The sequence below is a fragment of the Macaca nemestrina genome, chromosome 15 (assembly GCF_043159975.1).
Source record: "Macaca nemestrina isolate mMacNem1 chromosome 15, mMacNem.hap1, whole genome shotgun sequence".
NCBI lineage: Eukaryota > Metazoa > Chordata > Mammalia > Primates > Cercopithecidae > Macaca > Macaca nemestrina.
Window position 1 is genome coordinate 81,672,778 of NC_092139.1, and position 60,948 is coordinate 81,733,725.

At 43.8% G+C, this 60,948-nt stretch overlaps 1 non-coding gene and 2 pseudogenes across 1 annotated transcript; all 3 read right to left on the reverse strand.

Moving 5' to 3' along the window:
• Positions 1-16,670: 16,670 nt before the first annotated feature.
• Positions 16,671-40,011, reverse strand: LOC105466772 (putative ankyrin repeat domain-containing protein 20A5; annotated as a pseudogene).
• LOC112424062 (U6 spliceosomal RNA) lies at positions 28,948-29,050 on the reverse strand. The gene has a single exon (XR_003014709.2). It is a non-coding gene; the product is annotated as a U6 spliceosomal RNA (small nuclear RNA).
• A 19,800-nt stretch (positions 40,012-59,811) lies between the features above and the next one.
• LOC112424061 (uncharacterized) lies at positions 59,812-60,448 on the reverse strand (annotated as a pseudogene).
• Positions 60,449-60,948: the final 500 nt, after the last annotated feature.

Below are 60,948 nucleotides of genomic sequence, written 5' to 3' on the forward strand. Positions count from 1 at the left end.
TCACAAAACACTCACACTCACTCACTTTCAATTACATACACTTACACTCACACTCTCCATCACGCACACTCACACACTCATACACATGCACTCTCATAAAAACACACTCTCACACACTGACAGTCTCCATCAGTCATTCACATTGTCACTCAGAAACTCACACTCACATTCACTCACACATTCAACCCCACTCACATTCTCACTAACTCACACTTTCACTCACATGCACACTCACACACTCACATTCACATGCACAGTCACACTCGCACACTCACTCATAAACTCTGTCACACTCACCCACAGACAGTAACACTCAATGTCACTCACACTCTCTAACATTCATTTGCACGTGCACACACACACACTTGCACACTTAGTCACACAAACCCACTCACATACACTGAAATACTCACAGTGACACTTACCTTAACACTCACTCATAGATTTTTCTCTCCAAAAGGTGCCTCACTATTCCTCCTTCAAACCTTTGCATTCCATCAGGGGCCTTCTCTGTGATTTGTGGTACTGTACATGGCCTGAACGCAACCTGGGTTTGAACCAGGGACTGCAGGATCTCCAGGTACCAGCACAGTGGCTCATGGAAAGGCACTTTCGTCCTTGGAGACCCACGAACACATTTTGGTGGCACGATTTTTTTTTCTGCCACGTATGCCCCACCTCCCCTCACTCCAACCTTTCTATCCCCTCAGGATCCTCCGGCCCTTTTTGTGGTACCCCTAAAGGGCCTGATAGGCACACTGGGTTTGAACCAGGGAACCCAGGGTGCCCACAGAACAGTGCTGTGGTTGATGGGAAGGCACTTTCGTCCCTGGGGAGCACAGGAACGCTCCTTGCTGGCATCCAGTTTTTTCTTCTCTGTCACAGGAGCCCCATATGCCCACCTTCTAACCTCACCTTCACCTCGGGTTCTTTCTGTCTGTTTTGGAGTACCCTTGCAGGGACTGAGACGGTCCCTGGTTTTGAACCATGGACATCATGGCCCCCAGAGTCCAGTGCAGGGTCTGATATGAAGACACTGTTGTCCTTGTGGGAACCAGGAGCGTTTCTATGTGGTGCGATTTTCTTTTTTTTTTTCTGCCACAAGTGCACCAGCTCCCCTTCCTCAAAGATTAACTTCCCCTGTGGTGCCTTCTTCCTTCTTTAGGGCACCCATAGTGTTACCGAGATGCATCCTGGTTTTGAGCTGGTTAGGCTACTATCCCCAGGTCCCAGTTCAGTGGGTGTCAGGAAGGCATTTTCTTCCATAGGGGACAAGGAATGCTTCTTGATGGCCAGTTTTTGGTTTTTGATGTAATACCACAGGTAACCCAGCTCACAAACACTCACACACTAACTCACTCACACAATATCACTCACACTCACAGTCACTCACACACACAGAAACACTCATATACAAGCACCCTCACATTTGCACACACTCACACTCACTCACACTCTCACACTCACACTCACTCTCACATCCACACACACACAAACTCACTTTCAGTCACACACACTTACACTCACACTCTCCCTCATGCATATTCACTCACACTTACAACCACACATGCACACTCACACACACAGTCACACACTCATACTCTCACTGACAGTCACACACATTCTCACTCACAAAATCACACTCACACTCACACACTCAATACCACTCACACCCACACTCTCACTCATTCACACTTTTACTCACACTCTCTCTCACACACTCTCACTCACATGCACACTCACACTGGCACGCTCACTCACAGACACATGCACAGTCACTCACATTTACTCACACTCACACTCTCCCATGCTCACACACTCACTCTCACAAACTCACTCACACACACACTCACACTCACACTAACTCAAACTCACACTCACAGTTTTCTTTTTCTCCAACAGGTGCCTCACCATTCTCCCTCAAACCTTATGTTCCAATCATTGGCCTTCTCTGTGATTTGTGGTATCCTACCTGGCCTGAGATACACCCTGTGTTTTAACCAGGGATGCCCGGATCTCCAGGTACCACCATAGGGGCTCAGGGAAGGCACTTTTTTTCTGTGGTGACCTAGGAACACTTCTTTGGGGCACGTTTTATTTTTTCTGCCACATATGTCCCATCTGCCGTCACTCCAACCTTACTAACCCCTCAGGATCCTCCAGCCCTCTTTGTGGTACCCCTAACGTGCCCAATAGGCACACTGGGTTTGAACCAGGAAACCCAGGGTGCCAACAGAAAAGTGCTGTGGCTGATGGGAAGGCACCTTCGTCCCTGGGGAGCCCAGAAGCGCTCCTTGATGGCATCCATTTTTTTCTTTCTCTGCCACAGGAGCCCCATACGCCCGTCTTCTAACCTCACCTTCCCCTCAGGTTATTTCTGTCCATTTTGAAGTTCCCCTGAAGGGCCCGAGATGCACCCTGATTTCAGATCATGGATGCCATGGTTCCCAGGGGCCAGTGCAGGGTCTGATATGAAGGCACTGTTGTCCGTGGGGGACCCAGGAATGCTTCTAAGTCATGCGATTTTCTATTTTTTATACCACAAGTGCACCAGCTCCCTTTCCTCAAAGCTTAACTTACCCTCTGGTACCTTCTTCCTTCTTTGGGGCACCCATAGGGTTACCGAGACACCTGGTTTTGATCTGGCTAGAACACCGTGTAACATTTGCTGTAATACCAGAGGTAACCCAGCTCACAAACACACACTTAACCACTCACACTCACACAATCACTCTCACTCACAGTAACTCACACTCACACTCACCCATTCGTACTCACACACTCAAATACAAGCACCTTCACACTCACACACACTCACACTCACACACCCTCACTCTCACTCTCACACTCACAAACACACTCACACTCACTTTCACTCACACACACTCACACTCCCCTCATGCACACTTACATGCACAAACACAATCACATTCACACACACACACTCACACACGCACACTCACACAAAGTCACTCACATTCTCACTCACAAACTCACACACACACTCAATCCCACTCACACCCACACTCTGACTCACTCACACTTCCACTCACACTCACCTTCACACACTCACACTCATTCATGTGCACACTCATATTCACACACTCACTCCCACTGTCACACTCACAGACACTAACGTTCAAGGTCACTCACACTCACTCACACTATCACTCACTTTCACAAGCACACAGACTCCAACTCACTCATTTTCACGTACACACACTTACACCCTCCCTCACGCACACTCACACTCACACACACATGCACACTCACACACCCACACTCACTCACATTCTCACAAACTCACAGTCACACTCACTCACATACTCAATCCCACTGACACACTATCACTCACACTGACCCTTACACACTCACACTCACTGACACACTCACACTCACAGACTCACTAACTCACATTGTCACATTCACTCATAGACACTAACACGGTCACTAACACTCTCTCATGCTCATTCTCACTTGTACACACACACTTACACACACACTGACACAATTACTCTCACAAACTCACTCACACACACTGAAATACTCACCCTCACACTCACTCAAACTCACACTCACACACAGTTTTTTTCTCTCCAAGAGGTGCCTCACCATCCACCCCTCAAACCTTATGTGCCATTTAGGGATGTCTCTGTGATTTGTGGTACCCCACCTGGCCCGAGACGCACCCTGGGTTCAAAGCAGTGACGCCAGGATCTCCACCTACCAGTGCAGGGGCTCATGGGAAGGCACTCTCATCTATGGAGACCCAGGAACACTTGTTTGGCCTCAGGTTTTATTTTTTCTGCCACATATGCCCCACTTCCCCTCATTCCAACCTTACCATCCCCTCAGGAGCTTCTGGTCCTCTTTGTGGTACCCCAACGGGCCTTATAGGCACACTGGTTTCGATCCAGGTTACCCAGGGTGCCCAGAGAACAATGCTGTATCTGATGGGAAGGCACTTTCGTCCCTGGGGAGCCTAATAACACTCCTCCCTGGCATCAATTTTCTCCTTTTTCTGGCACAGGATCCCCATAGGCCCTCCTTCTAAGCTCGCCTTCCCCTTAGGGTCTTTCTGTCCGTTTTAGAGTATGCCTGCAGGGCTTGAGATGCACCCTGATATCGAAGCATGGGTGCCACAGTCCCCAGGGGCCAGTTCAGAGTCTGATATGAAGGCGCTGTTGTCCATGTGGGAACCAGGAATGCTTCTAAGTGGTGTGATTTTCTTTCATTTTTTTCTGCCACAAGTGCACCAGCTCCCCTTCCTCAAAGCTTAACTTCCCCTCTGGGGCCTTCTTCCTTCTTTGGGACACCCATAGTGTTGCCAAGACGCACCCTGGTTTCAAGCCGGTTAGGCCTCGGTCCCCGGGGCCCAGTGCAGGGTCTGTCAGGGAGGCCCTTTGTTCTGAGGGGTCATGGAATGCTCTTCAACAGCCCATTTTTATTTTTTGTTTTTATACCACAGGTAAGCCAGCACACACTAACTCACTCACTCACACACAATCACACACACTCACACTCACAGATTCATACTCACACACTCAGCACACAAGCACCCTCACACTCAGACTCACACTCACACATACTCTCACACTCACACTCTCACACTCACACTCACTCTCAGTCACATTCACAAAGGCACACACACTCACTTTCACTCACACACACTTACACTCACACTCTCCCTCATGCACACTCACTCACACTCAGAAACACACTCACCCACACCACATTCACACACACATTCACTCAGTCACACTCACTCACACTCTCGCTTACAGTGCCTCACTCACATTCTCGCTCACAAACACACTCACACTCAATCCCACTCACACCCACACTCTCACTCACTCACACTTTGACTCATACTCACCCTCACACACTCACACTCACTCACACTCACACACTCACACTGTCACACTCACAAACACTAACATTCAAGGTCTCTCACCCTCACTCACAGTCACTCACTCTCACACTCTCACTCACTCCCACTCACACTCACAAACTCACACACTGACACTCACTTTCCCTTACACACACTTACACTCACACTTTCCATCACACACACTCACTCACATGCACTCTCACACACACGCACACTCACACACACTCACAGTCACAGACTCACACTTTCACAGTCACTCACATTCTCACTCAGAAACTCACATTCAAACTCACTCACACAACCCCACCCACACTCAAACTCTCACTCACTTTCACTCACACTCACCCTCACATCACACACTCACATGCACACTCACACTCGCATACTCACTCACTTCCACTGTTACATTCACTCACAGACACACTCACTATCAGTCACACTCACCCACACTCACTCACACTCGGACACACACACACTCACACACTTACTCATACAAACTTACACACACTGACATACTTACAATCTCACTCTGACTCACACTCACTGACAGTTTCTTTTTTCTCCATCAGGTGTCTCACCATTGCTCCCTCAAACCTTATCTTCCCATCAGGGGCCTTCTCTGTGAGTTGTGGTACCGTACCTGACCCAAGACACACCCTGTATTCGAAGCAGGGATGACAGGATCTTCATGTACCATTTCAGGGGCTCATGGGAAGGCACTTACACCCGTGGAGGCCCAGGAACACTTCATGGTGTCACGTTTTATTTTTTTCTGCCCCATATGCCCCACCTCCCCTCAATCCAACATTACTGTACACCCAGAAGCCTCCGGGCCAACAGGCCCCATTGGCACACTGGGTTTGAACCAGGGAACCCAGGGGAACATGAAAAACATTGCTGTGTATGATGGAAAGGCACTTACATCCCTGGGGAGGCCAGGGAGGCTCCTCGCTGGCATACATTTTTTCCTTTTTCTGATACAGGAGCCTCATCTGCCCCCCTTCTAAACTCACCTTCCACTCAGGTTCTTTCTGTCCGTTTTGGAGTACCCTTGCATGGCTCAAGATGCACCCTGATTTAGAATCATGGATGCCACGGTCTCCAGGGTGCAGTGTAGGGTCTGATATGAAGGCACTGTTGTCCGTGTGGGACCCAGGAAGGCTTCTAAGTGGTGTGATTTTCTTTTAATTTTTCTGTCACAAGTGTACCAGCTTGCTTCCTCAAAGCTTAACTTCCCCTCTGGGGCTTTCTTCCTTCTTTAGGTCACCCATAGTGTTACCGAGATATACCCTGGTTTCAATCCGGTTAGGCCACGGTCCCTGGGGCATAGTGCAGGGGCTGTTGGGTAGACTTTTTCTTCCGTGAGGGAAAAGGATTGATTCTCGATGGCCCATTTTTATTTTTTGTTGTAATACCACAGGTCACCCAGCTCACAAACACTCACACACACATTCACTCACTCACATAAACACTTACACTCACACTCACACAGACATAATCAGGCACACACAAGCACTCTTACACTCGCACACACTCGCAACCACTCACACACTCACTCACACTCATTCACACTCTCACACTCACATTCTCACTCCACAAACACATACTCAGACCCACTCACTTTCACTCACACACATTTCAACTCACATTCCTTCATGCACACTCACTCACACTCACAAACACACTCACACACACATGCACACTCAAACCCATACTCACTCACACTCACACATTCTCACTCTCACTCACAGTCACTCACATTCTCACTCAAAAACACACTCACTCACTCATCCCACTCACATCCACACTCTCACACCTTCACCCACATTCAACTTCACACACTCACACTCACATGTACACTCACACTCACTCACACACTCAACCCGACTCACACTCACACTCTCTCTCCCTCACATTTTCACTCACACTTACCCTCACACACTTACACTCACGGACACTCACACTCACCCACTCACTGTCACTCTCACAGACACTAACACTCACGGTCACTCACACGCACACTACCTCACTCTCACTCACACAAAAACACACACTCACTGTCACTCACTTTCACTTGCACACACTTACACTCACACTCTCCCTCATGCTCACTCACTCACACTCACACACACATGCACACACATGCACACTCACACACACTCACACTCACACAACTCTCGCTAAAAGCCATATTCTCACTCACAAACCCACACACTAGCTCACACATTCAAGCCACTCAGTCACTCACACTTTCACTCACTCTAACACACCCACACATTCACACTCACTCACATGCACACTCACACTCACACACTCACTCTCTTACACTGTCTCACTCACAGACACTAACACTCAAGGTCACTCACTCTCACACTCACACTCACACACACAATCACACACACTCACACAAACTCATTCACTCACAGAAACTGACATACTCACAGTGACACTAATTCTAACGCTCACTCACAGTTTTTATTCCCCAACAGGTGCCTCACCATCCCTCCCTCAAACCTTATCATCCCATCAGGGGCCTTCTCTGTGATTTGTGGTATCATACTTGGCCAGAGACACACCCTGGGTTCGAACCAGGGATGCCAGCATCTTCAGGTAGCAGAGCAGTGGCTCATGGGATGGCACTTTTGTCCGTGGGTACCCAGGAACACTTCTTGGCAGCATATTTTTTTCTGGCACAAATGCTTCACCTACCCTTGCTCCAACCTTACTATCCCATCAGGAGCCTCCGACCCTCTTTGTGGTACCCCTTACGGGCCTGATAGGCACACTGGGTTTGAACCAGGGAACCCAGGGTGCTGCAGAACAGTGCAGTGGCTGATGGGAAGGCACTTTCGTCCCTGGGGAGCCCAGGAACATTCCTTGCTGACATCCATTTGTTTCCTTTTCTGCCACAGGATCCTCATATACCCTCCTTCTAACCTCACCTCTCCCTCAAGTTCTTTCTGTCTATTTTGGAGCAACCCTGCAGGGACCGAGACACTCCCTGATTTCGAACCATGGATGCCACGGTCCCCAGGGGCCAGTGCAGGGTCTGATATGAAGGCACTGTTGTCCGCGTGGGAACAAGGGGCACTTCTATGTGGTGTGATTTTCTTTTATTTTTTATGCCACAAGTGCCCCACCTCCCTTTCCTCAAAGCTTAAATTCCCCTCTGGTGCCTTCTTACTTCTTTGGGGCACCCATAAGATTATCGAGACGCACCCTGATTTTGAGCCGGTTAGGCCACAGTCCCAGGGGCCCAGTGCAGGGGCTGTTGGGAAGGCACTTTCTTCCGTGGGGGACAAGGAATGCTTCTCGACAGCCCATTTGCATTGTTGTGGTAATACCGCCAGTAACCCATCTCACAAACACTCACTCACTCACACAGTCACTCACACTCACACATTCATACTCAAACACACACAAGCGCCCTCACATTAACACACATATTCACTCACACTCTACCTCACACTCACTCACAATCTGACACTCACTCTCTTTCACTCACTTTCACTCACACAAACACACACACTCACACTCACTCACTTTCACTCACACACACTCACACTCTCCCTTATGCATGCACACTCACCCTCACAAACACACTCACCCACATGCACACTCACACACACTTACACTCACACACTAACTCTCTCCCTCAGAGTCACTCGCTCACATTCTCTCTCACAAACTCACACTCACGCTCACATACTCAACGCCACTCACACCCACACTCTCACACACTCACCCTCACACACTCACATGTACACTCACACTCACACATTCACTTACTCACACTTTCACACTCACAGACACATTCATGGTCACACACACTCTCTCACACATGCTCACAAACTCACACTCTCAAACTTAATTTTACTCACACACACTTACACTCACAATCTCTCTCAAACACACTCCCTCACACTCACATACACTCACTTTCACACACTCACTCAGTCACTGACTCATATTCTCACTCACAAACTCACACTCATACTCTCATGCTCAACCCCACTCACAAACTCTCAGTCACTCACACTTTCACTCACACTCTCACACATGCACACTCACGTGCACACTCACTCACACACATATTCACACTCACATTGTCACACTCACAGACACTAACATGGTCACTCAGTCTCTCTCACAGTCACTCACACTCACACACACACTCTCACACACACTTATTCACACAAACTAACTCACTGGCACACACTGACATACTCACAATCACACTCACTTCAACTCACACTCACTCATAGTTTATTTTTCTTCCATCAGGTACCTCACCATCCCACCCTCAATCTTTATCTTCCCATCAGGGGCCTTCTCTGTGATTTGTGATACCCTAACTGGCCAGACATGCACCCTGTGTTTGAACCAGTGACACCAGGATCTTCAGGTACCAGTGCAGGGGCTCGTTGTAATAACACAGGTAACCCAGCTCACATACACTCACACATTCACTCACTCACACTCACAGTCACTCACACTCCAACTCACACATTCATACCCACACTCTCACACACAAGAACCCTGATATTCACACACACTCACACTCACTCACACACACTCACTCTCACTCACAATCACACTCTCACTCAGTCTCACTCACACTCACATGCACACTCACTTTCACTCATGCACACACTCAAACTTTCCCTCACGCACACTCAGTCACACTCACAAACACACTCATCCACATGCACACTCACACACATACTCACACTCATGCACTCACACTCTCGCTGAAGGTCACTCACATTCTCTCTCATAAACTCACACTCACACTTAACCCCACTCACACACACAATCTCGCTCACTCACACTTCCACTCACACTCACCCTCACACACTCACACTCACATGCACACTCACACTCACACACTTTCTCACTCACACTGTCACTCTCACTCACAGACACTAACACTCATGGTCACTCACACTCCCTCACACTCTCACTCATTCTCACTCACAAACACACACACTCACTTTCACTTATACCCACTTACACTCACACTCTCCCTCAGGCACACTCACTCACACTCTCACACACACATGCACACTCACAAACACACACACTCACAGTCACACACTCACATTCTTGCTCACACTCTTGCTCACACTCACATTCTCACACACAACCTCACACACTCACACACTGAACCCCACTCACACTCACACTCACTCACATGCACACTCACACTCGCACACTCACTAACACTGTCACACTCACTCACAGACACTAACACGGTCACTCACACTCTCTCAAACTCTCACTCACACACACACACTCTAATTCACTCACACAAACACACTCACTCACACACATTGACATATTCACAGTCACACTCACTCTAACTCACACAAACAGTATTTTTTTCTCCAACAGGTGCCCCACCATCCATCCCTCAAACCTTATATTGCCACCAGGGACCTTCTCTGTGATTTGTGGTACCCTACCTGGGCCAAGACGCACTCTGGGTTCGAACCAGGGATGCCATGGTCTTCAGGTACCAGTGCAGGGGCTCATAGGGAGGCACTTTCTCCCAGGGTGTAAAAGGAATGCTTCTTGATGGGCTGTGTTTAATTTTTGTTGTAATACTACAGGTAACCCAGCTCACAAACACTCACACATTCACTCACTCACTCACACTTACACAATAATACACTCACAGTCACTCACACTCACAGCCACACATTCATACTCACACACACTCAAGCACCTCACACACACAGACACTCACACTAACACACACTCACTCTCACCCTCACACTCTCACACTGACTCTCACACAAACACACACAATCACATTCACTTTCAGTCAAACACACAATCACACTCTCCATCATGCACACTCACTCACACTCACACAGACACACACTCAAAACACACTCACTCTCACACAATCACATTCTCACTCACAGTCACTCACATTCTCACTCAGGGACTCACACACTCAACACGTCTCACACCCACACTCTCACACTTTCACTCACAATCACTCTCACACTCACACTCACACTCAATCACCTGCACACTCACACTCGCACTCTCACTCACATTGTCTCACTCTTTCATACTTACACTCAAGTCATTCACACTCTCACACTCACTTGCACACACACTGAAACTCACACACTTACACAAACTCACACACACTGACATACACACAGTCACACTCACACAAAATCACATGTGCTCACAGGTTTTTTTTTCTCCCACAGGTGTCTCACCATTCCTTCCTCAAACCTTATCTTCCCATCATGGGTCTTCACTATGATTTCTCGTACCCTACCTGGCCCAAGATGCACCCTGGGTTTGAACCAGGGACACCAGGATCTTCAGTTTCCAGCACAGGTGCTCATGGGAAGGCACTTTCTTCCATGGAGACCCAGGAACACTTCGTGGTGGGCCGTTTTATTTTTTTCTGCCACATATGCCCCACCTCCCCACACTCCAACCTTACCATCTACTCAGGAGCCTCCAGCTCTTTTGTGGTACCCCTAACAGGCCCAGTAGGAACACTGGTTTTGAACCTGACAACCCAGGGTTCCCACAAAACAGTGATGTGGCTGATGGGAGGGCACTTTTGTCCCTGGGGAGCCTAGGAACGCTCCTTGCTGGCATCAATTTTTTTCTTTTTCTGCTGCAGGAGACCCATATGCCCTCCTTCTAACCTTCCCTTCCCTTCAGGTTCTTTCTGTCCGTTTTGGAGTACCCCTTCAGGGCCCGAGATGCTCCATGATTTTGAACCATGGACGTCACAGTCCCCAGGGGCCAGTGCAGGGTCTGATATGGCAGCACTGTTGCCCATGTGGGACACAGAAATGCTTCTAAGTGGTGCGATTTTCTTTTATTTTTTCTGCCGCAAGGGCACCAGCTCCCATTCTTCAAAGCTTAACTTCACCTCTGGTGCCTTCTTCCTTCTTTGGGGCACCCATAGTGTTACCAAGACGCACCCTAGTTTTGAAGTGGATAGGCCATGGTCCCTGGGCACAGTGTATGGGCTGTTGGGATGGCACTTTCTTCTGTCGGGGACAAGGAATGCTTCTCGATGGCACGTGTTTTTTTGTTGTTGTTGTTGTAATACCACAGGCAACCCAGCTCACAAACACTCACACACTCACACACTCACTCACACACACTCACACTCACAGTCACACATTCATACTCACACATTCACACACAAGCACCTTCACACTCAAGCACACTCACACTAACTCACATACTCGCTCACAGTCACACACTCCCACTCACACGCACAAGCACACACACTCACTTTCACTCACACACACATTCACACTGTCTCGAAGGCACACTCACTGACATGCACACACACACTCACACTCACACTCTTGCTCACAGTCACTCACTAACATTCTCACAAGCTCACACTAGCACTCAATTCCACACTCAACCCTACTCACACTCACACTCTCACTCACATTTTCACTCACACTCACCCTCACACACTCACACATAAACTCACACTCGCACACTCACTCACACTGTCACACTCACTCACAGACACACTGATGGTCACTCACACTCACACACTCACTCACACAAACTCACACACACACTCTCACACTCAAACTCACACTCACAGGTTTTTTTTTCTCCAAGAGGTATCTCACCATACCTCCCTCAAACCTCATGTTCCAAACACAGAACTTCTCTGTGATTTCTGGTACCCTACCTCGCCCAAGATGCACCCTGGGTTCGAATGAGGGATGCCAGGATCTCCAGGTACAAGCACAAGGGTTCATGGTAAGGCACTTTCATCCTTGGAGACCCAGGAACACTTCTTGGGGGCACTTTTTATTTTTTCTGCCACATATGCCTCACCTGCCATCACTCCAACCTTACTATCGCCTCAGCAGCCTCCGGCCCTCTTTGTGGTACCCTTAACAGGCCCGATAGACACACTGGGTTCAAACCAGGGAACACAAGGTGCCTGCAGAACTGTGCTGTGGCTGATGGGAAGGCACTTCCATCCCTGGGGAGGCCAGGAATGCTCCTCGCTGGTATCCTTTTTTTCTTTTTCTGCCACAGGAGCCCCATGAGCCCAACTTCTATCCTCACCTTCCCCTCAGGGTCTTCCTGCCCGTTTGGGAGTACCACTGCAGGGTCTGAGACACAACCTGATTTCGAACCATGGATGCCACAGTCTCCATGAGCCAGTGCAGGGTCTGATATGAAGGCACAGTTGTCCCTGTGGGACCCAGGAACGCTTCTAAACAGTGTGATTTTCTCTTATTTTTTCTGCCACAAGTGCACCAGTTCCCCTTACTTAAAGCTTAACTTCCCTTCTGGTGCTTTCTTCCTTCTTTGGGGCACCCATAGTGTTACCAAGATGTACTCTGGTTTCGAGACTGATAGGCCACAGTCCCCAGGACCCAGTGCAGGGGCTGTCGGAAAGGCACTTTCTTCCATGGGGGACAAGGAATGCTTCTCGGTGGCACGTTTTTATTCTTTGTTGTAATACCACAGGTAACCCAGCTCACAAACACTCACAAACTCACTCACTGACCCTCACACAATCACTCACACTCACAGTCATTCACACTCACACATGCATACTCACACACACAAGCACACTTACACTCACACACACTCACACTCAAGGATACTCTCTCTCACTGACACTAACATGCTCACTCTCACTCTCACACACACACTCAGGGTCACTCACACACACTTGCACTCACACTCTCCCTCATGCACACTCACTCACACCCACAAACACACACAACCACACTCAGTCACAGGCACACTCACTCACTCTCACACACTCACACTCTCATTCACAGTCACTCACTCACAATCTCACTCACACACACTCACACACTCGGCCCCACTCACACCCACATTATCACTCACTCATACTTTCACTCACACTCACCTTCACACACTCACATGCACACCCACACTCACACACTCACTCACGCTGTCACACTCACGGACACTAACACTCATGGTCACACACACTCACACACTTACACAAACTCACTCACTCTCACACACACTCACAAACACATTTTTTGTGGCTGATGGGAGGGCACTTTTTTCCCTGGGGAGCCTAGGAATGCTCCTTGCTGGCATCAGTTTTTTTCATTTTCTGTCACAGGAGACCCATATGCCCTCCTTCTAACCTTACCTTCCCTTCAGGTTCTTTCTGTCCATTTTGGAGTACCCCTTCAGGGCATTCACTCACACTCACTCACACTCACTCACTTTCACTTACACACATACACTCATACTCTCCCTCAGGCACACTCACACTCACACACATTCACACACACAATCACTCACACTCACACACTCACAGTCTCACTCACAGTCACTCACACTCTCCCTCATGCACACTCACTCACATACTCAACCCCACTCAAACCCACACTCTGATTCACTCACACTTTCACTCACACACTCACATGCACACTCACACTTGCACACTCACACACACACTGTCTCACAACACTAACACTCATGGTCACTCATACATGCACTCACACTCACTCTCACTCTCAGTCTCACTCAAACACACACACTCACACTCACTCACTTTCAGTTACACACACACTCTCCCTTACGCACACAAACTCACACTCACACACACACATTCACACATGCACACTCCCACACACGCGCTCACAGTCACTCAATTCTCACAAACTCACACACTCACAGTTTCACTGACACCCTCACACACTGACACTCACTCATACACTTACTCTCTCTCACTGTCACACTCAATCACAGACAATAACACCCATGATCACTCACATACTCACACACACTCACCCTCACAATCACTCACACAAACTCACTCATACACACTGACAAACTCACAGTCACACCCACTCAAACTCACACTCAATCACAGTTTATTTTTTCTCCAACAGGGGCCTCACCATCTCTCCCTCAAACCTTATCTTCCCATCAGGGGCCTTCTCTGTGATAAGAATTCAAATAAGAATAAGCTTCCAATATCAAAATATTTATCAGAAAAGGAAACATTGAATTACCACAGACATGCTGGAAATGAATACACTTTTATATTTCAAAATCGGTGCAGTATTTATTGAAAATGACAATTTTGGTAGTCGCAGAATGAATTTCATAATGTGATTGCTTCTAAATTTAGCTAAGTTTGGTATATCATGTTACACTGTAAAGGACTTTTATAAAACACCTATCATATCAAAGAGCTGGCTGTCTCAAAAAAAATTAGCCAAAGCATCTATATGCAACTTAATCACATCTTATTCACTCATGTCAATGAGACTTCTCTCTCTGAGGCTTGATAGTTATGAAGTGAAATGAGTTACCGTGGTTTACCCCATTTCTAGCACTCCCCCCTGGCTCCCGCACTCTCCACAGCAATAACCTCTTTTGTGAGACTGGGCATATGCTGAAGCAACTAGAAGTGAGTTGTCTCAAGTTTACTTCACCTTAACTCCCAGGACTGCAGTGAATGTCTTTCTTTCCTCCCTCTTTGTCCTTTCACAATCCCTCTTCCTCTCAAAAAGTAATTTTTAGATCTGTCGTCCTGATGCTTCCCTTCCTAACTGCTTTCTTTGGATAATTGCAACCACTTTTTTCATCTGTATTCAGCAGTAGTGTACACCTGTAATCTCTATTTTTTCATCTCATACTCTCTCCCGTGGCTAGAATCAAGCTCAGAAATAAAAGGAAATTAATGCTTGCCCTTGATTCTGTTATTTCTTAAATTGCTGTCCAATGGTTCTTTTTCCACATTTCTCTAAAGGAAGGCTATTCCCTTGCTATTCAGAGCTATGTCCAAGGACCAACACCAACATCACCTGAGTACTCATGAGAAATGCAGAATAGATCAGAGTGTGCATTTTCCAGAAGTTCCTCAACTAATTCATGAAAATTTGAATGCCCAGTTCCACACTGATGTGCTTCCATATTTGTTTACCCTAGTTGCCCTTTTTAGCCTAGCCTCAATTTCTTCCCTCTTATGTCCCTGAATTTAATACTGTATTATAAACCATAGTGTTCCTATTGAACTTTTCATCAGGCAATACCTTCTCTAATTAATTTCTTCTCCATAAATCACCCAACACTATTCTTTTCAATTATGTTAATTTGACCTATATGATGCTATTCCATGAGGTAACAGCATTTTCTATGAAACTAAATTCTAGCCATACATGGCTAACCGTTTTTGGTGATGTTTATGTATGGTAGATAAAACGCAAGTCTGTGTGTTAAATTACCTCAATCCTTAACGCCTCCCCAGCAGTGAGGATGACAGCAAGACTAGGAAAATGTTACTCTGATTCTCTGACACGTTGTGGTACTGGAAGCTCACTTTATCTTCTTTCCTATTTCTAACACCCTGTTCTTCCATCTTCTACAGGACAATTTCACTTTACTACCCTCCATTACATACACCAACATATTTTTTAAAAAATTATTCCATGTACACTCCGCCCTCCTCATTCTTACTTTCTTTTATTCATTTCCTCTTCCTGCTTTCCTGACTTCGTTCAGGTCTTAGAGTATCTTACAATGGAACTCAAAACTCAGCTCCTTTAGTGGTACTCCCAATAGAATCAACTGCTGACCCTTGGTTAGAGACAAAATTTATCACCATTTGACTTCTCCTTTACTTATTATATAGTTAACAGGACATTTTATTTAGCTATTAGAGTATGTTAGTACTGGTATTTTAAAAGAAACATTCCATCAAATGATTTTTTAAGAAAAATACGGTTCTCACCTTATCCTTTTCCATTGACTATTCTGTTTCCTTTTTCATGGGAAGGTCCAGGTAAAGGCTCTGACACTTTCTCGGTGATACGCTGCTGAGGTAATATCAAGAATAAGTTTCCATTTTCAAAATTATAATGAGTTGCATCAAGAGATTCTTTTGAATATCTTTTTGTGAAACTGGGTCTCACTCTGTCAAACCAGGGCTAGAATGTAGTGACATGATTATGTCTCACTACAGTCTCAACATCCTGACCTCAATCAATCTTCCCACATCAACTTCCTGAATAGCTGGAATTATAGGTGCATACCATCATGCCAGGTTAATGTTTTGATTGTTATTTTTGTAGAGACAAAGCCTCATTATTTTGCAAAAAGGAGTCAAGCCTGATGGTGTGTACCTGTATCCCAGCTGCTTGAGAGGCTGACGTGGGAGGATCACTTGAGCTTTAGAGATGGAGACTGTAGTGAGCCAAGATCATGCATGCCTGTATCCCAGCTGCTTGAGAGGCTGATGTGGGAGGATCACTTTAGCTTTAGAGGTGGAGAATGTAGTGAGCCAAGATCATGTCACTGTACTCTAGCCTGGGAAACAGAGCAAGACCCTGACTCCACAAAAATTTCAATTTAAAATGCGAGAACGAAGGGAAATACAAACAAAAAATAAGCCTAATTGGTCAATGAAATATGAGCTTAAGCCAAGAAAGGAAACCACATGAAGTACAATAAAGTACATGGAGAAATAGATCTATAACAGAGCATTTTGGTCTTTTGTATCCCTAATAATACTAATTAATATTTATGGTGCAATTAGATTTTATAAGTACTTCTGTGATAGAGTTTATTACTATAAGACATTCAATTACTTAGATATGGTCATCTACCACTACCTGAAAGAACATTATTGTAACAGAGAGAGAAACCTGAAACTTTCAACTTTCCATCTAGAAAAATAATTGGTCACCAGAATTCTAAAGAGTAATGTATGGCTTCAAAAGCTATATTTCATAGAAGGTGAGTTGGAGCTAATAAAAAGTATAAGAAGTGTTAACCTGCAATCACAATGTTACGATTCCAGTTGAATGATACTAGAAAATACATTGCAATCCTCTTTGCTACTGACGACTTATTTCTAATTTATTTCCCTTTTATGTATGGCATAATTTCTCAACATAACACCTCAAAACTTACACATCCTTAAATATTAAAAAATAATACAAAAGTAAGCAATATTTTAAATATTTAATCATTTGATACATGAGGTATATGACTTGGAACATTCCATCATATAAAAATTCATTTGTCTATTTATTTAGATTAAACAACTATTAAGGCTGAATGTCTCATGCCTGTAACTACAGCACTTTGAGAGGCTGAGGCAGGCAGAACACTTGAGCCCAACAGTTCAAGACCAGCCTGGGCAAAAAGGCAAAACCCAGTCTCTACAAAAACTACAAAAATCAGTCAAGCATGGTGACACAGATCTATGGTCCCAACTACTTGGATGGCTGAGGTGTGAGGATCACCTGAGCCCAGGAAATGGAGATGGGAGTGAGCCAAGATCTCACCACTGCACTCCAGCCTGGGTTACAGAGTGAATCCTCATCTCAAAAAAACAACAATTAAAATGCTTCTTACATGGAAGACTGTATTCTAGGTACTCCAGGATACACAAAAATATGTTTACTGACCTCCAGTAGTTCATGGTATGCAGGAGCTTCCAATGATTATTTAAACAACTAAATATAAAAGTTTTTGAAACTCAAAATTTTAGAATGTGATATAATGACTTTGAGTGGTTACTTTATTTTGTAAAATGTAGTCTTGCTCTGTCACCCTGACTGGAGGGCAATTGTGCGATCTTGGCTCACTGCAACTTCCGCCTCCCAGGTTCAAGCGATTCTCCTGCCTCGGCCTCCTGAGCAGCTGGGAATACAAGCATGCGCCATCATGCCCAGTTAATTTTTGTGTTTCTTCTTCTTTTAGAGACAAGATTTCACCATGCTGGCCAGGCTGATCTTGAACTCCTGACCTCAAGTGATCCCCCACCTCGGCCTCCCACAGTGCTGGAATTATAGGCGTGAACCACTGGGCCCAGCCAAGTAAATAGTTTAGATAAACTACAATGACAAAATTATGACGTTAAAGTCTTACCATATTGGTGTTAAGAGTCTCTGCTTTGAGAACTGTTTATTTGCAGCAAAATACATGTTATTTGATTAGATGAGTGTTTTATAGAAACTCTTCTTGGACAACTTACAAAACACACAGAAATCCCTTTATGATACAAATTTGGGAGCATAAATTTAATTTTTTACATATCCACAATTTATATTTTTAAGTCAGATACTAGGCTTTTCTGAAACTCCTGGGCTTAAGCCATCTTCTTGCCTCAAAACTCCCAAGTGGCAGGGACTACAGGTATACACCAACACATTCAGCGATTTTTCTACAATTTTTAATATTATTTTAGTCTCACTACAGAACCAATAATATAAGTAGAGAAACAATCTCTCCTATAAACTATATGATACCATAATTATAATTTTCCAAGAAAAAAAAGCTATAGGCTATGTGCTCAACGTTTTTGCAGCTAAAAGGTACCTGGAGAATCCATGATTATGGCAAATAATTTGATCCTCTGAAGATTTATACAAGCATAAATATGATAGTTACCCTCATATGATTTAAAAGTCAAAGTGTTAGTATGTATCCAAATAAACTTTAATCAAATTTCATGTTTCCTCTATTGGAGAAAGCATTTCCTAATGTGATTTTCCTGTCACTACTTATTTTCCATATTATTTCTTTCAGCTTACACCCTGTCACAGTACTTATCAATCTTTGTTAGTTACCAAAGTTAAACAAATTTTTTGAATCAACTAGCCATATGTATGTTTTTCTCTGACCAACTTTCCGTTACCACCATAAAACTATGAAAGTCATACCATTGCTAAGTTTTAAAAGTAAATACTATGTGAAACTAGATTCAGAGTGAGAAAATTAATTTTACAAGAAACCACTTTACCTTAGTAGCAACACTCAAGTCTGTCATCCGATGTAGCCAATGAATCCACACACAGTTCATGGAAAATGCTTGAAAGCAAAAATGTACAATGCAAGTGAGCGAGTTGATTTCTTTACAATTTTTTAAACTGCCAGTTTATATCCAGCTTCCCCCCTCAAAAAAGAAAACATAATCTGGGGAAAGGTCAGTGATCTATATATTAAAGAATGATTCTTAATATAACTAAAATATGTCCTCTGCAGTAAAAGATTTTAGTTACCTATTTCTGCCTCCACATATCTAAATCTATAAAGACCTTGAGCTCTATAACAAATAGTGACAGTCAATATATTGGCAGAGCCTGACGATAATTTACCCTCACAGATTATCTGTCCTGAAGCTGAACTTAAAATTCAATTAATGGATGACATAAATTTTGTTACCTAATCTGGAAGAAAACCGATGACCTAAAACAAGGTAGAGGGATCCACTGTCTCTTGTCCATGATCTATCTCTGGTTAAAAGACTAATCTGCTTCACTTCAAAATGGCAATCTTGATTCCTCAGCATGGAAAAAACTTAGGAAGGTCCAATTGCTTTTCTATTCCCTAAATCAGTACAGGGAAACCCCTGCAATTTCTGAAATGTATGAAAGCTAAATGCCCAAAAGTCAAAGAACAAAGGTGTATGTTCTTATTGAGAATACTATTCCCAGAAAGATTAAAACATTAACAATTATAAAATCCCATTATTTTCACTCTATAGGTCCTTACCTTATTCAGGTCCACATAAACTAACAAGCCCTTAAAATTTTTCATAGGCACTCAGATACCCAAGGACAGAGACTACTGGAAAAATAGAGTCCTGGTAGTTGTGCCTCTATTTCCCTAAGTACTATCTAAATATCTTTCTTCCTATGGGCTCCCACTTCCAGATTCCACTTCTGCAAGGCTCCACAGAAGTCTCCAACCTTCAAATCTTCAGTCTATGAAAGCACAGATTCCTGAAAGGATGGCCTCAAATGACCAAGTATAGGAGCCCTCTATATCCCTGCTCCTGAAAAGCAAGCTAACTGGACTCTCCATCACCTGCCCCCAGCATAGACACACTACCAACTACCCAGCTGAACTCCATGACTGATTTGCCAGCCAATCATGCCCCTGACCCAGCCTACATGAACAAGAGAAGGACATCAATGAATTGGGAAAAGAGGCAGAGGCGAGGAGACCACCGGTCCTGGGTCACAGATCTGTGTAGTTTAGCAATCTCCAGCCCCTTAGTATTCCAGAGACTCTAAGCCACCCTCTGTAAGTCAGGATGGAAGTAGATGATACCACATTTCTCTCTGTAGACACTCCTCCCACTGTCTCAAAATGTTTAAGCATTTTTATTGATTTATTTATTTATTTATTTATTTATTTATTTTTTTAGATGGAGTCTCGCTCTGTAGCCTAGGCTGGGGTGCAGTGGCTGAATCTCAGCTCACTGTAAGCTCCGCCTCCTGGATTTATGCCATTGTCCTGCCTCAGCCTCCCGAGTAGCTGGGACTACAGGTGCCCGCCACCTCGGCTGTCTAGTTTTTTGTATTTTTTAGTAGAGACAGAGTTTCACCGTGTTAGCCAGAATGGTCTCGATCTCCTGACCTCATGATCCGTCTGCCTCGGCCTCCCAAAGTGCTACAATTACAGGATTAAGCCACCACGCCTGGCCTGTTTTAGCATCTTTCAGTAAAAATCTTCGTTTTTCAGTCCTTGATAAACAAACAAAAAAAGCAGCAAATTTTTTAGAGCTCCCTTGAGCCTTCTCTTTTAATGTGCCCTTGTGGATAATTCCCAATATCTTGTGTGTCTGTCATCTTTATAATTTATGGATCAATAATTGTTTCTCTTCAAACTTGGCCTTCCCCTGCTCATTCCATCCTTACCCACTTTCATTGGGTTCGCTAGTTAATTCCACACACATTTTAGACACCGGGTGCATGAGACTCACTCCCGTTTGTATTACTAAAACACAAGCCAATAGGATATAAAAATAAGGAAGAGTACTGGGCTTTAAAATGAGTACAAATCTCATTTCTGCCAATTCCTATGTTTAAGAAAAAAATCGTAATATTTTTGAGACTCAAGTTCTCTATGTAAAGAATCACTTGACCAGAGTGTTCAACCTCACGTGACAATACTAGAAGGTATTTTAATTCATTCTAAGATTCCTTAAAATTCTATGTGCTTTGAATTCTGGGAATACACAGCCAACAGAATTTGATAAAATAATAGAATTAAAGAAACATCAGAAAAAGCAGAGAAGAATGTTTTAAAAAATCAAGACAAGACTATCGAAAATTCAGAGAAAAAGAAACAAGACTACAAAAAGTATTATGGAAGTAAGCAAAAATACTAGCCTAAATGGAAAACAAAACTGAGAAATCAAGTAATTTCTAAGACTTGCCTAAACTTGCTTTTGTAAAACTTACAGTCCTATGGCCAAAGTTAAGTAAGATCTTCCCTCAAGCCTTTGATGGCAAAAATAAGATACTGGTTACCACTAAAATTGTCAAATTTATCTGGACAGACTCTTGGACTAACCACATTCTAACGATAAACTTAAATGAGGGTTGAAGGTATTTAAACTCTCATTAATTGATACATTAATTAAATTAATGAATCTAATTAATCTGATTCAGACCTATACCATGACCCAAGTACTGCACAGATGTCTATCAATTTATGCTGAGGAGCAAGAGAAGGGATTTGGAAGGCAGGCAGGCTGACAATCAACATGGGTCAGCTGCTTTGTTAACTATAGGATCATGAGGCAATTAATCCACTGCTCCAATACATACTTGTTTATTTAATAAACAGTAGGTTATAGGAACATAGATGTTGTGATGGCTTTATGGGATGATAAATGCATAGAACATAGTAGGATGTCTAGGCCAGAATGCAACACTCAACAGATATTAGTTTTTTAAATCTATAAAATCCTACCTGACTGCAGATTCAACAGAACTTCCAACATCTATTAAAGAAAAAGGCAAAATGCATTTTAAATTAATGATAAATGTACAGAATACTTAAAGTACAAGAATGCACAGTGATGCATGCCTGTAATCCAAACTACTCAGTAGGCTGAGGCAGGAGGATCACTTGAGGAACCCAGAAGTTTGAGATCAGCTTGGGAAACAAAGCAAGACTCTACCTTAATAAAAAAAAAAAAAGCTTGTGCACACCTGTGTGTATGCTTTAGATCCTGTTTTTGTTGTTGTTATTTTTGTTTTTGTTTGTTTTGTTTAGTTTTGTTTTTTATGCATAAGACTGATGCTTTGTTACAAAGAATTCCTTTGGGAGCATGCCTGGGACCTATTAGAATTAACATTAATTATACTTATTGGTAGGTAATTAATGCAACAAGAACTGTTACTTCCCTTTGTATATATTAAATGCAAAGAATAATAAAATTTTTAAAATGTAGTATCTTCAAGTGAACCGAAGTATACAAGTCATCGTAGTCAAACCCTATGAGATTGAGTAACAACGTTATTGTTAGTATAACAGGTGTGAAGAGTCAACAGTGTCAAAGAGCATGATTTCTGGACCAAAATATGAGGGGCAGCTAAAACAGAGTATATAGTAGTATCCCTTATCCACTATATGTGCAGAAAGACGTACTTGACATGGTTTTCTCTGCTGTCACACCACAGCAACAATCATCAACAAAGAAGGCTTCTGTGACCAAATGTGTGGAGAGTTTTTCCCCACCAACAAGCAAGCAATCATTTCTGCTGATGACACAATTCAATTCTCACACTTTATCTGCAGATAACATCACATTTAATTTAATTTATAAATTAAACTTTATCCTAGATATGTATGTATAGGGAAAAATCAGTTTGTGATTCAGTACTATTCATGGTTCCATGCATCCACTGGAGGTCTTGGAATGTATTTCCCATAGTTAAGGGGGAACTACTGCACTTATTTTGTTATAACACAACATAGCCTCTCTAGCTCTTCAGTTCAAACTGTTCAGTTTAGGAGAAAATACCTTCTCACCAGAAGCCAGCAAACACAGGAATCAGATCAGAAACAGGAATCCTTGCAATGACGTTCCAGCTGCCAGTGGAAAAGAGCTCCAAAGAGATCAATGTGTTACTCTGGCTACTACTCTTTGGGGAAGGTGCCGAGTGGTTTACTTAGTCATAGCTTTTGCTCTGCCCTATGTATAACAAGGCCCAAATTCACCTGCCATTTTACCTCCCACAGAAAAACCACTGGAAATATCACTCTTTTAAGAGTGTATCCACTATGAACCACAACTCGCATTCAGAGGGAAGCTTAAGAAACACTAGGGAAGTATGGCAGGCTGCCAGGCAATACTATATGATGTGAAAAATATATAGAAAGAAAAGTATATCAATGCCCTTTTACTACTAGAAAGTTTCAATGCTTGCCCTTCTCCCTAGTAGGGGAAATAATTTATTTTCACCTTACATAAAGCAAAACTCTCTTGCCATCCCTCATGACAGAATCTAGTTGTAGGTGAGTCATGTCATTATAATAGACTGTTGTCAAACTCATCCCTCAAAAGAGGAGGATCAGTGAAGAACCTATCTATTTACCTATAGCATTCACCATCTGCTCTTATTTCTAACCGACGGTAAGTAAGAAAGACATTGGGATTCCAGTTTTATAAAATACAATCCCTTGAACTTGTCCCCTTTCATTGCTAGAGAGTCTATCTGGACCCATCTCATGGAGCAAGAGTTCCCAGTTTGTGTTGTGTGGTACTGCATGGTGTCCTTTTCCTCAATCCTTTCCATTATGTGGCAAATACCTATACAATCATATTTTCTAGGTATGTAAAGCATACCTCATCAGCATATATCATTCTTTACAATGATAAAGAAGGAAAACAAAAACAAAAGGACAAAGAACATCTTAAATGAATACATTCAATTACGGTGGAGCTTTTTTAATTTATAACTATTAAAAAAGATATCCACTGTATTATTCCAACTACACGACTCTTCTGAAAAAAGTAAAATTAAGAAGACAGAGTAAAGATCAATGGTTGCCAAGTGCCTCAAGGGAGAAAGTGAGAGATGAACAGGCACATTTTAGAGAATTTTTAGGGTAGTGAAACAGTTCTGTCAATAGTATTACAGTAATAGATACGTATCATTATACATTTGTCCAAATTCACAGAATGTACAGCATCAAGAGTGAAGCCTGATGTAAACTATAAACTTTAAGTGATTATAATGTGTCAATGTAGATTCATCATTTATAATAAATGCACCACTCTGGTGGAAAATACTAATAATGGGAGAGGCTACGCATGTGTGGGAGGCATGGAACATATGAGAGATCTCTGTAACTTCCTCTCCATTTTGTTGTGAACCTAAAACTGCTCTAAGAAATAAAGTTATTGACTTAACATAGATATTCAGAGCTGGGCATAGTGGCTCATGCCTGTAATCTCGGCGCTTTGGGAGGCAGAGGTGGGTGGATCACCTGAGGTCAGGAGTTCTAGAACAGACTGGCCAACGTGGTGAAACCTCATCTCTACTAACAATACAAAAATTAGCTTGGCATGGTGGCAGGCTCCCATAATTTCAGCTACACGGGAGGCTGAGGCAGGAGAATGGTTTGAACCCAGGAGGCGGAGGTTGCGGTTAGCCAAGATCATGCCACTTCACTCCAGCCTGGGTGACAGAGTGAGACTCCGTCTCAAATAAACAAACAATCAAACAAGCAAAGATATTCACTGTCTATGCATCCCAGGATCTCCAGAACAAAAATTAAAAAAGAAAAAAAGATGACCAGGTGCAGTGGCTCATGCCAGTAAACCCAGCACTTTGGGAGGCCAAGGTGGGTGGATCACGTGAGGTCAGGAGTTCGAGACCAGCCTAACCAACATGGTGTAACCCCATCTCTACTAAACACAAAAAATTAATCAGACATGGTGGTGCATGCCTGTAGTCCCCGGTACTTGGGAGGCTGAGGCAGGAGAATCACTTGAACCCAGGAGGTGGAGGTTACAGTGAGCCAAGATTGTGTCATTGCACTGCAGCCTGGGCAACCAGAGCTAAACTCTGTCTCAAAAGTAAAGATAAAAAATAAAAGATATTCACTCAACCTGTTATTATGATAAATTTAAGCAAGACACAGTGACACTAAAAATTAGACATCATTGAAGACCAAAGTAACAGCGTGTGGTCATTATTTTGTAAATTGAAGTACATATTCTACATAAAATAAATAAATTTAATTATATGTGTAGGCAAGAAAATATTGATAAAATGATTGAATATTTTGTTTTATTTCATAATTCTAAACAGGGATTTAGCACAATATGAAAACTAGATTATTCATGTGATCAAACTAAAAGACAATTTTTATTCTAATTTTAATTCAGAAATTATTATGCTTATTTAATTTAACAATTTTACTGAAAGATTAATGAGTTACAAAGGACAGATTATCATTACCTAACATTGCTGTGGTAACTTACATACAAATACCTGTTAGTCACCAAAAGTCAAAACAGCAATTAGCATCACAACTTCAGATGAATCATACGACAGAAACTAGTACCAAGTTACTTTATCTTATAATATTGAGTGTTATTAAAATGAAATTTTAAAACAACACCAAAAATTAAGTTGGGGTTATAAGTGCTGTGCAGAAAATATTTCATATAGCAGGCAAGAGACTGCCATCCTTAGAAAGGCCTGTATGCAAGGCTGGCCCTTGGCTGGTGTTTAGGAAATTGGAATTGGGAGGGTTTTCACCATGCCCTGAAAAGACTGGCTCACTGTGTCTAACATGTTTATAGAAACAGTGTGGTTACTCGGAACAGCTTCTTTCCTTCTAGAAGGCTGGAATTTGGGTGCATGTGAGGGAGAGTAACCTCCATATAAAAACTTGGGTACTTAGTCTCTAATGAGACTCTGGTAGTGGTAGACATCACTGCATATGTTGTCAAATTGTAAGCCTGGGAGAATTAAGCAGATCCTGGGAACTCCACAGGAGAGAACTCCTGGAAGCTTGTGCCTGGTTTCCACCAGATTTGACCACATGCACCTTTTTCCTCTACTAATTTTGCTTGTTCCTTTTCTTGTAATCAGTTAAAGATCTGAGTATAACTACTTGTTGAGTCCTATGAGTCCTTCTAGTGAACCACCAAACCTGGGGGTGGTCTTGGGAAACCTTGACACATAAGCACTGTGTAAGATTTTTATTAAGTTGATATGATACGTGTAACTGTAATCAGATGGTTATTTCACAAAATAACTTTCCCTAATCATCTGTTTTTCTTTTTTTTCTTCTTTTTTTTTTTTTTTTTTTTTTTTTGCCTTGATATTTGACTTGGAGATTCTCGTATTTCTATATCTATCCAATTGAAAAAAGCCATAAAAGGAATAAATGAAACAATAATGTCAGAAAATATTGTGACATAACCAGCAATCCTATTTTAACCAAATAAAAAGTAGAGGATCTGGGTGATTGGCAATATGTTCTACAATATGAATGTTTCTAGAACAAAAATGAAAAGATGGCCAATTTTCTGCAACACAACTGGGCTTAATTCCTTTTCATAATAATTATCCAGGCCATGTGCAACGGCTCATGCTTGTAAATATGCGCATTTTGGGAGGCTGAGGAAGGAGGATCACTTGAGCCCCAAAGTTCCAAACTAGCCTGGGCAATATAGTGAGAGCTCATCTATTAAACAAACAAACAAAGAAAAAACCTTAAAAAGAAAATTAGCCAAGTGTGTGGTGGTACATGCCTCCTTAGTCACAGCTACATGGGAGACTCAGGTGAAGTGTCAAAGGATTATTTAAGGCCAGGAAGCGGAAGTTGCAGTGAGCCAAGATGGCACCACTGTACTCTAGTACCGGTAACACAGGGACACCCTGTGTCAAAAATAAATAAATAAATAAATAAATAAATAAATGTGTATCAGGCCAGACATAACTGTACAAGACTGTAGTCCCAGCTACTCAGGAGGTTGAGGTAGGAGGACTGTTTGAGCCCGGGCTACAATGAGCTATGATTTTACCACTGAATAGACACTCTATTCAGCCTAGGCAACATAGAGAGACTCCATCTCTTATAATAATAATTGATTCATTGTGCATCATTCAAGCAAATTGCATAACTGGAGAAAAACATATGACTCTTGAATATACTATAAGAGTCTACTACTGATCATAGAATTCCCGTTCACTTGCTTCTAATCTTTTTCTTTGTTTCTTATAAAACTAAAATCATGATTCACCCATTAGAGGCAGTTCTTCACAAAATTAGTCAAAAAGCCAAAAGAATTGCATCCAAACTGTAGGATGTATTATCCACTGCTGCCTGCAAACAGTTGGATTTGGTCACTAAGAATCTGCAGTTAACCCTAGTTAGCTGGACATCATGCAAAGGGTCTTGCACTCAGAATAAGTCCTTGTTCTGTAACAAATAGGTATTTTGTTTACGGACAAGTTGCTTCTCTTCGACTCCATGGTTTCTTCTAAAAAATAAGAATTTTGCTACCTTACTTCACTAGGTTGTTAGGAAGAGGTAATGAGCTTACATGTTTAAATGTTCAGAGAAATAGTAAAGCAATGGAATAATTTATTCTTGAACATTATTGTTGAAACCATTTTGGAATCCCAAATAAAGCTTGGTGTGTGTTTTTCTCTAAGTCCTAATATACAAATGTTGCAGTTTTCAGAAAATGTTATGAAGTACTAATTTTGGTTATTAGTTGTATTCATTGTGGCTTATAATTCAGGGCATTTTGCTTTATTCATAACTTATTACTATACACACACACACACACACACACACACACATATATGTTCTCATTAAAATAGATTACCCAATTGTCTGCTATCACTGAGCTCATGAATCACACCAAGGGCAGAAAACTAACAGGTATCAAAACCTGGCTTGAGCAACTACAACTCCTTCTCTACCTCCTCAAACTCTGGGCCAGAAGATCCGTGCTAGGATGCTGGATCTCCACGGTCCTCTCCAACTATCAGACAAGACAAAACCCTGCTTTTATTATTTTTCAGTTCTATGAAGAAAATGCAAGTTGACATTTTCCCATTTCCAAGACATGTACCAACAACATGTAACATCCCCTTATTTCTCAGCTCTGTTCTCATTTCAGAGATCACTGTACAACACCAGTTTTATAGTGATAAACACAATTTCAATATTGGGTGTCTCCTGTTTTGGTTTCACTCACATTGCTTCCTTGGAGCTACTCAACAAATAAATAACCTTCCCGGGACTATGAAAATATGGGATGCTTTCTGAATTTGTGTGCCACCCCTAGGCAGCAGCCATGCTTATCTGCTCTGTATTGATCTAATTTTAAAATACATGCTGCTGAAACAAGGACAAAGCCCTGTTTGATACATGGCTACTCATGAGTCATGGATGAGGCTTAGCTCTATTAACTCCAACTCACTTACTTTAGATTCCAAGAATTGTATTGAATGGCTTCCTGTGAGATAGAATTTTAAAATATATTTAAAACTTGTGAAGAGTTGCAATTAGACGAGGAGATTTTCATTATTAGAGAGACACATTCCTTGAGGGGCCAGCTACAAGGTAGCTCTCACTACTCGGTGGAAAGATAACATGGAACCTTCTGCTATCTAACCGAAGCTGCTGCACAGGATGTACAAAAGCCTCAAGGTACAAATCTGATAGCAAAAGGGAAAGGGAACTCTGATCTCTTCCTGCAATATTATTTGAACATCCCTCACTATTGAGAACAAGCCCTACGAATATTGGTTAAAGAAAAGACAAACATGGCTCTCAAAGGATAACATACCATGAAGGCCTAAGCTAAGTCTAGCTAAGAGGTGGGCTCCAAATAAGTGTTTCAGTGTAGGGCAAGCATCAACTTGCTCGATATTCTTGTGGGTAAATCTAGGAGGCCTACCTGCCAGAGCAGGGTGCTGGGAACAATGACTGAGCATAAATACATAAACTAATACACACTGTAGCTTTGAACTCTATGTATGAATCACCACCAAAACTGAGGGTTCTGAATCACTGAAGGCATCCTGGTGGCAAAGGTCAATCGTCACCAGATTGCAGGACAGGTTACAATGGCAACAATATGGCCAGTGAGTCCTGGAGATGACAGAACGATTAGAATGGCCCTTTTCTCCCTTCTTCTGACTTGTGAAGAAAGATCGCCTTCCTTGGACTTAAGAAACCCTTTAGCTTCTTGAAAAATTCAAAGATGGAAGACACAGGGGATAGCTCCGAGGGACAATACAAGATTTTCTGCTAAATTGGTCATTTCAAGACCCAACAAGTAATTAGAAAACTCTGGCCAGGCAAGGTGGCTAACACTTTGAGAGGCCGAGGCAGGAAGATGACTTGAGCTCAGGAGTTCAAGACCAGCTAGGGCAATAGAGTGAGATCTTGTCTCTAGCAAAAAAAAAAAGGGTAAAAGAAAAGAAGTCAAAGATGTGGCTCCTTTTATCCCATGCATGAGGATTATACTTAGAATAAAATGAATATTGAGATTCCTAGGGGTAAAAGTCTTAAAAATCCTGAAAAAAGTTTGCCCTCTTCTTCTAACTAATCTAGACTTCTGCTTGATTTCTGGCTAAAAGGTAGACTAACTCATTGCTATCCAAACTATGAACTCTCACTTAATGTATAAGATGGAATAGTTGCAATTATTTTAAACTTTAATTTAGTATTAACTGGTCTTTTCACATAAACACTTACTTTGTCAACCCACAAGAGTGTAATCTTCGGCCTCTCATCCACACGTGTCTTGAGTAAAGATATTAACATTTTGCTTAAGAAGGGTGTTGACAATACCTAGTGAGTCAGTACACAGCAAGTATGAGGGCTGTTCTAAAATAACAATGAAATCATTCCATTAAGAATTTTAATAAAGACTTTTTAAAACAGCTAGTTTGACACACTTTACTATTTTAACATATGCCTGTCAGTGTAGGCGTATTAACCATTTGCATGAACTAGCTAGCTTGGGTCTATAAGCATCTAGGGTGCTCAAGTGTTCATCTTTGTAAATGATCACAAAGGCTAAAAGGAAGGGACAGCAAGGAATCCTCTTGTCCCACTGGGGTATGACATAATACAAGTTCCCAACTTATAGTCCTTCGATGGCCCAGAAACTCTGTTGAGGTCGCTTATCTAAAGTAGGCAAAAACTTAGATGAAGATTTCACCATTGCTTTCCTAGTCTCATAGATTATAATTCAAATCAGCTAGGGGTCAGATAAAAGTTATGTGCAGGCTGAAAACAACAACAACAACAAAAAAAAACAATTCTAATGACAATATTAGTAGTCATAAACTAAAAGCCCACACTTTAAAAATTAATAAAACTGGCCAAGTGCAGTGGCTTATACCTGTAATCCCAACACTTTGGGATGTTAAGGAGAGCAGATCACGAGGTCAAGAGATTGAGACTACCCTGGCCAGCATGGTGAAATCCATCTCTACTAAAAATACAAAAAATAGCTGGTTGTGGTGGCACACACCTGCAGTCCCAGCTACTTGGGAGGCTGAGGCAGGAGAATTGCTTGAACCTGGGAAGTGGAGGTTGCAGTGAGCCGAGATCACACCACTGCACTCCAGGCTGGCAACAGAGTGAGATTCCGTCTCAAAACAGAAAAAAAAAATCATAAAACTCATACAAAACCCTTTAGCTAATAAAAGCTTACAGTACCAAAAAATCAAATTATAAATAACAAACTCTATATTACAAGAAAAGATGAATCCTACTATATACCCTTCTTTATGTTACTCAGTCCAAATACTTGCGGATCTACCTGATTATTCATGGTGATATTTTTCACTATATGTTAATAATTACGTTAATCTTAGTAATATTTCTGACTTGACTGTTATAATTCTAGGATACACAGGTTTTTATTTTAAAAAAGAACTGCTGCACCATCTCAGGCTATCAACGGCATATGCATTTGCTTTTTCAATAAGAATTCCACCATTTTCTCTTTCTTGCAAATCACAGCGAATAAAAATGGGGTGGTCTTGTCCTATAAAACAGCAGAAAAAATTAATAATTCACAAAATTACATATTTCTCAACTGAACTGAAAATCTTATCTAAGGTGCTTTGAACTTCAACATACAATATAGAAAGGAACTAAATGAAAAGCAGTCCCTTCCTTCTCACTCCTCCATGCTTTCTGATGTGCTGGTCATTGATTTGCCAACTACCCTCCTCTGTCTCCCTGGATTAACTGTGGTCATTGCCAAAACTCACTTTCAACATTTACCAGTCCCAAGAATCCTTGCTTTGATCACAGCACTTAGCATGGTACATTGTAATCATTTCATTGTTTCCCTCTGAAACCAAGAGCTTCTTGAGGGCAAGGGCTGTCTCTTTTGTCTCTATAGCCCCAAAACCTAAGACATAGTAGCAAATATTTTAAGTTTTTTACATAAATTAATGATCTAAATTATTCTCTGTAAAGTAATGTTTCTTAAACTGTATTCCAAAGAATATTTGCTTTACCAGAAGTATTATACCCCAAGAGAAAGACCGCATGACCATCTGCATTTGAGGAATATTACAAAACTGTATTTTATGTCCAATAATCAGGAAATCTCTTGAATTTTACCTAATCCCCATTTGATAATACTATTTGTGGCAAACATTAACATTTGAGGAATTAAGAGTTTCAGAGAAACAATTGCCAGAGCTTCCCAATACAGGTGGAGGTTTCCTCTGGGTGGTACAAGCTTACTTGATTCAATTCTATCAATTGTGTCAGGATCCCAATGTCATGCACTCCTGCTCCAAAGGGGTGATTATAGAAATGAGCTCTGAATTAAGAGAGACTGGCTTCAAATGCACTTATTTTCCTTATTTTTAAATAGTCCATGGGGTTTTTTTTTTTTCCTAATACAAGAGAGTAGACTTCTGTCTTTACTGTTAGGAAGCTCAGTATGCTCTGTGTAAAAGAGATAGGTTTAAAAAACTTAAAAACAAGTATTTAAAAAACCAAAGCTCACTAAGAAATACTACTTTCAATTGTAATGGTAATCCCAGGACTCTAATGCAGCTCTACTTTCTAAATCCATTTTTATTGGCTTCCACAACATGGCTATTTAAAATTATTTTTTATTTTAGGGAAAACATAAATCCGAAATAAAAACATAATGATTTATCAATAAAAGTTCTCATGCTGATCCATATGGATTATTTCTAGCATAATAAAAGACAATAAGTCACTTGCATTTTTAAGGAAGAGTGCTGAGGAGAAAGATGTAATGTCTGCAATATTCATAAATTATCCAACTATAACCAGGAATAACCTAAAAAGGTTTCTAGGCATTCTTACGGGCAGATGATTACTCATGTTATATATATAAAGAAAAGAGTTTTAAAAGCTTCTAAATTTTAAAATTCAACTCCATAACTGAGGAATTTTATCTACTCTGTAGACTACATATTATAAATAAATACATGCTGACTTAAAACACTTGAAACATTTATCAAAATATACGACAACATAAAAGCTGTAAACTCAAATACTTACAAGGACAAAGGAAGGTTACCTGAGTAAGGGAGGTACTGAGGTGGGCACAGTAGCAAACTGGAGAATGTATGCCATCTGTAAAGGGGCAACCTCTGCACAGCAGACCAAACAGTGATAGAAACTCAAGAGACACCAGATTTGATTTTTTAGGATAAGCCTGAAGTCCAGATTTCTACACAAATCTTCTAAATTTTGCATGTTGATTCAACTTATAGAGGCAAACAAATCTGTGTAACACATTATAATATAGCCCTTGTGTTTTTATATTTGCTATAAATGTGTTACTAAATGGTTGTGTATAATGCAGTAAAATATTTTCTTTCTCTAGTGTCATATGTTATAGCAAAAACTCTGGCTCTCATATATAATAAAAGTGGCTAAAAAGACTCGTAGTACTTGCTTCAAGAATTTTTCCAACATTTCCTCATTTAAAATATATTTGCATATAATTTTCCCAGATTGTTAACCAAATAGATCGTTGGTTCCCAGGACTGCTAAAACTAAATTATTGTAAGAATTCCTATCTGTATTCTTATTAACTTCATGAATTTCAGTGTTTAAAACTGACATTTTGGTTATGCTAAAGCTCTATAAACTTAACAAACATACTGAGATAGTTCATAATACAACTTCACCCAAAAAGAAATAGTTTAGGATTTGCTACTATTCTAATTGAGAAAGTCCAACTTGTAATGAACATTTGTTGACACATAATCACCTGCATGGTGACACAGGGACATCAAATCCTGAAAGGGTCAGCCTCTACCTATTGAAAGATTACCCATAAGCAAATATCTAAAGACTCTCTAAATAGTAGTGAATGATTAATGGTGGGAAGGAAAAGGTGTTATTCTGTAAGCTGACAGATATTGCCAATAATATTTCCTTTCACTTCCCAGCCACAGATGTAGAGAAAGACAAATGTCTTGAAAAGCAAATTGAAAAGGAGAACTTTGAAGGAAGTAGCACCAATCAAATGCCAACCTTCTAGAGATTTCTAACATTTTTGAGATACAGAAATGTATATATTGCACTTCTCTATTCTGGGTTTCTTAATCAGGAGTATATCCGAACCTTGAGGTTTTTGTTTTTTTTTTAATTTTATTTTTTGGCTGTTATTGTTGTTAGAGACAAGAGTCTCACTATGTTGATCAAGCTGGACTCAAACTCTTAGGCTCAAGCTGGGACTACAGGAACATGCCACTGTGCCCAACTTCAAGAAAATGTTTTTAAACACGTTCGGGCCTTATTAGGTCTATTACATCAAAATCATCATGGGAAAGCCTACAACTGTAGATGTTTAACAAAATGTACTCAGGTCACTGAAATGCACAATTCTGAGAATTAGTGCAGCAATCCCTTCAGTCTCATCTCTCACCCACATGGCTAATTCACTTTATCAATTGGACATGTGGCCAAAAAGAGAAAAGAGTAAGAGATAGTGTCATTTATTAAAGCTCCAGTTAAGTTTCCTGGGTATGGGTAGAACAAGGACAAGTAAACTCAAAATTCCACTTGATTTTGCTATTTATAAGCTCCCTATCTCCCACCTTCTAACCAAGACGTTCTAGATCTCTCTGAGAGGAGTCTTTAGACTCAGTGTTTCAGAAAATTATCAGCAGCAGCAACATGTCCATTTACTGTAAGTTGATTTAGTTTTGTTTGAGTTTTAAGAGAAAGCCTATTTCCAGGGCATGTTTTCTTTCCTGTGTCGTTTTACACTAATTAGGGAAAAAAGAAAGAAAAGAAAAGAAAAGAAAAGAAGAGAAAAGAACCCTGCATAGAAAAAAAATTTGAAAAGTTTTTTACCTTTAACAAATTCACAAATATTTTCCAAAGTGCATTTTATAAAGCTGTGCCCTTTAATGCGTCTTTAAAAGTACCAATATTTAAAATAAAATTTTAGATAATTAAGTTATTTCAAAATAACTTAATTTGCATTTGCATTCAGGGAATGGTTGAGTTTCTGAATACAAAAAGTTGACACTTACCTCTGTCAGTGTTAAAACAAATATTTTGGAAAGAAAGTTGATTGATGTATACCTTGTCCTTTGCTTCAATATTTGCACCATGGGAAATCAGTTTTTCTGCCAGTGAGGTGCTCTCACTACACACAGCATAATGGAGAGCAGTGTTGCCATAGATATCCTTAAGGTTTGGATTGGCACCACGTTCCAGCGGAATAATGGCACAAGCCTCTTCCTGACAATGGACAGCCTGTCCGTATTAGACCAAGAAATAGATTGTCAATTCTAAGAATTTGAAACACACATTCCATAGGTTCCACCAACTAGTTATATTTAAATGAGATCAATTTATTTTAATTCTATATATGTACATCAATCTCTGTCATGCTGAAATAGTTGGCTCTAATATACCTGTATCAAAGGTGTTCTGTTTTCTTTGTCACAGATATCAAGCTGGCATTTTCTGTGAACCAGGAAAGTGACCACTTTCACATGGCCACTGGCACAGGGCAAATGTAGAGCAGTTCTACTAGAGTAAGAGGACTTTCTAGGAAACTGTAGTGCAATATCTCAAAACATGTAATCATTCATGTAATTGCAAAAATTGAATAGCATTTTTTTCCTCTGCCTTCAAAACAAATACTTAATTTTTTTGAAGAAAGTACAGTACTTACTAGTTCTTATTGCTACTGCTTTAATGAAAACAACAACCTATTTGAATAGAAAGAGCTGAGTCTTTGGATTCAGTTCAACTAGGGCTTGAGTCCTACTTCAAACTCTGTCACTTACCTACTATTGCTTAGCCTTTCTGTGCCTCAACTTCCTCATTAATAAAGATGACAGTAGTAGCTGTCTCACAGAACACCATCATGATGCTTAAATGAGAAACTATGTAAAGTATTTAGAACAGTTACTCCCACAACTCAATAATTGTAAGATTTTTTGTTTTTTGGGACAAAGTCTCACTCTTTGGCTCAGGCTGGAGTGCAGTGGTGTAACTATACCTCAGTGTAGCCTGAACTCCTGGGCTCAAGTGACCCTCCATTCCCAGCCTCCTGAGTAGCTGAGACTACAGATGTGCATCAGGAAGGCCAGCTATTCATTTAAAAATTTCTGTAGAGTAAGAATCTCACTTTGCTGTCCAGGCTGATCTCAAACTCCTGGCTTCAAACAATCCTCTCACCTCAGACTCCCAAAGTTCTGGGAGTGCAGGTATGAGTCACAGCACCGAACCAGATATTATAATTACTAGTATTACTACTACTTCACAAGAACATTTTAATTAGATAAAATGATACAATTATACCTACTTTGCAGGATGGCTTAAAAAGTAGGTCACATTTTAACACCTCTGACATTGGAATGCCACATATAATTCATGATTTATTTTAACTATCATTTGTAGCATTTTAAAAATTATCTTATTGATACGTAAAATAATGGGGCATCACACGATCCATGAGAGCTTACATTACATAGAATATGGTAACTCAGCAGACCTAGGGCAGTTCTAGGCTTAGAACTGGCCCTTAAATACATTTTAGTTCTTAAAGGTACTATGGGGAAAGAACACTGAAATAACAATAATGCATTTTTTAACAAATTAATTCTTTGATTTTCAAACAACTTAAAGCCAAACGAAACTCCTGATTAAAATTAATACATATGGCTCATTTTATTCAACACTTATGCTTACAGAACATATGCAAATAAGTCTTTCCAAAGATGAATATTAGTATTTAAGACTGATAAACTTTTGAAAGGGCAGTTAAAAGTTATTTTCTACTATTTTCTAACTTCAGAAATGCTTTTGTTTGAAAGGTGGGAGATAAAGTTTCAAGGAGATGAAGTCCCAATATTGCTACTTTAATTCTCTCAGCTTGGGCAGGTAGTGCAGGTAAACATGAAGTTTTTAAGGATAGAAGGGTCCTGAAAGATAGTAGAATATGTCTGCTACATAACAGGTACTTAGGTTATGTTTGATGAATAAATGGAAAGAAAGAATGGATAAATACAGTTTTGGAGTTCAATACTTTAAAAAAAAAACTCCTATAAAGCAATATTTTTGCAATAGTAATTGTTTATATGTGTTATGTTTATTTTTAAAGAATACAATTAAGATGAAATGATTCATCTATCATTGTTTCTATAAATGGAATGAGTATATAAGAAAAACATGTATGTAATAAAATATATAGATAACAAAATCTGGAAACAGATTAAAAACATTCCCTTTTTACTTCTGAAGAGGCTAAAAATTCAAGAAAGATAATAATACACACAACAATAAAATATAGAAACTAAGAAATTATTTTTTTTCAGTGCAAGGTTCATATTCCTCTCTTCCCAAGGATTATTCCATTAATAATAAACTTTTACTAGAAATTTTCTACATGATCATTGCAGCAATCACAGATAAGAAAAAGGAAAAAATGTCTTAAAATACAAATGCTCAGAAATTACAAATTTTATTTTTTGTATATATTTTTTGCTAAAACAAGACCATAGTATATTTGTGTGTATGTATAATTTAACTGATTTTTTTCCTCACTAGCTATAACAAAATACATCTTCGCATATCGACGTACTTCTGTATCTATTGCCACCTTCAGTGGTCACATATTATTCCATCCAATGGATGCAACTGAAATTTATTTATAGGATCCATTCTATGGGTTCTTTTTAAAATAAGTGCTGTGAAAAATAAAGTGCGTGTATCTTTATTTCCTAAGGGTATTTTAGTATAAGGGAATTGATGGGTAAAGGGCATACACAGTTTCTAAACATTGTACTTACCACGAAATTATCTATTTGAAAAGTAATCAGCAACTTAAATTCTAAGCAGTACTATAAAACATCCTCACAAATATTGTGGATAGAAAATTGCTTCATTCCTCTTTTAATTTAAATTCTTATACCAGAAATGTGAAGGAATTTTTCCTGTGTACATAAGTAACTTGTAGATCTGGAAAAAAGTTCTTTGCCCAGTTTTAGAGTTTTTGAAGATTTAATTTGAAAGAATTCCCTGTAAAATGAAAATGTACTTTTCACATAATGTGTATATATACATATAACTTTTCATCTAATGTGTATATATAATTTATATAACATTATATCTGTAATATATATGGTGTAAGTATCAGTAATATATATATCATATGATATATAATAAACAATATAGGCCAGACACAGTGGCTCACACCTGTAATCATAGCATTTTGGGAGGCCAAGGCAGGCAGATCACTTGAGGTCAGGAATTTGAGACCAGCCTGACCAACATGGTGAAACCCCTCTCTACTAAAAATACAAAAATTAGTCAGGCATGCTGGCACCTGCCTGTAATCCCAGCTACTTGGGAGGCTGAGGGAGGAGAATGGCTTGAACCTGGGAGACAGAGGGTGCAGTGAGCCAAGACTGTGCCACTGGACACTAGCCTGGGCAAAGAAGTGAGACTCTGAGGCAAAACACACACACACACACACACACACACACACACACACAAAGAATATAATGAATTCCCTATAAAATGAAAACATACTTTTCATCTGTGTGTGTGTATGTGTGTGTATATATATATATATATATACACACATATAATATAGTTAATATTTTTCAAGTAAGCTTTTTTTTATTTTGTTAATTTTTTTCCTGAATCACAGGCAGTTTTAATTTTAGTTTGCTAAATCAACCTTCAGGATGTCTGCTTATGAGATCATTCTTAGGAAGGCCTTTGTCAACATAAAATGTACCTGTAAAATAAGCATTTGTGTTTTCTTCTGGTACCTTACTCATTTGCATATGTAAAAATTTCAATCTCTATTCCATCAGGAACTCATGTTTGAACATAAAATTTCACTGGTTTTCTTCAAACAGCAGGCATTTTTTCATTAATAATTCATCCTTTCCTACTCATCAATCCTTGTACTTCTATCTTACATAATTTCAATGTTTCTGGGTTTCCTACTCTGTTCCATGCGTTTGTCTTTTCAGCTGTCAGTAAACAATTAATTGTGGACATTAATAACACATTTTTCTATCTAGAGGAGCAAGTGTTTTTTCATTCCATTATGAGATTTTTTAAAATGTCATCACAATAGTGAAAGACAGCAGATGCCATACAAAAATGTTAAAACCTTGATATTTTCATTCGGTCTATGTAAAATTGATAAACACAGAAAGAGCTCTCATGTTGAGAAAAATGTGCCTTCCCATTCAAGAACACAAAACCCACCTCCCACTTCTAAGTAAAGAACCTACCTACACAGGTGGATACGGATGTAAAACGGACAGTTTTCTCTGAGAACTTTTCGGCTATTGAAAATAACTCACGGTATTTTTGATAGGGAATGAGTTTTCTCATTAGGCGCCTCCTATAATGTATATAAACCATGTTTTAAAGGTGTCATTAAAAATAAAACACCGTATATGCTTAACTTTGTAAGTTAAATCACTCATCTGCTCCACCTGCTCCAGCCAGGGAATTATGAGGGATGGAAAACAGCAGTGGGCCCGTTTGGCTCTGCCGCTTGGAGAATGCGTGGCGCCCTCCAAGGTCCAGTGACAGGGGCTGCGGGGAAGCCGGGCCTGGGGACCCCCTTCCACCCTGGGGCTGAGAACGTGCTACCTGTGCTGCTTGTCCAGGGCGTCCAGGTCTCCGTTACTGAGCGCCAGGCAGCACTCCACCTCCGCGGCGTCGCCCTTGACAGCCGCCCTCTGGATCTTCTGCAGTTCGGCGTCCCGGATTCAGTACCCGGAATCCGTGTAGATGCGGCCTATGGAGCTCAAGACCATCTGGCCCATGTGGCTCCCGAAGCCGAGCAACTTCATGGTGGTGACTTTCTGTCAAACCCCCAACCACCGTCTCTTGAGTGGGGGCAGTTCCCTGTCACCTTTTCACCACCACCACCAGCCCCCCTCCGCCCCCGCCTAACCAGCCCCAAATCCCCGATCCAACCCCAAATCCGTGATCCAAGCCCCAATCGGTGAACTCAAATCTATGATCTAGTCCAAAATCCGCGATCCAGCCCGGTCCACCACATCCTTCAGTAGCCTCCAACACTTCAGACCAATTGAGCCTGGCAAAGCGGTTGGGCGGCGTCTGCACCGCTTCCGGAGTCGTTTGCAGGCTGAGCACGGCAGCAGGTGGCGCTGCAGCTCCAGGTGGGCGCCGCTGGGCTCGCGGGTTTTCCTGGGCTCGCCGGGAGGGCCCTAGGACTGCAAGCGCGCAGCCAGCCCGGCCTGAGGAGGAGGACCCGTCTGGTCTTGAGGCTAGCCCAGCTCCTCCTTGTAAGGGAGATCGGGTGCTGGCAAGGGTACTCCGTGGCCACCAGAGTAGCTTCGTGGATGGCCTGGCTTCACGCTGAGGCTCTGGCCCTGGAGTCTGTGTTGCTAGTATCGGGTAGCGGGAAAGGCATAGAAAGTCAAGACTTCTTCTTCCCCCACCGGCCCTCACCGCTGCCAGTGCCTGATTGCGCAGTTTGCAGCTGCAGATCTGGCACCTGCGCGGGATGGCGGAGCTTCCACTGGATAGCGTCAGGGTCGCTGAGTGCACAGCCTACCTGGCCTCAAGGTCCGCTTCTCTTGGACATCTCTCCTGATCCTGGGCCCTGGCACTGGGCACTCTGTATCCATACCGATGAAACTGAGCGGTCACTGGTGGGGCCGAGGCCCGACTTTGCCACCTGGGTGTCTGGCCTCAGGATCCACGCTGCTAGGGGGCGGGCCTGGCCTGGGGTGTCCAGTCACTTGCTGCCCGTGTGCCACGTCTAGGATGCAGCTGCGGCTCGGACACCTGCGGGAGCTGGCAGGACTGGTACCTGATGTCCTCAGGGCCAAGTGCATCGCCTGCTCACTCGAGGGTCTGCTCTGACTTGGCCTCCTCCAAGAACGCAGGGGCCGCCAGGGCGGGCTCTTCCTGGTAACTGGGATGGTATTAAGCAGCAGGTTCCCACCCTGGTGCCACTGCTGTGCGGACTACCTGACTTGGGTGCCCTGGCACTGGCCCCGGGTCCACGTGGCAAGTGTGCGGGTAGGGTGAGTGGCACTGCGGGTCAGGGGTTGCTCCGTCATCTCTGCCCGTGTGCAAATTGCAATTCTGCAGTTTTCTGAAACAGCTGAAGAGCTGGCACAGGAAAGCAGAACTCCCCTGGATGGTGTCAAGGTTGCGGGCACAGAGCAGAGCCTACCAGGCCTGAGGGTCTGCTCCTTTTTCACGTGGTCTGAAGTCTGACCCAGATGCTGAGCACTGCTTGCTTGCGGATGGGGCTGACTGATCGGTTGCAGAGCCGGCCATCTGGCTTTGCCACTGAGGTGTTTGGCCCCAGGATCCACATACTGAGGTTGTGGGCTGGGGGTGGCAGGACAGTTGCTGCCCATGTGCAGTTGGCAGCTGTAGCTTGGGCACCGACGGGGATTGGCAGGACTGGTACCTGATGATCTTAGGGACGCCAAGTGCACCTCCTGCCCAACTGAGGGTCAGTTCCTCTTTGGCCTGCGCCAACAGTGCAGGGGCCGTGGTGGCTCAGTTCTCCGTGGAAACTGGGATGGGTTGAGTGGCCAGTTACCGTCCTTTGGCCGCCTGGCCAACTGCCAGACTTAGCCACTGCCGCCTAGGCATCTGTCTCTGGGGTTACCACTACTTGGGTAGAAGTGAGGGTGGCTGTGGGTATGGAGCGTCACCGGTTGCCAGGCCAGCACTTCTTCGCAACATATTCAGATGGCAGCGGCAGCTCGGCAGGAACACAGACTCATGCAGCCCTCCCACCCAAGTGCCTGTTCCGGATCCTGATGCCTCCACCCACAGAGCCCTGTACCTCATGGTGTCCACTACTCCATTTCTGGCGTGCCTAGGGGTCCCAGGCGGTCTCCGCAACACTGAGTGCGAGGTCGCAGGCCCAGGAACCACCGCGGGTATGGGGGCCTTGCAGTGCTCAGGATTCCTGCAGCAAGGCTGTGCGCTTGATGTGCTCGAGCAGCAGGAGCAGGAGGTCGCATTCTAGAGTCTGGAGTCCAGAGAAAGGAGGAAGCCTCCTTCTTTGGAGGCCACTGCTGTTGCTGCAACCTCTGCCGCCACCAGCAGGGCACCCCCTGATGGTGCCCCTAGCCCACCGCCAGCTGTTGGCCCCGGTATAGCACCCCTAACACCCTGCCCTCACCCCTGCAATGTAGAACCCAATAGTGCCTGCAAACCGTCCCCACCTCGGACATTGCAGCATCAGAAAACTCCTGCAAACTGCCCCCTGCCGTGGGCCATGCAGCCAAGGATAGGACCCCCAACCAACACCCCGCCGTGGGCAGTGACTCCCTGGAAAGCGTTGCAACCTGCTCCCTGCCGTGAATAGTGCATCCACGGATCCTTAAGGCCCCAAACCCACTCACCAGGGTGGACAGTGCAGCCCCAGATAGCAGATAGCACCCCCAACCATCCTCCAGCAACGGGTTATGCTACCCTGGATAGCACACCCAACCTGAACCCTGCCGTGGGCAGTGTAGCTCTTGACAGCTCCCCTAACCCATATGCTACTGCTGAGATATGGTCCAGATAGCACACCAAACCCGAGCCCCACCACAGGCAATGCAGCAGCTGATAGTGCCCCTAACTCATCCCCCACTGACCGCAGTGCAGCACCCAAATGGTGCCCAGTACCCACACCACCACCCCGCCTGCCACTGGTGGGGTATTGTCCCCAAACTGCCCCTTGCCACGGGCAGTGTAGCCCCCAATGGTGCACACAACCCGCTGTTTATCATGGGCAGTCTGGCACCCCATAGCACCTGAAACCACCCCCTCCAGGAACCTCCCTGCCCCGCTTTCCGGCGCTCCCACTGGCAGTGTAGCACTGGATACAGCCCTAACCTATCCCCTGCTGTGGCATTGCAGCCCAAGATAGCGCTCCCAGCAAACCCCCAGCCACGGGCAGTGCAGCCCGGACAGCACCCTCACCCCACTGTGGGCAATGAAGCCGAACCAGTCAGCGCCCCACCATTCCCCCCACCCCCACACCGCTGGCAGTGTAACCACAATCGCGGCCCCAACCCAGTCCCTATCGCGGGCAGTGTAGCACCCAATAGCGCCCCCAACCAGTCCTACTGCTGCCCGCATGACAGAAGTTGGAATTTTTATGTGTAAATATGTATACCTGTATGTTTGATTGTTTTAAAGATAATTCTAGAGTAGAAAAAAAGGACAGTTAGAAATTTCACTTGAAACCATTGGAGTGCCTGAGTTTACTGAGGGAAAGTGTGTTGAATGAAAAGAATTTGGGAAAAACAGACAAACAACTATGAAACTTAGGGATCAGGCATAGCAAGAAGAATCTGCACAGTTAATTGAGAGATGGAGTTTAAAAATAAGTAGACTATGGAAACATGAAACCTAAGTAAAGTGTGTGCTCTAAAATAAAGGGGAAGTTAACAGTGCTAAATTATTCTTAAAATATATGTAGGGTAAGGATTAAAAATGTTATATTTTATTTAGAGACTTTTGAGATCTTGCCATGGAAAGATTCTTTGGAGCACTGGGTTAATTTCAGTTCTCAGTGTACAAAGAAATGACTGGGAAATGATGTAATGTGAGTGAATAAAGATACTTGGTTTGAAATGAGACATAAAAGAAACTGGAGTGTGATATTTCATTAACTCACACATGCACTTATGTGCGTGTGTGTGCTTCATGCTTCTTTGCTTTACAATATGGGGCAGATTAAAAGTGATAAGAACTAACAAATGAAAGACTGAGAAAGCACAAATAATCAATTGTCCGGAGCTGCACGCCCCGGCCATAGTGAATAATAATTGAGGATTAAACGCCTGAGCTATATTCATTTCCACCCCACACCTTCTCCCTATCTTTGCCTTTTTTCCCCTGTACTAATACCTCATTAAAGATGGCGCTCTTCCTGCTTCTTCTTCACTCACTTTTCCCACGCCCGGGAAAATTGTTACTTAATAGCGCAAGCGCAACATGACGTCCGACCGGAGAAACCGAAACTAACCTGGCCACGCCCTCGGCAATGAGATCATTTCCGCCTTAGCCCAACCCCTTCCCTTCCAAGTGTATATAAGGCAGTGCATTACCGCCATTAAACGAGACTTGATCAGAGCACTGTCTTGTCTCCATTTCTCGTGTCTCTTGTTCCCCAAATTCCCACCCCCTCCTCCAGGGCCTACACTGACTATCCCGCGGGCCGGGATACGTGGCGCCCGAACAGGGACCTGGAAACGAGGGACTCCGTGAGGAAGAGGAGGCCAAAGGACGGTCGACCGCTAACGAAGACAAAAGGAGTCAAACTCTTCCGATCACCGCGGGAACCTGCCACGTCAGAATAGAAGGTAAGTGACGCGTCCGAAATGGGACAAGAATTAAGCCAACATCAAATATATGTAGGACAATTAAAAGAGGCTTTAAAGATACGAGGAGTAAAGGTTAAAGGTAATGATTTGTTTAAATTTTTTGATTTTGTAAAAGACACTTGCCCTTGGTTCCCACAAGAAGGAACTATTGATATTAAAAGATGGCGTAGAGTAGGGGATTGTTTGCAGGACTATTATAATACTTTTGGGCCAGAAAAAATTCCTGTAACCGCCTTCTCTTATTGGAACCTCATTAGAGATTTAATAGATAAGAAGGAGGCCGATCCGCAAGTCATGGCTGCGGTCGCTCAGACAGAGCATATTTTAAAGGTTAGCTCCCGCTCTAACCTCACAAAGCCTCCGCAAGATACGGAGGAAGATCTCATTTCCCTCGAAAGTGATCATGAGGAAATTAAGTCTCCTTCTGTAACAGATAAAGAAATACCACATGAAAACAAACCAAAAAAATACCCAATTTTACAGATGCTTCAAAAGGAGGAGGAAATTAATAAGCCTAATCAATTGGATATAAATTGGAATGATTTAGAGGAAGAGGCGGCTAAATATCACAACCCTGATTTGCCTCCCTTTACTTCATACCCACCCCCATATAATAAGACACATAATGAGGCTTCTGCGCCCATTGTTATGGCAGCAATAGATCCCAAAGAAGAATTAAAGCAAAAAATTGCTCAACTAGAAGAACAGATTAAACTTGAAGAGTTACATCAATCATTGATAATTAGGCTCCAAAAGCTAAAAACAGGAAATGAAAAAATACCTAACTCAGACGCTATGGAGGGTTCCTTGCGCCCACTTCAGCGGCCTGGACAACATGTTCCAAGAGGGGGGTTAGTTGCTAGCCGACATAGAGAAGACTCCCCCCCAAAGACGTTTTTCCGGTCACGGAAACCATAGATGAACAGGGACAGGCTTGGAGGCATCATACTGGATTTGATTTTACTATTATAAAAGAGTTAAAGACTGCTGCCTCTCAGTATGGGGCTACTGCTCCATATACTCTTGCTATAGTGGAATCTGTAGCTGAGAATTGGCTCACTCCTACAGACTGAAATACCTTAGTCAGGGCAGTTCTTTCTGGGGGAGACCACTTAATTTGGAAGTCAGAGTTCTTTGAAAATTGTAGAGATACAGCTAAAAGAAATCAACAGGCAGGAAACGGTTGGGATTTTGATATGTTAACAGGTTCAGGTAATTATGCAGACACTCAGGCCCAAATGCAATATGACCCTGGACTGTTCTCACAAATCCAGGCTGCTGCTACAAAAGCCTGGAGAAAACTTCCCGTTAAAGGAGATCCAGGGGCCTCGCTCACAGCGGTTAAACAAGGACCCGATGAGCCATTTTCAGACTTTGTGCATAGACTTATGACCACGGCAGGTAGAATCTTTGGAAATGCAGAAACGGGTGTAGATTATGTTAAACAGTTAGCTTATGAAAATGCTAACCCCACCTGCCAAGCGGCAATCAGACCTTATCGAAAGAAAACAGATTTAACAGGATACATTCGCCTTTGTTCAGATATTAGGCCCTCATATCAACAAGGCCTAGCAATGGCTGCCGCTTTTAGTGGCCAAACAGTAAGAGATTTCCTCATTAACAAAGGTAAAGATAAAGGGGGATGTTTTAGATGCGGTAAAAGGGGACACTTTGCAAAAGATTGCTGTGAAAACCAAAATAGGAGTCCAGAAGCAAAAATCCCAGGCCTTTGCCCAAGGTGTAAAAGAGGAAGGCACTGGGCAAACGAATGTAAATCTAAAACTGACAGTCAAGGAAATCCTTTACCCCCCAGGCAGGGAAACGGGATGAGGGGCCAGCCTCAGGCCCCGAACCAAGCATATGGGGCAGTCAGCTTTGTTCCAGCCAGCAACAGCAATCCATTTCAAAACTTAGTAGAGCAACCCCGGGGAGTGCGGGATTGGACCTCAGTTCCACCTCCCACACAATACTAACACCTGAAATGGGACCGCAAACCTTAAATACCGGAATATATGGACCCTTACCACCTAACACTTTTGGGCTACTTTTAGGAAGAAGTAGTGTCACCATGAGAGGCTTACAAGTCCTCCCTGGAGTTATCGATAATGATTATGAAGGAGAAATTAAAATTATGGCCAGAGCTATTGATAGTATTATTACTGTCCCTCAAGGAGTTAGAATAGCTCAGTTACTCCTGCTACCTTTGGTTAAAACAGATAATAATATCCAATACTCTAATAGGAATATAAAAGGTTTCGGATCATCAGATATATATTGGGTGCAACCAATTACAAATCAAAAACCCTCTCTAACCTTATGGTTAGACGGGAAGGCATTCACTGGACTAATAGACACAGGGGCTGATGTAACTATCATTAAACAGGAAGATTGGCCCTCTCATTGGCCTACCACAGAAACTTTAACTCACTTGAGAGGAATTGGACAAAGCAGTAATCCTAAACAAAGTTCTAAATACCTAACATGGACAGATAAAGAAAACAATTCAGGCCTCATTAAGCCATTTGTCATCCCTTACCTACCTGTTAACCTTTGGGGGCGAGATCTACTCTCTCAAATGAAAATTATAATGTGTAGTCCAAATGATATAGTTACTGCACAAATGTTAACTCAAGGATACACCCCTGGTAAAGGTCTTGGAAAAGGAGAGAACGGTATCCCACAGCCTATACTGGTTTTAGGACAACTTGATAAAAAGGGGTTTGGAAATTTTTAGCTCAGGCCACTGACATACCTGCACCCCAAAGGTGCGCTGACCCCATTACTTGGAAGTCAGATGAGCCCGTTTGGGTTGATCAGTGGCCTTTACTCAATGATAAACTAAGTGCTGCCCAACAGTTAGTGCAGGAACAACTAGCAGCAGGACATATTGAGGAAAGTAATTCCCCTTGGAATACATCTATTTTTGTTATTAAAAAGAAGTCTGGTAAATGGAGACTCTTACAAGATTTAAGAGCAGTAAATATCACTATGATCCTTATGGGTGCCTTACAACCAGGATTGCCTTCACCGGTTGCGATTCCTCAAAAATATTTTAAAATCATTATTGACCTTAAAGATTGCTTTTTTACAATTCCCCTTCACCCTGCTGACCAGAAAAGATTTGCCTTTAGTCTTCCATCTACAAATTTTAAACAACCAATGAAGCGCTATCAATGGAAAGTCTTACCTCAGGGTATGGCCAATAGTCCTACCTTGTGTCAAAAATATGTAGCTGCCGCTATAGAGCCAGTCAGAAAAACATGGGCACAAATGTATATTATACATTATATGGATGATATTTTAATAGCAGGAGAAATTGGCGAACAAGTCTTACAGTGCCTCGCCCAACTCAAACAAGAGTTAACAGCAGCCGGACTACAGATAGCCCCAGAAAAGGTACAATTACAAGATCCATATACTTATCTTGGTTTCCAGATTAATGGACCCAAAATCATTAATCAAAAGGCCATTATACGTCATGATCATTTAAAAACTTTAAATGATTTCCAAAAATTACTGGGAGACATAAATTGGCTTCGACCGTACTTAAAGCTCACCACAGGAGAGTTAAAACCTCTTTTCGATATATTAAAAGGAGACTCTAATCCAAAATCCCCCAGGTCCATTACTAAAGAAGCATTAATAACACTCCAACAGGCAGAACATGCCATTGCAACACAATTTGTTACCGGTATTGATTATTCTCAGCCATTAATATTCCTTATTTTTAACACAACAATAACCCCTACTGGCCTATTTTGGCAGAACAATCCCATTATGTGGGTACACCTGCCCTCCTCCCCTAAAAAGGTTTTGTTGCCTTATTATGATGCCATAGCTGATCTAATTATCTTGGGAAGAGAAAACAGTAGAAAATACTTTGGAATAGAACCCTCTACCATTATACAGCCCTACACTCAATCACGCATCCATTGGCTGTTACAAAATACAGAAGCCTGGCCAATTGCTTGCGCTTCTTATACTGGCGCGATTGACAACCATTACCCACCTAACAAACTTATTCAATTTTGTAAACTTCATGCGTTTGTATTTCCCCATATTACCAGTAAAGAACCTCTCAATGACGCATTACTAATTTTCACTGATGGATCTTCCACAGGACTTGCCGCTTACACTTACAATAATGTAGTCGTTAAATTCCAGACCACTTATACATCAGCTCAGCTGGTCGAATTGCAAGCTATATTTGCAGCACTATCAGCTTTTCCTTGTCAGCCACTTAACATTTATACAGACAGCGCCTACCTGGCTCATTCAATACCCCTCTTAGAGACCGTGTCTCAAATTAAACATATTTCAGACACACCTAACATATTTTTACAATGTCAACAACTTATCCGAAAAAGGACTACTCCCTTTTTTCTTGGGCATATTAGAGCACATTCAGGATTACCGGGACCTCTAACACAAGGTAACGCAACAGCTGACACGGCAACAAAAACCATAGCCACAGTCACTACAGACAATTTGCAACAAGCGCAAAAAGCACATGCCTTACATCATTTAAACGCCCAAACCTTAAGACTTATGTTTAAACTTACCAGAGAACAAGCTCGACAAATAGTTAAACAATGCGCCAACTGCATAACATATTTACCTGTTCCCCATCTAGGAGTTAACCCCCGAGGACTCATCCCCAACGAAATTTGGCAAATGGACGTTACTCACCACTTAGAATTCGGTCAACTAAAATATATCCATGTATGCATAGACACCTATAGTGGATTCATCAGTGTGACTCTCCAAACAGGAGAGGCCACCAAACATGTCATAGCTCATTTATTACACTGCTTTTCTATTTTAGGAATACCCAAACAAATCAAAACAGATAATGGCCCCGGTTATATATCCAAAACCTTCTTACAATTTTGTAATACCCTACAAATTAAACATACCACAGGCATTCCCTATAATCCCCAAGGACAAGGTATAGTAGAAAGAGCTCATCTGTCATTAAAAACTATTATCACAAAATTAAAAGGGGGGAGCTGGTACCCCGTGAAGGGTACCCCCAGAAACAAACTCAATCATGCCCTGTTTATCCTTAATTTTTTAAATTTGGACAGTCATGGAAAATCGGCTGCCGACCGTTTCTGGCATCCTGAATCTCAAAAACAGTTTGCAATGGTAAAATGGAAAGATCCACTCGAGCGTTCATGGCATGGCCCCGATCCAGTTTTAATTTGGGGAAGAGGCTCAGTATGCATCTTCTCACAAAAAAATGATGCAGCCAGATGGCTGCCTGAAAGATTGGTAAGACAAATAAATCATAACCATTGTCAGTCCAGGGAAGATAAATCTCCCTGAGAAGTTCTTTCCTTCTTGTTTTTCAGAAAATGAAGCCTAACATGAAATTCCTTTGGAGAATAATCACTCTATACAACATAGTGACAGTCTATGCAGGTTTTGGTGACCCTCGTAAGGCAAAAGAATTATTACGAAAACAATACGGCCAGCCTTGTGACTGCAGAGGGGGACAAATATCTGAACCTCCGTCAGATAGAATCACCCAGGTGACCTGCACGGGCAAGACAGCTTACCTAATGCCAAACCAGTTATGGAAATGTAAGTCTACCCCAAGAGATACCTCACCTAACAGGCCGCTCCTAGAATGCCCTTGTAGCTCTTTCCAATCTTCTGTACATAGTTCCTGTTATACATCCTATCAACAATGCAAATCAGGCAATAGAACATATTATACGGCCACGTTACTAAAAACACAAACTGGAGGCATTAATGACGTACAAGTATTAGGATCCACTAATAAACTTGTACAATCTCTTTGTAACGGCCAAAAAGGAAAGCCTGTTTGTTGGAGCACTACCACCCCCATTCACATTTCTGATGGAGGAGGCCCATTAGATATTACAAGAATTAAAACCGTCCAGAAAAAATTAGAAGAAATTCATAAAGCTTCTTATCCTGAACTCCAATATCACCCTTTAGCCCTGCCTGAGCTTAGAGATAATTTTAGGCTCGATGCCCAAACCTTTGATATCCTCAATGCTACTTACAATTTACTTCAAATGTCCAATACAAGCCTGGCCCACGATTGTTGGCTTTGTCTTAAAATGGGCCCCCCTATTCCTCTAGCCATACCTAACCTTTCATTGCCCTATGTCAATTACTCAAATGAATCCTTAGTAAATAATTCCTGTCCTATTACCCCCCCCCTTAGTTCAACCGATGACGTTTTCTAATTCCTCTTGCCTCTTTTCACCATCATATAATAACACTAAAGAAATTGATTTAGGCTATGTTGTGTTTGGCAACTGTACTTCCATAATCAATGCCACCAACCCTTTGTGTGCTATAAATGGCTCGGTTTTCGTTTGTGGAAACAACATGGCATATACGTATCTACCTACAAATTGGACAGGACTTTGTGTTCTGGCCACTCTTCTCCCCGACATTGATATCATCCCTGGAGATGAACCTATCCCCATCCCCGCTATTGAACATTTTATTTATAGACCGAAACGAGCCATACAATTTATTCCCTTGTTGGCTGGACTAGGAATCACCACTGCTTTTACTACAGGAGCCACAGGCCTAGGAGTCTCACTAACCCAATATACTAAATTATCCAATCAATTAATCTCAGATGTACAGACCTTATCCAGTACTATACAAGATTTACAAGACCAAGTAGACTCATTAGCTGAAGTAGTTCTCCAGAATAGAAGAGGTCTAGATTTGTTAACGGCAGAACAGGGAGGGATATGTTTGGCTTTACAGGAAAAGTGCTGTTTTTACGCCAACAAATCCGGAATCGTCAGAGATAAGATAAAAACTTTGCAAGAAGAACTAGAAAAGTGCAGAAAAGGCTTGGCCGCCAATCCACTATGGACTGGACTCGATGGACTTCTCCCCTATCTCCTGCCATTTCTTGGTCCTTTACTCACTCTTTTACTCTTCCTCACTCTCAGGCCTATAATCCTTAATAAGCTTATGGCATTTGTCAGACAACAAATTGAGGCCTTCCAGGCCAAACATATACAGGTCCATTATCATCGCCTTGAGATGACTGAAAATGATGAGTCTTATTTACCTTAATAAGACCACCTCTCCTGTGTGCTGAACTGGACAGTCAATGACGGGTAAGAGGACACTATCTCCATCGGAGCCTAAGACAGGAGGGCCGCCCTTGCTGCTGCCTTATCCCATGATGGGCCTAGAAGGTGGGGGTGAGTTGACCCAACCTAAGACAGGCGCAGTTCCCGAGGGGTTTTCTTGTCATAAAAATATAAAAAGGGGGACCTGTCCGGAGCTGCACACCACGGCCATAGTGAATAATAATTGAGGATTAAACGCCTGAGCTATATTCATTTCCACCCCACACCTTCTCCCTATCTTTGCCTTTTTTCCCCTGTACTAATACCTCATTAAAGATGGCGCTCTTCCTGCTTCTTCTTCACTCACTTTTCCCACGCCCGGGAAAATTGTTACTTAATAGCGCAAGCGCAACATGACGTCCGACCGGAGAAACCGAAACTAACCTGGCCACGCCCTCGGCAATGAGATCATTTCCGCCTTAGCCCAACCCCTTCCCTTCCAAGTGTATATAAGGCAGTGCATTACCGCCATTAAACGAGACTTGATCAGAGCACTGTCTTGTCTCCATTTCTCGTGTCTCTTGTTCCCCAAATTCCCACCCCCTCCTCCAGGGCCTACACTGACTATCCCGTGGGCCGGGATAATCAATGACATAAGATTCCTGAGAAAGTCAGATGAAATACAAATCAGCTCCATGTCAGCCAAGATATTTTCTTTCCCGGATCTCCACAATGTAGAATTTTTCAGTCTTTAATATTTTAATGAGCATTTTGAAATACCAAGAAGAGAAAGCACTGTGGTCATATCTGAGTCAGAACTTCCTTTCCAAAAGCCATTTCCCTCCTGCTCAACGGTACTATTAAACCAACATAGAGTAAGAAATGGAAGGCTATTTATTTTGCCAAATAGCAGAAGTACATTGCCTGTGTTTTGCTAAGACAAACTACAGTATGTTTTCATTTTCAGGTTTATACTTAGTTTGGAAATATGTGTCTTCTGTAGAGGAAACTGATAGTGGAATAAAAAGTCTACATGAATAATAACATCTCATAACCACACAATACGCTCATTGAGTCAAATGGCAGCATGGCCCACTTAATTTACATAGATTTCTCCCTTTTTCTCATAGCAAATATAACAAGAAAATTTTGAATAAGCATAATACCATAAAGATTCTACTGTACTCTAGTATATGCATCATTCTCCAAATTACTTATTTATTACAGAACACTTGCTACATATTACAGAACTGCATTTCACCTAAGGCAGGACATATACATTCTCACTCAAAATGGAACAGAGTATACAGAATATGCTCTTGAACACTGTACAGAATGTGAAGGACATTCTAGCATCAGGGCTACCTTAGTTACTGTAGAAACTATTAGAAACAAATGAGTGATTTGTTTTTCTCACTCTTGCAGACAGCAAAAGTAAGTAGAGCCTGGCACAGTGGCTCATGCCTGTAATCCCAGCACTTTGGGAGGCCCAGGCGGACAGATCACCTGAGGTTGGGAGTTCAAGACTAGCCTGGCCAACATGGCGCAGCCCTGTCTCTGCTAAAAATGCAAAAATTAACCAGGCATGGTGGTGGACACTTATAATCCCAGCTACTCGGGAGGCTGAGGTGGGAGAATCACTTGAACTGGGAGGCAGAGGTTGCAGTGAACCTAGATCGCACCACTGCAACCCAGCATGGATGACAAAGCAAGACTCCATTTCAAAAATTGATAGAAAATATTGGACACTGGCCGGGCACGGTGGCTCAAGCCTGTAATCCCAGCACTTTGGGAGGCCGAGACGGGAGGATCACAAGGTCAGGAGATCGAGACCATCCTGGCTAACATGGTGAAACCCCGTCTCTACTAAAAATACAAAAAACTAGCCGGGCGAGGTGGCGGGCGCCTGTAGTCCCAGCTACTTGGGAGGCTGAGGCAGGAGAATGGCGTAAACCCTGGAGGCGGAGCTTGCAGTGAGCTGAGATCCGGCCACTGCACTCCAGCCTGGGCGACAGAGCGAGACTCTGTCTCAAAAAAAAAAAAAAAAAAGAAAATATTGGACACACAAAATGTAGATATCTAAAACCATAATTTTCTTACTGGGTACTTTAATTTTACTTCTGTTAATCTCTACCAGTGATGATTGGAAATGATTCACCAGGATGAATCTTTTTTTCCACTAATGCATGTAAGTCTAGTGTGATACTATAAGCATGCACAACAAGCCTATGTATAGTGGATGTGCTTCTGTGAGAGGTGATTCCCATTGAGATAAGCATTTTGAAGTTAGCTCAATATGTTTTCTTTGTTCTCCTTGATAGAATTATAAACTAAAGGATCACATAAGATTATCATTCCTAACAATCTATATCCTAACAGGCAAATTGAATGGCGTATTCAAGAATTCTAAACATACACACAAAATACCAAAAAGAGGAGATACTAGAATAAATGTGAACAACTATTTTAGGAGAATAAACTGTTCATCACTATTCTTTATAATAAGCTCACCAAATTCTGTGCTTTTGAAACAGATATAGTAAAAAAATGGTTTTTTGTGAGTATATGTAATGTTTTAAATAAGAAAAACATATCCCATTAGCAATAATAGCCAAAAAGGACAACATAGATTAGAAAACAGACATCACTGTTGTACCTGTAGAGCAATTTTACAAAATTAGACACTATGCAAGTTGGTAAAGTGTATAAGGGAACTCGAGAGAAATACAGTAATATTTTAACTTGTGTTATGAGTCTCTGGATGCAGATTTCCCATGAATGCTTTGGTTATATCTAGTGTTTTTAAAAAGATAAGGACTTCCATCATGCTTCCCTTAGTTTAGCATAGGCCTCACTCCAGCCAGCAGCTCTGCCTTTCTGATTCAGAGCGGCAGCTGGTCTGAGGAGACCAGGAAACAAGCCGTGGGGCACTGACTGCTCTGCCCACTCAGGGGCAGCAGAGGCCTAGGCAACAGGTGCAGCCGCAGAGCACCATAGCTCCATGAGAAATAGTGTGGGGCCCTCCGGGCTGGTGTTGGACACCACCAGGGGGCTGCAGTGGCTGCAGACTGTGTCCTCAACCTCAAAAGAACAAACTGAAAACTTGCAGCCACATCATCTCTGGTCCCGGGGGCTGGATTCTGCAGCTGCTCCCCAGACACAGTTGGGATTTACCCCGGAGACTCTGTACCTCTTGGGTCCCTGGTCCAACCTACAGATGAGGCCCAGCTTTGGAATCACAGACTTGATGGGACAGGCGGCCACCCTTGCCCCCGCTTCCCTGCTGGTGGGTGGAAAGGGGGGTCCCTTGTCGAGGAGAGACACACTGGTGTTCTGACGCATCGCCAGGCCAAACTTTAAAGACCCTTCACAAGGACCCTCCCCAGAGTATTCTGGGGATCAGAGCCCATCCCTTCCGGGGCCCCTCCCTCCCCAGTCATGCGGGGGTTGCCAGGACTCCCCAGCACTGGAACCTGGGTAGCAGACGGCAATATCTGGAGAGCGAGGCCGGAGGCCTGTTCCCCCATGGGGGATGAGAACCTCGGCTGGGCCGTCTGTCCGCAGTGCCCACTCTCTGATGGCCGCCGGGGTGGGATGGCTCTGGGGAAGAAAGCCGGCCTCACCCAAGTGTGGGGCAAATGGAGAGTCAGGGGCCTGCTCAATGCTGAGCCACAAAGGGAACTCTGGTGGAGGGGACCAGAGTCCAGGCTTGCCCTGGGTCCTAGGTCAGCCCTTCCCTGACGGGCCATCCCCAAAGCAGTGACCCGTCCCCCTGTCTGCGGCAGGTGCTTCCATCATTCGCTCACGGACCACCCCCGCTGGATCCGAGATCAAAGCCATGAGTTGAGTCTTACGCAAAGACCTACTCTGTCGTCTTCCCCAACCATGAGCGGCTGGCTTAGCACAACATGAGGAGAGACCCGCTGCAGGAGGTAACGCCCCTACAGCTCCTGCTAGGGGCTGGCGGCAAGGGTCTGGGATATCCTCAGGGCGGCAGGGTCACAGAAATGCAAGGCATACCCCAATCGAAGATCAGGCGCGGTGAAGAGTCGTCTGTCATTCCCCAGGTAGTAACCTGGCAGTGCTCAGGGCCAGGGACGTTAGGGAATAAGGTGGAAATGTCTCCCTCCCACCCAGAGGTCTTCCACTGTAGTGGAGGAGCAGGAACACGCACCCAGGAACTGCTCCCCGGCAACTGCTGGCAGCAGCACCAACAGGGCAGGGGTCCTGGGGGGCAGGGTGTTGGTGGGTGTATGCAGCCATGCAGCAGCCACATATGGGGGGAGCAGCCAGAACACGGCGTACCCAGGAGAGGGGCTCCTGCTTGTAGAGCCTGCTGTGGAGGCTCTTCTACCCCGGTAAGCTTCCACTCACCCATTCAGTGAAACCCATTGTCAGGTACCCCTTTCTCAGGTCTGCCCCTGTGTCCTCCCTTGGGTCCCCAAAGACCCGGGAGCTCCTTCCAGCCCCTGTCTCCATTCCTTCCCCCTCTCCCTGGCCATCTCGTACTGGATGCTTTTCTTGCTGGGGAACAGGGCCTATGTCCTAGGCACTCTGGTTCCTGAGCACTGAGGCACTTGGGGCATGTTTGTTGAAAAGATGTGTGGGTGGGGAGGCAATAGGACACGCTCAGGGAGCAGGTGGTTTTTAAACTGGAGAAGGGACCTCCCTTACCTGAGACTCCAGTGTCTGGCCCCAAGAGAGATCCCGGTATTAGCTGCACATCCTGGGGAGAGGTCCAGAGACTTAAGTGGTCAGATGACTGAATCCCAGACTGCCCTGGCCCTTTGGCCTGGCTTGGTGGACCAGCTATGATCTCAGGCCACACATGGCCCTGGGGTCTCCCTAGCATGCCTCTGGGCCTGTAATCAGTAATCACCTCCTTACCAGTCCTGACAGTTCAGATACTTCCCTGGGTGAATTCAGGTTTGCTCCCCTCACAGTCAGCTCAGATGCATTCCTCAGAACTGAGCAGCTCTACTGAAGAAACTTGGCAAGGGCTGAAGCACGCCCCTGCCACCCAGGGAAATCTTCGTTCACCCACACCTTGACTTCCCTTCCTAGTTAACATCCTTCTTGTGACACTTGACAGCTGCTTACATTTGTTTCCTTCCTTCCTTCCTTCCTTCCTTCCTTCCTTCCTTCCTTCCTTCCTTCCTTCCTTCCTTCCTTTCCTTCTTTCTTTCATAAAGAGGGGAGCCTGCCTTCTTTGAATGGGCCCTTGAGAGGAACACTTTCCCTGCTTGGAAAGGTAGCCCGTGCGATGTTCCCATTGTTCACTGACGGGTGGGTGGATTTTGTGCCCTTGATTGCCGCCCCCTCAGAATCCCAGGCAGGCAGGGAGGACCCATCCATGTCATTAATGAATGCTGTGGCCTTGGGCGTGCCTCCTCCTTCTAGGGGCCTCATTCCAGTCAGATGGGGTGGCCCCTGGGTAGGGCCCTTCCAGACCCGAGAGTAAGGATTCTTTTTTTTTTCCCAAACCAAATTTCTTTTTAAAGAAATCTCCCACTCTGTTTCACTGGTGTGTTCATTGCATTCGTTGTTGTGATTAAGTAGGCAGATCTTTAAAATGAGTCATTTTAACCACTCTAAATTGTACACTTCAGTGGCATTAAGTGCATTTGTAGTGCTGTGCAACCATTCCCACTACCCAGTTCCAGAGCATTCTCATCACCCCATGGGGAAACACCATCCCCAGTAAAGAGCCCTTCCTCATCTCTCTTCCACCAGCCCTGGCAAGCACTAAGCTGCTTTTGGTCTCTATGGATTTGCCTGTTCAGGTCACTTCATATATAGGGAATTATCCAACACATGAGCTTTTGTGTTGGCTTCATTCCTATAGCATCTTTTCAAGGTTCATCCATGTCATAAAATGTGTCCAAATTTCATTGTTTTTATGGCTGCTATTCCATGGTGTACACAGACCATGCTTTGTTGATTTACCCATCAGCTGATGGCCATGTGGGTCATCTCCCCTGTTTGATGATTGTGCACAGAGCTCAATGAACATGTGTGAATAGAATTTGTTTGCAACCCTGGTCTCAGTTCTCTTGTGCATACTTGGGAGTGGAATTGCTGGGTCATATGGTGCATCTTTCTGCTAGGGTAGCCACAGCAAAAGGCCGCGGGGGGGAGGCTTCAACAGACTTTTTTTTCTCACATTTCTGGAGACTGGAAGGTCCAAGATCAAGGTGTTGGCTGATGGGTTCCTGGAGAGGGCTCTCCTGGCTCGTAGTCATAGTCGGTCACTTTCTCACTGTCCTCATGCAGTGGGTAGAGGGTCCTGGCATTGCTTCCTCCTCCTATAAGGGCTCCAGCCATATGGTATTAGGACTCACCCTGATGACCTCACTTAACCTAAAGATCCCATCTCCAAATACAGTCACGTCTGGGTTAGGGCTTTGAAATATGAATTTAGCGGGGGATGTGATTCAGTCCATAGCAGATGATAATTCTACAGATAGGGGTTCTCAGGGCAAGGGAAATCAGGGCAGGTGGTAATTCTATAGATGGGATTTCTGGGGCAAGGGGAGGTCAGGGCAGATGGTAATTCTGCAGATGGGGTTTTTGGGGCAATGGCAGGTTGGGGCAGGTGGTAATTCTATAGATAGGGTTCTCAGGGTGAGGGCAGATGAGGCAGATGATAATTCTTTAGATGGGGATTTTGAGGTGAGAGCAGATGAGGCAGATGGTAATTCTATGCATGGGGGTTCTCAGAGTGAGACAGTGAGGGTAGCTACAAACACTGGGCTGGGGGCCTGTTTCCAAGAGTCAGGGCCTCCTTGATCTCTGCACCCTTGGGTGTAAAGTGGGGGATGTGGCACTCTGCCCTGTGCAGGGGCATCAGGCTGTGTGTGATGAGTGCCTGTTCCCCACTCCTGTTCAGAGAGAGGAACAAAGGCAGTCCTGCTATGAAACCTGGGACGCAGGCCTTCGGGAGCAGGCACCACAAGGTCTTAAGACCAGCTGAGGGGTAGGATTTGATCCAAATTTACAGAAATCAAAATCCGCTTCCTGGGGCTGCATCTCACCAGTCCCTTTTGTGCACTCACCTTCCATGGCCATGGCAACCCACAGCCCAGGACAGGCTCCAGAGCTCCAAGGCATCGGGAGGGGAGATAGGAGCCAGAGTGGCTGAGGGGGCCTCGGCTCTGGAGTCAGTGTCCTCAGCCTTGCCAGTCATTGTGTCTTCTCCTGCTGGCCCCTAGGGACATGCAGTCCTCACGAACCCTGTGGGGAGGAGGGGTCTGGGCAGACCCTGCCTTGAAGCACAGCCCACTGTGTTCCACTCAGATCTGGCCCTGGAAGCCCTTCTCCCCTGTCCCTGGGTGAGGAGAGGAGAGCAAGTCAGGAACACACCCCACATCCCAAGATGGGCAGATTTTGCACCCCCACCCAAGAACCAACCTGCATGTCTAGGACACCTTGGCAGGGCTGCAGTGGGTGGGATGGCCCTGCTGGGGAAGGAGAGGACTCCACGCTGAGATGCCAGCAAAGCCTGACTCCATCACAACCTCAGACTGGCTCCCACCTGTGTGTGAAGAGGAGGTGAGGCTGGGGCAGGCGGACGGGCCCAGCAGCCCTGGGAGGCAAGAATTGCCCGCACCTGACTTCAGAGCTGAGCTATGCCAGTAATTAGGAGGGCAGGTGGGGGCGGTTGTCTGCAGGAACAGAGGCCGAGGAGGGCCATGGCGCTGTGGGGTGTCTGAGAAGGGAGCAGATGCCAGGGAGGCCAAGACAATGGCAGAGAAGCTGGACCCTGGAGCCCACGCACCTGCCTGGCTTCATGCCACTACCCAGTCCTGGACTTGTCTGTGCCCTTGGGTGAGACGTCACTTCTCTGCGCCTCAGTTTCCTCATCTGTAGAAAGGGGTACACCTGGTAGGAGCATAAGGCACTTCTGGCCGGTTCTGGCCCAGAGCAGAAGCTGGGCCTCGGATTGCCCTGGCTCTGGGGAGCAGCCCTGGTTGAGGTCCTGGGTAACTGCCTCTCCCTGTCGTTCCCCACCTTGGGTGCATCCAGCTTCTCCTCCAGCCTCCTAGGCCCCGCCGGGCTCTAAGACCCACCAGGTGAGGCTCCTGCATCCTTTGTGCCGCTGCTTTGCCTGAACCTCATGGGAGCCCCCTGCCTGTGTCCACAACACACTCTCACTCACTGTAGAGGCTCCCCAAGGGCAGGGCCAGGCCTGACTCCTTCATCATAGCCTCAGCGGGACCCCGCTCTGGGAAGGGAAGTGGGGAGGCACCAGGAAGCGAGGCCTAGGACCAGATGTTTTCTTCCCAGGTCCTTCAGTACGACTACTACCGGGCTTATGGGAGCCGCTGCGCACTAGGACTATGCCTACCGCAGGCTGCTGGGGGAGTACGCTTTCCACTTCCCACCCCATCACGACGAGGTGCGTAGCTGGGGTCCATCGCGGGGGTCCATCCCTCTGCTTGTCCCTCAGTTGAGCCTCCCTATTGGGCCGGCCCTCAGCTGGCCCTGCAGAAGTTCCCCTCCCCCAGGAGTCTCTTCCGGCTCTGCATTCACGCTGTTTTCCTCTGACTCCATTTTGAGGAGGAATCATGCATTTTCCTCTCACCCCTCCTCCCTCTGTATGGAGATTTTGCCAGCAGCCAGGCCTGAGCTAAAGTGGTGCTGCTGAGGATGGGGTGAGGTGGGGACTGAGGTAACGGGCTGGGGCCCAGCGGGGCTGCACCACTCTGGACCTCCCCCTCCAGCTCTCTGGAGCTACTCCGAGGCTGGCATGAGATGTGATTGGGGAAGGGACTCCTCCTTCCTGGAAGCCAGCGCAGAGCAGATCCAAGACAAGGTGCCCAGAGGCTCCTGGTCATCAGGCCCCTTATGGGCCCCTCCAAAAGACAAGCAGAGGGAACCAGAGTTGAGAGGGCCATGGCCTGGAGCCTGCTGTTCCTGCTTGCTCTTCCTCTTGCTCCAAAGTGGGCAGGCAAGGCTGGTCACACGGGGCACATTGCAGCCCGTCACCCCTGCCCAGGGACCTGAATCCCACATGCGGGGGTGGAGGTGAGGAGTCTTGGGGGGCCTCCTCCCCTGCAGCAACCTGCACCACACAGGGGCGTTCTACCTGACAGCTGTCCTGGAAGGAGAGCTTCTGCCCTGGACTGCCCAGCCGTGTGGTAAAGTGTTCACAGGTAGAGTTCAGCTATTGTCCCCACACCACCCCAGGGAGACTCCTGACATCTCACCATGAATCTGACATAACAGCAGAGCCAAGGCCTGAGCCCGAAGTCTCAGACCCCAGGGACAGCTTAGGAGGCATCCACTAGGGGGTTCCTTTCTGGGGCCTCTGGGACAGGTACAAGCCCAGCTTCTT